The sequence below is a fragment of the Chlorocebus sabaeus genome, chromosome 14 (genome assembly GCF_047675955.1).
Source record: "Chlorocebus sabaeus isolate Y175 chromosome 14, mChlSab1.0.hap1, whole genome shotgun sequence".
Lineage (NCBI taxonomy): Eukaryota > Metazoa > Chordata > Mammalia > Primates > Cercopithecidae > Chlorocebus > Chlorocebus sabaeus.
The window spans coordinates 91,805,555-91,877,643 of NC_132917.1; positions in this window are offsets into that span (position 1 = coordinate 91,805,555).

Sequence of the window (72,089 nt, forward strand, 5' to 3'; positions counted from 1 at the left end):
CCCAGGCTGGAGTGCAATCATGCTATCTCAGCTCACTACAATCTATGCCTCCTGAACTCAAGCCATCCTCCCATCTTAGCCTCCTGAGTAGCTGGGACCACAGGTGCACACCACCATGCCCAGTTAATTTTTGTTTTTGTAGAAACAGGGTTTTGACATGTGACCCAGACTGGTTTCAAACTCCTGGGCTCAAGCCATCTTCCTGCCTTGGCCTCCCAAAGTACTGAGATTACAGGTATAAGCCACCACACCCAGCCAAGTTTCTTATATTGAATCCATCACTGACTAAGAAAGGCCTTACATCATAAAAGTAGGATATAGCTCACATCATATGGATTCACTTAGGAGTTTGAGGTCTCAAGGGTTTATGTCCCCTTCAACAATATGAGTCCACTTTCCCTACACTTGGATGTCATGATAATGTCAAGTTACTATGAAGATATCTACAGGCTTACTCTCAATTTCTGTCCTTGTCTCACTGGGGACTGATAACAAACCATGGAGGCCTGACAAGGTATATAAGGTATATAAACCCTGTTTGATAGGGCTATCCCAGAGAAGCAGACTTGATTGAGCTATGAATCCCCCAGGTCTTGACCATTTGCAAATTCTCACCCAGCAGGCCTGAGACAGGGCTTGGTTCCACATCCAAGAGCACCTGGGGATGTTGCTAAGGTTGCCCCACGGCCCACTCTGTGAATTACTTAGAAGGCTCTAGCAGAGAGTGAGCTGCAGAGGACGAGAACCATGTATGCTCTGTCTCACTTGTGTATTGCAGGCACTCATGGCTCAGCTTGGAGCACCACCAGTAAGAGAATGTGGAATAATTAGTGTGATTCACTCTTCAGGGGAATAAGGAAATTAAAACGAACAGAAAACATCAGAAAAAATCACGCTGTATTTCTTTTCCCAAATAATAATCACTTTTCACAAACAAAAGGAACACTGTCACAGGACATCTATATACTTTTTCTAAGATGTACTGCAAGTTCTAAATCCAAGGTGGAAAAAAAGAAAAGAAAAAATATAAACTTGCAACATTTATAATAAACTGTTTAAATATTATTCAGAATTGAGTAAACCTTGCTGGTAACAGTTCTCACACACTGCCACTGTCAAGGCATATTTTTAGTCAAAGGTAGAAGTATACCAGGCCGGGCGCGGTGGCTCAAGCCTGTAATCCCAGCACTTTGGGAGGCCGAGACGGGCGGATCACGAGGTCAGGAGATCGACACCATCCTGGCTAACACGGTGAAACCCCGTCTCTACTAAAAAATACAAAAAACTAGCCGGGCGTGGTGGCGGCGCCTGTAGTCCCAGCTACTCGGGAGGCTGAGGCAGGAGAATGGCGTAAACCTGGGAGGCGGAGCTTGCAGTGAGCTGAGATCCGGCCACTGCACTCCACCCTGGGCGACAGAGCCAGACTCCGTCTCAAAAAAAAAAAAAAAAAAAAAGAAGTATACCATAAACATGGAAAGTCATGGTCAAAACAGTTGAATTCTGTTTGCATCAACTCCTCAGTCTGTTAAGGGATACACTGTGGACATGGGACTGGCCAGCCTAACCCAAGCTGGCCCAAGACCTCACCCCTGTTCACACAGCTCTTTCATTAATACAACCTTTGCCTACAGCTGACTGTCTCACATTATGCCACAGGCAGAAAAATGTGAAAATCTATATTGGACAATAAGTAAAACTAAGTATAACAATGTTGTTGAAAGTTGGCTGGGCGCAGTGGCTCACGCCTGTAATCCCAGGACTTTGGGAAGCTGAAGCAGGAAGATCACTTGAGGCCAGGAATTCCAGACCAGCCTGGCCAACATAGTGAAATCCCATCTCTATTAAAAATACAAAAAAAAAAAATTAGCCAGATGTGGTGCCAGCTACTTGGGAGGCTGAGGCACAAGAGATTACATCTGTAATCTCTACACAGGAGGCAGAGGTTATAGCAAGCCAAGATCAAGCCATTGCACTCCAGCCTGGGCAAAAGAGCGAGACTGCTGTGTTTTGTTTTTTTGTTTTTTTTTTTTTAGTACTGGGCAGGTGATTGGCTTGGTAATTGGCAGCTGGTTTGTAGTATTCCTTCTCATTTTAGAAAACCTATAAGGAAAAGTAAAAGGGAAGGAAACCTTCCCAAACAAGATAGGGAACAAAGAGGTTATTAAAGGGAAGATAGGCATGTTTGACTAATGGGAAAATGTCAACATTGGGGAAATGTGCTGATGTTGAAAGCTGGCATAGTTTACCAATAGAAAAATTATGAATCTGAGGCCGGGCGCCGTGGCTTACACCTGTAATCCCAGCACTTTGGGAGACTGAGGTGGGCGGATCACGAGGTCAGGAGTTTGAGACCATCCTGGCTAACATGGTGAAACCCCGTCTCTACTAAAAATACAAAAAAAAAAAAAATTTAGCTGGGCGTGGTGGTGAGCGCCTGTAGTCCCAGCTACTCTTGGAGGCTGAGGCAGGAGAATGGCGTGAACTCAGGAGGCAGAGCTTTCAGTGAGCCGCGATCACACCACTGCACTCCAGCCTGGGTGACAGAGCAAGACTTTGTCTCAAAAAAAGAAAAAAAAATTATGAATCTGAAGAAAGAATTATGATGTCATATCAAGGTCTTCAAATTCTGACAAAAGGAGAGATGTAAAACAGAATAAACACAAATTATCTTCAACAATAAATAAGGATTTCACCCAGTTAAGATAAAATAGACAATAAATAAGACAAGATCTCCAATAGAGTACTGGGGGGATGCACGTTGGCCCCATGCAAATTTCCCCTCCACACCACCCCAGTGGACCTGATGGGAAATGAAACAAATGAATAATGAAAGGAAAATTGGTGAAACATGTCAAGTCAACTGTTCAGGGTGTCTCTACGGTGAAAGTGAGGGTTCCCAGGTCCACATTGATCTTGAGGTAGTAACCTGAACTCCAGGACAGCCTTCCCTTGCAGCAGTTCCATACCCCCATAAGCAGAAAAGGGAAAGCAATGCTGGGGTGCCCCAACACAGGCTGCAGACCACCCCATGCAAATTCTCCCTGCTCCCATGCAGTCAAGCAACAGAAACCTGTGCAGAAACCAGTAGACAGACCTCAAACCTTAACTCAGAAAGGAAGGCAAGCACATCCTGGATACAACAGAAAGAGATTCAAGAATATTTGCTACATCAGAGCCAAAAGAGTCATTAGAAAGAGCTACACTAGTTTTTCAAGTGCAAAATGGCAACTATGAAAACATGCTATAGGAAGGGAAGAATACTTACAAAATATACCTGGAACATGTCTGGAAGAAAATATCACCTAAAAAATAGAATGAAATCCCTCTTCAAGGTCAAGCACATTGACCTAGGAAAATACTTAATAAAATGAATCCCATACAGTGAGACTCCCCAAATTAAGATGAAGTCATCAATAGAATTGGATGAAAAGGGAGAGTTCAGAGTTGAAACAAATTGAAAACTAAACCAGCAAAATTCTATAACAATTTCTTTAGGCGTTTTTACAGTTTCTCTCCAGAGCTCATCCCTGCTGGCCGAGGTTGGGCAGGACAGGTCTCAGGCAGGTGACAGTGCAGATACGAAGGCTCAGGTGAGCTTCCCTTCATCCTGCTGCCCTGGGGCCTACATGGTGAAAGAGAGGTGAGAGATTCCAAGAAATGAGGATGTGTCTCCAACTTTCCTCCTGCCTAGAGAACTCTGTCCCTCCACTGTGGCTTCTCCAGACGTGCCCTACCCAACACCCCCAACTTTCTACAGCTCCTTCAGCCACCCCTCCTTGATGTCTCTTCTCTAATATCAGCAGCATCTTTCCTTTGGCATCTGATGCCCTGCCCTTGGGCTGCCATACTTTTCTCTTTCTCTCCCTGAAGATTTTGCTTTGAGCCAAATGTCCTGCAATTGCAGTCTTTCCTTTCTTACCACCCTCTCACTTCTCAACCCATTGCAACCTGACTTCAACCTTCACCACTTCACTGAACTGCAAAATTGTCATGGCCACATGTTCTACCACCATGCAGTCATCAACTGTAATGTTTTAACCCTTCTTTTACTCGCTCTTCCTGCAGGGTTGGATGCTGTTGCTCACCCCCATCTTACAATGCTCCCCACTTTGCTTTTTGAGTTTATTCTTTCTTAATCCTCCTCCTGCCTGTCTAATGGCTTTTTCTGTCTTTTACTGAATACATTTTGTGTGGTCATCCTTTTGGATATTGATGTGCCTAAAATCTTTCTTGCGTCCCTTCTCATTCATTCTCTTTGTCCCATTTTGCTGACATTCAGGAAAGCTTCATTGGATGCAGTGTGGTGACGTGCTGCCCAAGGACCGACTCAGAACTCGGTGTAGGAACTTGGGTCTGTGAGCCTCCAAAATGAATCTCAGACTGGCTATTCCCAGAGCACATTGCAACCTGGGAAATATGCCATTAGGATTTGTTAGTACCCAAAGGAAATATTCTTTGTTAAGAATGAGATCACTGAGGCAGATGACTGTTTCAGTGTGATGCCATCTGGTAAGAAGTTACACGATGAGATTTTCAGTATCTAGAGGTATGAGAAATAAATGCATACCTCATTTTGAGAGATCCTGACTCTGAGAAACCCTTCTGCAGTCCCAGTGAAAACAAAGTAGCAGCAGCCCTGCTGAGGTGATGCTGGACTCATTCTCCATGGGAAAGACTGTACAATCGTGCAGCAACAGGTTATGAGTGTGGCAGTTCCAGAACAATATCAGAAGTAGAAATTGGGCCAAGGGCATGTTGGAGGCAGGGTGTAACTAAGGAAATTGTGTGGTGCATATTTGAGAGTAGCAAATTATTTCTGTGAGGCTCATATTGTTAGCAAGGAAGGCCTTTTTTTTTTTTTTTTTTTTTTTTTTTTTTTTTGAGATGGACTTTTTTACTCTGTCGCCCAAGCTGGAGTACAGTGGCGGTGATCTCAGCTCACTGCAACCTCCGCCTCTCAGGTTCTAACGATTCTCCTGCCTCAGCCTCCCGAGTAGCTGGGACTACAGGCACATGCCACCACAACCAGCTAATTTTTGTATTTTTAATGAAGACGTGGTTTCACCATGTTGGCCAGGAAGATCTCAATCTCTTGATCTCGTTATCCGCCCACCTCAGCCTCCCAAAGTGCTGGGATTACAGACGTGAGCCACTGCGTCGGGCTGCAAGGAAGGACTTTTAATGCCCACCCTCCTAGTTCCAGACACACACACACATGCACACTCGCTATTTCCAAAGAGTGCGATGAGGGAAAACAGAGACACAGTTGCAGCATCTGGGTTAGGGCTGAGCCAGCAGGAAACATTAATAAGGGCATCAGGAAACCAGAGTTCTATTCTAAGCTCAGTTTGTAACGTCTTTGTGGACTTGAGCAAGGCACTTCCCCATTCTAAACCTCGTTTTATTTCCTTTGCAAATGAGGAAGTTGAAATACGTGATCTCTAAGACTTCTCCCAGTTCTTCATCTCATGAGACAAATATAAATCAAGCAACATTCGCTACTGTGATTAGAAAAACTGTATTTACACACGTTAGCCACTAGAGGGGACGTGCGATTGTTCATGGCTGAAGGTTTCCTGTATTTCTTTATTTTTTATTTGGCCGCTAGAGGGCACGCCTGCTCTACACTTAAAGCTGACTACTTTCAAGGAAAGACAAAGGAATTCTTGGATTTCTCCATTTTCCTCATCACCTGGGCTTATCAGAGAATTCCAGGGGCAAGCTACCCCTTCCAATTAATCACTGATTTATAAACAAAATTCTAAGGAGTAAGGAATGCATCTTACTTACTTCCTATAACATATTTAAGAATGAATGCTCAAAATAAAAGTAATTTATTTAAAACTTGTGTTGAGTAATTATGACTGCAAAATTTTTGCTCATGTTTTTCATATGATGTTCATTTGCAAATTATCAGAAATCTACATATTCTGTTCATCTCAGCATCATTTATAACAGGAAAAAATTAGACATTAGCCAAAAATCTAAAAACAGGGAACAGTAAGGAAAAAGCAAATGGTTCTTTTAATCATCATCACTAAAAGTGGTTGTGACTTAAAATAATGATGTAAAAGATGCCTCTATGTTGTTGAGTAAAACATCAAGATAAATTTAAAGTTATATTTCAAGCTTAACTATATTCATTTAAACAGAGAAAAGAAATTTTAGAGTTTATTTTGTTGATGAATTATCAGATGTTATTTTTCTCTTTTTAATGCCATATGCTTTTCAAATTTTCAGTGGACTGGTATACTTTAATATTTGAAAAAGAAAAATGTAAGGAAAAAGAAACCTGTCACACACTTTCTAGTGGATTTTACTGATCAGTCATCTCTGTATTTCTGGCATCAACAAACTGAGCCAGAAACTCAGTGCCTCCCATTTCTTTTTTTTTTTTTTTTTTTTTTAGACGGAGTCTTGCTCTGTTGCCCAGGCTGGAGTGCAGTGGCTTGAACTTGGCTCACTGCAACCTCTACCTCCTGGGTTCGAGTGATTCTCCTACTTCAGCCTCCCAAGTAGCTGGGATTACAGGCGCCTGCCACCACACCTGGCTAATTTTTGTATTTTTAGTAGAGATGGGGTTTCACCATCTTGACCAAGCTGGTCTCGAACTCCTGACCTTGTGATCCACCAACCTCAGTCTCCCAAAGTGCTGGGATTAACAGGCATGAGCCACCACGCCGGGTCAAATGCCTCCCATTTCTTGTATTCACCTTTAAAACTCCTGTAATGAAGGACTCCCTCCTCCCTCATCTAACCTATTATGTGAGTGGTGAGTTCTATGATATCATTCCTGATGTGAAACCGAAGTCTTTCTGTTCTAAGTCCATCCATTGGTTCAGTTCTGCCTTCTGACAGAGTCCACGCCAGACTTCACATTTCTCTCAATCTTCTTTGTCCTACAAGGACTTTCTGTTCTTCAAGCTAAAGAGACACCAGTGATTCCATTCGTTCATTCAGTTAACATTTAGGGGTCACATCTTGTGCTACGTCCTGAGATTTGCCAGTGAGCAGAGCTCAGAGTATTGAAAAGACAAACACACATGCCAGGCATTTTACTATGCTGTGTTGTGTGCATGACAGGAGTACACAGGGCACCCGGGCACCAGTGAGAAGGGCCTTTCACTGGACTTGAGAGGTCAGCAAGGGTCTGAGAGCTGGAAAGAGTGAGACAGGAAAGCAGTAAGAGGTAGTGTTCTGAGGAGGAAATCTCCAAGGAGGTGGGACAGGGATGCATGTGGAGAGAATGCCCTTACCATCCCCACTCTTCATGGAGTCTCTACTCTGACAGGGTCTCTCTGCCCTGTGAGCTGCTTGAGGACAAAGACCATTTCATAAACATTTTTATTTCCTCTCTCTGTCTTCCTTTAACACCTAGCCCAGTGCCTGGAACACAAGAAGTCATAATGAATTTTTGTTAGATGAGTGAAGAGTGCTGAGTAGAGCAGAAATGTCACATACCTCAGTTTAAACAGGGGTCATCAGTTTTCTTTCTTTTTTAACGTAGAAGTCAAGACTTGATGATCTCTTCCAGCTTCAAGACACCATTAAAGATAAAATCATCCTCATGACTTGAGCTTTTTTTTCACCCATTATGTTATGACTGCTGTCCATTGTCCTATAACATAATTCTCCACCTTTATTTTCTTCCATTTCAATTAACTCATTTATTTACATGTGGGAAACGAATATATAACATAAAATCCACAAGTAAGACTTCAGCTTCTTTCTCTGGCATTAGCCACTGTTTCTAGTTTCATGAACATCTGCTATGGTTTGAATGTATCCCCTCCAGAAATCAAATATTACAAATGTGGTAGTATTAAGAGGTGGGGCCTTTTGGAGGTGATTAGGCTTTGAGGGCTCTGCCTTCATGAATAGGATTAGATATGCTTAGAAAAATGCATGATGGAGGAAGTTAGACTCCTTTTGCCCTTCAGTCTCCTGCCTTGTGAGGACACAGCACTCCTCCCCTCTGGAAGATGCAGCCTTCAAGGCACCAGGAAACAGAAACCAGACACTCACCAGAAAATGAACCTAATGGCCCCTGGATTTGGACTTCCCAGCCTCCAGAACTATGAAAAAATAAATTTCTGTTCTTTATAAATCACTCAGTCTGTGTTATTCTCTTATAGCAACCCAAAACAGACTAAGACTCTAGGAAATCAATTTGTATTCAGCACATCAACAAAATTATTTACAAATGGGATTCCCACCAATAGGTGGGTGTCACTAAAAAGAGGTGCCCATAAGCATGAGACAATGACCACATGGCATGAGCAACAAAGAATGAGCACATGTTGCTACCACTAAAGACAAAACTTACATGACTAGATGACAACAAAATAATTTCTTATTATGAATTTCTCATAGTATTTTTTCTTAACCTTTCCTCCATTTAGCCAGGAATCTGGCTCTGGCTCACACCTGAAGGGCAGACAAGGACTTTTGTTTCCAAAAGCAGAAACTGAAAGGAGAACTTGCAGAGTCTGCAGAAAAGAGAAAAGACATTTGTCAACAGAGAGTGTTTGTTTATGTTTTTTGACTGGAGGAGCAGGGCAGGGAGGAGGAGAGGAGACGCCTTCGGTATTGGAAAGAAACAACATTGTAGAGTTTTCCATCCCAGTACTAACAAAATTATAAAGGCCAATAAGAAGTAACTGACAGTAATAAAACGAGGAAAGAGGCATAGCCTAATACAGTAAAGAAACTGGTGACTCAAAGAGAGAAAGGAAAAGAACATTCTGGAGCAAAAGAGAGAGGGACAGCAATTAGCTCCTAAGTTCCAGTTCCATCCTCCAGCCCCACCCTCCACATCCATCTCCAAATCCAGAGAATTTTTACTAACACACCCAAAAGCATAGTGAAGTACACTGACACTGAAGGGTGTCCTCATACGTTCCTCCGCTTGCTGGTGACTGGTGGAAACAGATGCTGGGGAGAAACAGGAGAAATAAGGTGGAGTGACATCACGGTGCACTTCCTGTAAGAGAAGTCAAGGTTACACATGGAATGAGGAAAGCAAACCAATGCCCAGGGGAGTCCTCATGGTACTGAAACCAGAAGAGCGATCTGTTGCCCAAGCATTCTAACCAATGCTCAGAGCCCTCAGGTGCCCTTTCCCACTACTGCTTCCCCATTCCCTTGGGCTACCAGCAAAAGTGGAGATGTTAATGGGCTCCAATCAAAGGCCACCAGGAACACACCTGTAGTTGAAGAAGTGAGTTATTACTGGTTAAGTGAGGGAGAATACACACTACAGGTAATGGTGGAGTGTCTCACTAAGAGGATGTCAGAAAGAACTTAGAGAATTTGGGGAGTTGTGTTAGGCAATAATCTGGGAGAAGGGTTTAAGGAAATGGGGCTCTGTTCTGATTTGGGTATTGTTAGGAAGTGGGGGTAATTCTAGTGTTGTAAGGTATCTTAATAAATCTTACGTAGAAAGATGTAAACCTGTATTAAAGCCTTAATGGGTTAAAGCTGTAATTGGTAAAGAACGTTAAAGCTGTAGTTAGTGAAGAAACGGTAGTTATTCATCTTAGCTAGGATAGAGAGACATCGGTCATTTGTGTGATATCAACAATGTTCATGCTTTGCTCATGCTCAGACATGATTATGAAGAGGTCTTGTTTTTGTCTTAAGTATTGGTACAAAATGATATGGTCTGAAGCAGATGTTCTATGAAATTGTTTATGCTCACAAGAGAACATCAACATCTAGCTGTGGGTGCCAGGCAGCTCACAGCATCGCCAATGCCCAGCAGATAGGACCAGGTCGACTCCTGGCTGCCAGACCTCTTCTCTTTCTCAGAGGAACACAAAATACCCAATGCTCGTTCCGTAGCTCAACAGGAAAACACATTCTCAGATGAGCTGGAAAGAAAGTCGCTCATCTAATAATGACACAATTTTAAAAGACTGGTCAATGCAACTGCATCAAAGACAAAGAAAAACAAATTTTTTTGCATGGCAAGAAAAGACTACCACCACAGTCAAAAAACAGTCAAAAAACAAATGAAAGAGTGGGAAAATAGGTTTGCAACTTATATCACAGACAAAGGGGTACTATCTCTAATATGCAAATAGTTCTTAAAAATTTAGGGGGAATAGACCAACAATCTATGGAAAACATTAAAAAGATATGCATAGAGATTTCATAGGAAAATAATTGGAAGTTGATCTTAAACATGTGAAAAGTTATACAACATGGCTCATAAGAAGATAACTGCAAATTAAAACTATACCAAGATGTCACTTCTCAGCTATGAAAATTCAATAATTTATTCAGATGGTCAACCTGTTTGATAACAGGAATTCTTATACATTCATGGAAGGAATACAAAATGGTGCAACTCTTATGGAAGGGAAATTTGGTATCTTCTAAAAACATGCATAATTGCATATGCTTGTGTATTTTATTCTCTCTCTCTCTCTTTGCGTGTCTCTTTTTCTCTCTCTATTTGTGTATGTCTCTAACTCTCGCTGTCTTTCTTCCTCCCTCCTCCCCTCTCTACAGTGAGCAGTGAGCTCAGAGATCCCAGAGTTAATTTTTTTTTGTTTTTTTTGTTTCTTTTTGTTTGTTTCTTTGTATTTTTGGTTGTGGGTTTGTATGTTGTTGTTGTTGTTTGTTTGTGTGTGTGTGTTTTTTTTTTTTTTTGGAGACAGAGTCTCGCTCTGTCACCCAGGCTAGAGTACAATGGCATGATCTTAACTCACTACAACCTCCGTCTCCCGGGTTTTAGTGATTCTCCTGCCTCAGCCTCCCAAGTAGCTGGGATTACAGGCTCCTGCCACCACGCCCAGCTAATTTTTGTATTTTTAATGGAGACAGGGTTTCCCCATATTGGCCAGGCTGGTCTCGAACTCCTGACTTCAGGTGATTTGCCTGCCCAAAGTGCTGGGATTACAGGCATGAGCCACCAAGCCTGGCCTGAGTTAATTTATTTTAATCGTTTTTATTTTGTATGTTCCTGTTGATCTATTTTTGGCTAGTAGGAGCCTCTATGTCCTTTTGACTCAAGCCATTATTTTTTGATAACTTCCTAGCTTTATGGCATGGAAAATATTCCAGGATCATCTTGTATGTTTCCTGCCCCAGACCCAGAATCAGCCATTCTTTCAAGGAACCTTGATTCCTTATCCTTTAAGGAACCACACGCCAGTAATGGGCAACTCATTGCCATCAGATTGTGGTCACTTCTGAGCTTTACAGCAGGAAAACAAAATAACCCATTGAATAGCAATAAAAGCAACAAGTATACCAACTACTTAATATAAAAATTGGCATTTTAAGGGAAAAAATAAGCATCTCTCCAAACTTTTATGTATGAACTGTAAAGAACAAAATAGTTCTAGATGACGAGGAGAACTGCGTGACAAGAATGAAGTTAAAAAGTCACCAATTTCAGAGCCTAAAGAAAAATGTTCAGGCGACAATATTCATGTATTAAATAATCTATGACTACCTGAATCCAATAAACCTTAGCATCAATAAAATTGGAGTTAACAGACCTTGGAAGCCTCCGTTGTGAACAGGCATGAAGCACACCTCATTTTCTGTAAAATGTCCTTGCCACAGAAGTTACACATGGATTCATTAAGCCTGTAGAACTAGCTTCCATTACAAGAAATATAGGAAATAAAGAAAGAGAGTAAATGACACCACAAAGAAACAAATACACAAATCTAAGTGGTAGGACAAACAATCTGGTTAGGAGAATTAGCCTAATAGCTGCAAGGGGTTAGTGGCGTCAGGCTGAGGGCAGAGGGACCAGTTTAGATGAGAGACTCAAGGGTCACGACAATCAGATTTCATGTGTTACCCTCTATTTGGATCCTGGGCTCACAAGCCAACTATAAAACAACAATGTTCATATAGTTGGGAAAATTCAATTATGAGAAAGGTAATAAATGCTACCAAGGAATTCATGCTAATTTTGTTAGGGATGATAATCAGGATCATGCTATGACTTTTGTAGCTTCTAAGAATTTTTGTCTATGTGAGCTTCTTCTTCCACAAAAACAATATTTTTATGACCTCATTTTCGTTATTTAATATAATCCAACATGAACTTAATATTATAGATTAATATTATTATCTTTATTTTTTGCCTTTAAAATAAATAAAAATTAAAACACTCTCCTGGGCCTCTGAAAGTACTGTGGGTCTTAGACACTGGGCCTACTGTGTTCAATGGACAAGTCAGTCTTTTTGATAATGCCACAAAGAATTGGAGGAAATTCTTCACAATTATTTTAGACTATAGAGTAAATTAATAAGAATTTAACTCACAAAACAAAAAGCTCAAAGAGGAGAACATAAAATGGAAAAAAACTGAAAAACAATTTGTAATTTTCCAGACAAAAATTGAGAAGCCACATAGTTAAATACATATCATTAAATAATACTTCAATTAGAAATAGCAAGGAAGAGAATAGTCATCCCTAAAAGCTTTTGCTGACAGAATAAAGTGTGGCAACAATCACAATGATTTGTAAAACAAAGGCTAAGATTCAAGAAATTAGTCTAAATATCCCCAGTTCTATTTACTGATCCACAACAAAATGGATTACCTGCAACATCCTAGCCATTCTCCTCTGGATGAGCTCTGGGTGGCCTATGTCTCACTAAAAGCGTGGTGCCCAGAGTGGAATAGTCTCCTAGTTATTGTCAGACTGGCAGACAGTAGGGCAGAACTCTCACATTACTTGTTCCAATTGGTGTAAACCAAGGGTGATAATTGGTTCATCTAAATTAATGCATAAAAACAGATCCCACTGGGAATCTCAAAGAAGGAGGCACTGTTATTCTTGGGAATTTGGCTAGCACCATGGTACCTGGCTATGCAGTACCAGCTTCACAAAAGAGTTTTAGAAGTGAGACACCTCTGGTTCCAGGCATGAGAGAGTAAAAGTACCCCCTTGCTGTGTAAGAGTAAGAGTAAGAGTATGAGTACCGTCTTACTGTGGTCAGCTATAAAAACTGAACAAAATATATAAAATAACTGCTTTTCAGATATTGGACAACAATGCAGTTTTGTGATCCCCTGGATATGGGTTACCTTAAATCTTTGGCCAAATACTAAAGCCTAGCAGAGAACAGCCATGGGGAGGGTGGGGTATGGAGCTGAACAGATTCCAGAGACCACATGTACTGATAGAATTTGGAGTTCTGACCATGCAGAGTGAAGAAATGTTGCTGAACACCCTGAGCATTCAATCTAGATTCCAATAAAGGCCATGACTTAAGAATAGGATTTCTCTAGCCATAGAATAAGGGAAACTTCAGACCTTAATAAAGTCTAAAACACTCAATAAAATCAAGCTTATTCACCAATAAATCAGTAAAATCCATGACTCCTTAAAAGAAAGCAATAAAGTCCAGACTCTCAGAAACATAGCCTCCACAATGGCCAGGACACAATATAAAATTATTAGATACTTGAAGAAGCAGGCAATTCTAGCCCATAACCAAGAGTAAATAGAGTCAGTAGAAACAGACCCAGACATGATATTGGAATTAGCAAACAAGGATTTTAAAATAGCATCATAAGTGTGCATGTTCAGAAATTTAAAGGAAAGAGTGACTATAAGTGAACAACACATGGGGAAATCTCAAGAAAAACAGTAATTATAAAAATTAAAACAAAAAATTAAATGAAATTAATGAAAATTCTACAGCTACAAAACACAACATCCAAAGAAAAATGTATTGCCTTAGAGTCAAAATAGACTAGAAAAATGCACCAACCAAAAGGTAACGATATCAAAGACTGAAATCAAAATAATGACGACAAAACACCCCTGCCTTCTCTCCTACTCCCTCATGGAGGTCTTTGCTCAAGATAAAATGGTTTACTCATTCACTGTCCCCTAGAAACACCCATTTTTTCTTCAGTTTCCATGTGTTTGCTCACACTTTTCCCTTACCTGGCTTTAAGATTTAATATGAGAAAAGTGACCTGGGACAGTCAATGTCAGGAGGTACAGTCTGCACCACTCACTGGTAATCGAATGAGAGTCTAGACATGTACTATCCTGGGACTGAATTATCTACAGGTCAGACAGTATTTGTTTTATACTATCTCTTCTAATGTCCTTCATTATAGAATGTAAAACTCTCATCTCAGCATATTATTTTTTTAATGTTGGAAAAATACCCCCTTTAGAGAGTATAATTACAGAGTTACTACACACCTTGCTATCTCAACTGTTTCCTGTCTATACATCCTTATTAGACTGTTCTTGTGTTGTTATAAAGAAATACCTGAGATTGGCCGAGCGCAGTGGCTCAAGCCTGTAATCCCAGCCCTTTGGGAGGCCGAGGCGGGTGGATCACGAGTTCAGGAGTTTGAGACCAGCCTGACCAACATGATGAAACCCCGTCTCTACTACAAATACAAAAATTAGCAGGGCATAATGGTGTGCGCCTGTAATCCCAGCTACTCAGAAGACTGAGGCAGGAGAATCACTTGAACCCGGGAGCGGAGGTTGCAGTGAGCGGAGATCACACTGCACTCCAGCCTAGGCGACAGAGCGAGACTCTGCCTCAAAAAAAGAGAAAAGAAAAGAAATACCTGAGATTGCATAATTTAAAAGAACAGAGGTTTAATTGGCTTACAGTTCTGTAGGGTGTACAGGAAGGACAGAGCCAGCATCAGCTTCTGGGGAGGCTTCAGGAAATTTCTACTCATGGCAGAAGGTGAAGAGGGAGCTTGCGTGTCACATGGTGCAGGCAGGTGCAACAGCGGGAGTGTCGGGGAGGAGCCACAAACCTAATCAACCTGATCTCACGAGAACTCACTCACTATCCCTAGGACAGGACCAAGCCATGAGGGATCCACCCCCATGACCCAAACACCTCCCACCAGGCCCCACCTCCAACACTGGGGATTACAATTCAACATAACAATTGGTGGGGACACATACTCAAACTATATCAACATCTGTCTGGGATCCCAACTAGTTATATTTTTCTTTCCTACACAGTTACTGGTTTTTATCTCTGGTATATTTAAATACTACAAAAATTTCTAAACAATCTAAAAATTATTTAGACCCAACTTAGTTGTTACCTTTTCTATGGGGTCTTCTTTCATTCCCCAACCACTATCTTCTTCTGAACTCTCAGAGAACTTGTGATCTTACCAACACATTTGAGTTGCATTTCTGTAGGAGTTGTTTTGTATACATGTGTTACATCTTTTTCAAGACACTGAACTTCCAGAAATCAGGGACAATATAATCACAGTTCCCATAATGCACAGGACAATGGACTTACATACTGTTTCTTTTTGGTCCTTATCTCTGATCAAACTAGAAAATATGGAGTCATCCTGTCTACTCTTGGAAGGAGTAATCAATCTTCACCGAAGGATCAGTAAACAGAAGGTCAGTACACAAGTCACCTGTGTCTTGAAGGTTTGTGGTAATAAATGTTGTATGAAAGGGTCAGAGGAACTAAATGGCAGGTGGGCGAAGACTAAGAAGCTACTCAGAGAAGGACTTTGAAGGAAGGCTGTGGTTGGGAGTGGTGTATGTGTGGAAAGGGACAGTGGCTTCTAGTCGTTGGGGTATTTCAGAGAGAGAACAGGGACAATGATTGGGGTTCCTAAGTGCTTAGACTAAGGGGTCAATATGGCCACAGCATTTGGGATATGGGAAGCAGTGGGGGTCTGTTTGGGAGAGGCTAAGTGCAGGACAGGGAGGACGGAATGTAATGAGCTCAGGCCTTAGAACCCAGGGAGAAGCATAGATAGAAAGGAGCACTGTGGGAATGGAGTCACCAATGACACACCCTCCCTCATAGAACCCCACTGGCCAGTGTGGGGACCTGGACCACCAAACACCAGACAGGAAAGGAGAATGATCAGCAGTGCCTTCTGTCAGGGAGGGAGGAGTTGGCAGCACCAGCAGTCCTGGCTCACCTAGGCGCCGGTCTCTCCTATTCCTAGAACCTCCACCATTTGAATGGTGTATGTCTTCCTTAATCAAAGACTGGACTTTCTGGCAGTTTGTGGTTTAATTTAATTTGCACAGTACTTCATAATAGTTACAGTTACATGAACTGGTATATAACATTGGGGATAATGCGGTTTTTCTCTGATGATAATTGCCTTTTTAAATAATGATAATTGCCCTTTAAAAACAAGTAATATTCTCACAAGACTCCTTCTCTTTCATGTTGGCTGGTCAAGGCAGACTATTTCAGGTCATACTTTAAAATAAAGGATCAAATCCTTGTTTCCATTCTTCAGTTAATACTACTTTGCTGAAATATTTTTATGATTTGTTTCAGTTACAATTAGTTTTTTGCAAGGGCTGACTGATTTGTTGATTTTCTAACTATTTTAATTACTTGGTTAGGTGTTCCATGTAGAATTTTATTTTTCTTTTTAAAGTCTGAATTAATGCCACATATTTTATACTTGCCACCACTTTTCCCACATCCTACACGGTTATTGGTTTTTATCTCTGGTATATTTATCCTCTCTAGTTTAGTGCCTTGTTTTTAAAATTTGTGATGATGAAGTTATTGAATATGCATTTTCCTTGTTAATATGTTCATTTTTTGTTCTAGAAATTGATATTACACTATAATCCTATTTGAAACAAACCAACAAAAACAGGTGCCCCAGCTTCTGCCTACAGGAATTCTCAGTAGGATCTATTGGTAGGAGGTGGGAGAGACTGTGAGACTTCTTTTAGGGGAAACACAAGAAAATGCCTCTTCAGGCATTTTCTAAGGAAGCCCTCAGAATGCTCCACCAATGTCCCTGAACTTTGGCAACCGTGAATTTAAAGACTAGGCCTCCACTGGGGGCTGGAAAAGTTCTCCATGTACTTAAGAATCACCTCATAGGCTTTTTGAAAGATCAGAACAAGAATGCCACCACAAGAATCAAATCTCTGGGAGGTGCAGTCAGCTTTCCAGGTAATTCTACCCAGCAGCAAAACTTAGAAGCCAACAAGCCAGGTGACAAAAAACTCAACTTCAGAGCTGTAAATGTGGGGAAAATCCTTTCCAGCACTTGGGACCATGGGCCAGGGGCAGAATAAACAACTGGAAAAGATGGCCGAGCGCGGTGGCTCATGCCTGTAATCCTGGCACTTTGGGAGGCCAAGGTGGGTGGAAACCTGAGGTCAGGAGTTCTAGACCAGTCTGACCAACATGACAAAACCCCATCTCTACTAAAAATACAAAAATGATCCAGGCGCAGTGGCTGGCGCCTATAATCCCAGCTACTCGGAGGCTGAGGCAGGAGAATCACTTGAACCCGGGAGGTAAAGTTTGCAGTAAGCTGAGATCACGCTACTGTACTCCAGCGTGGGCAACAGAGCGAGACCCTTTCTCAAAAAAAGAAAAAGGAAAAAAGAATAAAGAAAAGACACCGCAGAGTACCAGCAGGGAGAATAGGAAGCCAGGTGCTAAGGACCATCAGTCCAGCTGCTGTACCTATGCTTTATTGGACTTCTCTTCCTGCAAGTGACATAGTGGTGAGGACAACAATTTTATGAATCTGATTATTTTGAAAAAGGTATTGTTTACTTCCAAAAAGAAAATTAGTTTGTTGTACTTTCCATTTCTCTTTGCTCTATGAGTTCTTACGACTTGGGAGTTATTTCTCCTTGACATACTTTCAAGGTTGTCAGTCTGGTTGCTAAATTGCACAACTGTCTAAATTATGGAAATTAAGTTATCTGCTTTCTGCTTGGTCTCTTTCCTCAATTCTGTAAATCTGTTCCCTGTTACCCTTACTCAACTGTTAATGACTTCCAGTGTGTGTCTGAGGTTCTAATTGTCTTACATCCAAGAAATTAATTCTTTAGAGCTTTTAAGTAGAAGGGGCACAAGTGCCCTGAGCTAGCTATGGGGTCTTGGACAAAGTCCCCTCTCCTCCAGCCTTTTTTCCTTTCCCAGGCAACAGAGTGGGTGCTGAGCTGACGCTAAGCCAAGGGAGTAGGGGAAAGGGGAGGTGTGGGGACAAGGGTCTGCTGTGCTCACCTTCTTTGATTTTATTTTATTTTTTTATTTATTTTATCTTTTTTATTATACTTTAAGTTCTAGGGTACATGTGCACAACATGCAGGTTTGTTACATATGTATACATGTGCCATGTTGGTGTGCTGCACCCATTAACTCGTCATTTACATTAGGTGTATCTCCTAATGCTATCCCTCCCCCAGCCCCTCACCCTACAACAGGCCCTGGTGTGTGATGTTCCCCTTCCTGTGTCCAAGTGTTCTCATTGTTCAATTCCCACCTATGAGTGAGAACATGCAGTGTTTGGTTTTCTGTTCTTGCGATAGTTTGCTGAGAATGATGGTTTCCAGCTGCATCCATGTCCCTACAAAGGACACAAATTCATCCTTTTTTATGGCTGCATAGTATTCCATGGTGTATATGCGCCACATATTCTTAATCCAGTCTGTCATTGATGGACATTTGAGTTGGTTCCAAGTCTTTGCTATTGTGAATAGTGCCACAATAAACATACATGTGCATGTGTCTTTATAGCAGCATGATTTATAATCCTTTGGGTATATACCCAGTAATGGAATGGCTGGGTCAAGTGGTATTTCTAGTTCTAGATCCTTGAGGAATCGCCACACTGTCTTCCACAATGGTTGAACTAGTTTACAGTCCCACCAACAGTGTAAAAGTGTTCCTGTTTCTCCACATCCTCTCCAACATCTGTAGTTTCCTGACTTTTTAATGATTGCCATTCTAAATGATGTGAGATGGTATCTCATTGTGGTTTTGATTTGCATTTCTCTGATGGCGAGTGATGATGAGTATTTTTTCATGTGTCTGTTGGCTGCATGAATGTCTTATTTTGAGAAGTATCTGTTCATATCCTTTGCCCCAATGGGGTTGTTTGTTTTTTTCCTGTAAATTTGTTTGAGTTCTTTGTAGGTTCTGGATATTAGCCCTTTGTCAGATGAGTAGATTGCAAAAATTTTCTCCCATTCTGTAGGTTGCCTGTTCACTCTGATGGTAGTTTCTTTTGCTGTGCAGAAACTCTTTAGTTTAATTACATCCCATTTGTCAATTTTGGCTTTCGTTGCCATTGCTTTTCTTTAGACATGAAGTCCTTGCCCGTGCCTATGTCCTGAATGGTATTGCCTAGGTTTTCTTCTAAGGTTTTTATGGTTTTAGGTCTAACATTTAAGTGTCTAATCCATCTTGAATTAATTTTTGTATAAGGTGTAAGGAAGGGATCCAGTTTCAGCTTTCTACTTATGGTTAGCCGGTTTTCCCAGCACCATTTATACATAGGGAATCCTTTCCCCATTTCTTGTTTTTGTCAGGTTTGTCAAAGATCAGATGGTTGTAGATGTGTGGTATTATTTCCGAGGGCTCTGTTCTGTTCCATTGGTTTATATCTCTGTTTTGGTACCAGTACCATGCTGTTTTGGTTACTGTAGCCTTGTAGTATAGTTGGAAGTCAGGTAGCATGATGCCTCCAGCTTTGTTCTTTCAGCTTAGGATTGTCTTGGCAATATGAGCTCTTTTTTGGTTCCATATGAACTTTAAAGTAGTTTCTTCCAATTCTGTGAAAGAAAGCCATTGGCAGTTTAATAGGGATGGCATTGAATCTATAAATTACCTTGGACAGTATGGCCATTTTCACGATATTGATTCTTCCTATCCATGAGCATGGAATGTTCTTTCATTTGTTTGTGTCCTTTTCTATTTTATTGACCAGTGGTTTGTAGTTCTCCTTGAAGAAGTCCTTCACATCCCTTGTAAGTTGGATTCCTAGGTATTTTATTCTATTTGAAGCAATTGTGAATGGGAGTTCACTCATGATTTGGCTCTCTGTTTGTCTGTTATTGGTGTATAAGAATGCTTGTGATTTTTGCACATTGATTTTGTATCCTGAGATTTGCTGAAGCTGATTATCAGCTTAAGGAGATTATACGCTGAGACGATGTGGTTTTCTAAATATACAATCATGTCATCCGCAAACAGGGGCAATTTGACTTCCTCTTTTCCTAATTGAATACCCTTTATTTCTTTCTCCTGCCTGATTGCCCTGGCCAGAACTTCCAACACTATGTTGAATAGGAGTGGTAAGAGAGGGCATCCCTGTCTTGTGCCAGTTTTCAGAGGGAATGCTTCTAGTTTTTGCCCATTCAGTATGATTTTGGCTGTGGGTTTGTCATAAACAGCTATTATTTTGAGATACTTTCCATCAATACCTAGTTTATTGAGAGTTTTTAGCATGAAGGGCTGTTGAATTTTGTCAAAGCCTTTTCTGCATCTATTGAGATAATCGTGTGGTTTTTGTCTTTGGTTCTGTTTATATGCTGGATTATGTTTATTGATTTGTGTATGTTGAACCAGCCTTGCATCCCAGGAATGAAGCCCAGTTGATCGTGGTGAATAAGCTTTTTGATGTGCTGCTGGATTCAGTTTGCCAGTATTGTATTGAGAATTTTTGCATCTATGTTCATCAGGGATATTGGTCTCAAATTCTCTTTTTTTGTTGTTTCTCTGCCATGCTTTGGTATCAGGATGATATTGGCCTCATAAAATGAGTTAGGGAGGATTCCCCCTCTTTCTATTGATTGGAATAGTTTCAGAAGGAATGGTACCAGCTCCTCCTTGTACCTCCGGTAGAATTCGGCTGTGAATCGGTCTGGTCCTGGACTTTTTTTGGTTGGTAGGTTATTAATTTCAGAGCCTGTTATTGGTCTATTCAGGGATTCAACTTCTTCCTGGTTTAGTCTTGGGAGAGTGTTTGTGTCCAGGAATTTAACCATTTCTTCTAGGTTTTCTAGTTTATTTGTGTAGAGGTGTTTATAGTATTCTCTGATGGTAGTTTGTATTTCCGTGGGGTCAGTGGTGATATCCCCTTTATTATTTTTTATTGCGTCTATTTGATTATTCTCTATTAGTCTTGCTAGTGGTCTATCAATTTTGTTGATCTTTTCAAAAAACCAACTCCTACATTCATTGATTTTTTGAAGCGTTTTTTTGTTTCTGTATCTCCTTCAGTTCTGCTAGTATCTTAGTTATTTCTTGCCTTCTGCTAGGTTTTGAAGGTGTTTGCTCTTGCTTCTCTAGTTCTCTTAATTATGATGTTAAGGTGTCAATTTTAGATCTTTCCTGCTTTCTCTTGTGGGCATTTAGTGCTATAAATTTCCCTCTACACACTGCTTTAAATGTGACCCAGAGATTCTAGTATGTTGTATCTTTGTTCTCATTGGTTTCAAAGAACATCTTTATTTCTGCCTTCATTTTGTTATATACCCAGTAGTCATTCAGGAGCAGGTTGTTCAGTTTCCATGTAGTGAGCAGTTTTGAGTGAGTTTCTTAATCCCGAGTTCTAGTTTGATTGCACTGTGGTCTGAGAGACAGTTTGTTATAATTTCTGTTCTTGTACATTTGCTGAGGAGTGCTTTACTTCCAACTATGTGGTCAAATTTGGAATAAGTGTGATGTGGTGCTGAGAAGAATGTATATTCTGTTAATTTGGGGTGGAGAGTTCTGTAGATGTCTATTAGGTCCGCTTGGTGCAGAGCTGAGTTCAATTCCTGGATATCCTTGTAAACTTTCTGTCTCGTTGATCTGTCTAATGTTGACAGTGGGGGGTTAAAAGTCTCCCATTATTATTGTGTGGGAGTCTAAGTCTCTTTGTAAGTCTCTAAGGATGTGCTTTATGAATCTGGGTGCTCCTGTATTGGGTGCATATATATTTAGGATAGTTAGCTCTTCTTATTGAATTGATCCCTTTACCATTATATAATGGCCTTCTTTGTCTCTTTTGATCTTTGTTGGTTTAAAGTCTGTTTTATCAGAGACCAGGATTGCAACCCCTGCCTTTTTTTGTTTTCCATTTGCTTGGTAGATCTTCCTCCATCCCTTTATTTTAAGCCTATATGTGTCTCTGCCTGTGAGATGGGTCTCCTGAATACAGCAAACTGATCGGTCTTGACTCTATCCAATTTGCCAGTCTATGTCTTTTAATTGCACCATTTAGTCCATTTACATTTAAGGTTAATATTGTTATGTGTGAACTTGATACTGTCATTATGATGTTAGCTGGTTATTTTGCTCGTTAGTTGATGCAGTTTCTTCCTAGCATCGATGGTCTTTACATTTTGGCATGTTTTTGCAATGGTTGGTCCTGGTTGTTCCTTTCCATGTTTAGTGCTTCCTTCAGGATCTCTTGTAGGGCAGGCCTGGTGGTGACAAAATATCTCAGCATTGGCTTGTCTGTAAAGGATTTTATTTCTCCTTCACTGATGAAACTTAGTTTGGCTGGATATGTGATTCTGGGTTGAAAATTCTTTTCTTTAAGAATGTTGAATATTGGCCCCCACTCTCTTCTTGCTTATAGAGTTTCTGCTAAGAGATCCACTGTTAGTCTGATGGGCTTCCCTTTGTGGGTAACCCAACCTTTCTCTCTGGCTGCCCTTAACATTTTTTCCTTCATTTCAACTTTGGTGAATCTGACAATTATGTGTCTTGGAGTTGCTCTTCTTGAGGAGTATCTTTGTGGCATTCTCCATATTTCCTGATTTTGAAAGTTGGCCTGCCTTGCTAGGTCAGGGAAGTTCTCCTGGAATAATATCCTGCAGAGTGTTTTCCAACTTGGTTCCATTCTCCCCATCACTTTCAGGTACACCAATCAGATGTATATTTGGTCCTTTCACATAGTGCCATATTTCTTGGAGGCTTTGTTCATTTCTTTTTACCCTTTTTTCTCTAAACTTCTCTTCTCACTTCATTTCATTCATTTGATCTTCAATCACTGATACCCTTTCTTCCAGTTGATCGAATCAGTTACTGAAACTTGTGCATTTGTCAGGTAGTTCTTGTGCCATGGTTTTCAGCTCTATCAAGTCATTTAAGGACTTCTCTACATTGGTTATTCTTGTTAGCCATTTGTCAAATCTTTTTTCAAGGTTTTTAGCTTCTTTGCGATGGGTTTGAACTTCCTCCTTTAGCTCAGAGAAGTTTGATCGTCTGAAACCTTCTTCTCTCAACTCATCAAAGTCATTCTCTGTCCAGCTTTGTTCCATTGCTGGCAAGGAGCTGCATTCCTTTGGAGGGGGAGAGGTACTCTGATTTTTAGAATTTTCAGTTTTTCTGCTCTGTTTTTGCCCCATCTTTGTGGTTTTATCTATCTTTGGTCTTTGATGATGGTGACGTACAGATGGGGTTTTGGTATGGATGTCCTTTCTGTTTGTTAGTTTTCCTTCTAACAGTCAGGCTTCTCAACGGCAGGTCTGTTGGAGGTTGCTGGAGGTCCACTCCAGACCTTGTTTGCCTGGGTATCACCAGCGGAGGCTGCAGAAGAGTGAATATTGCTGAACAGCAACTATTGCTGCCTAATCGTTCCTCTGGAAGCTTCGTCTCAGGGGAGTACCCAGCGACGTGAGGTGTGAGGTGTCAATCTGCCTCTAGTGAGGGATGTCTCCCAGTTAGGCTACTCGAGGGTCAGGGATTCACTTGAGCAGGCAGTCTGTCCATCCTCAGATCTCAAACTCCATGCTGGGAGAACCACTACTCTCTTCAAAGCTGTCAGACAGGGACATTTAAATCTGCAGAGGTTTCTGCTGCCCTTTGTTTGACTATGCCCTGTCCCCAGAGGTGGAGTCTACAGAGGCAGGCAGGCCTCCTTGAGTTGCCATGGACTCCACCCAGTTCAAGCTTTCCGGTCACTTTGTTTACCTACTCAAGCCTCAGCAATGGTGGGTGCCCCTCCCCCAGCCTCACTGCTGCCTTGCAGTTAGATCTCAGACTGCTGTACTAGCAATGAGGGAGGCCCCATGGGCATGGGACCCTCTGAGCCAGGTGCGGGATATAATCTCCTGGTGTGCCATTTGCTAAGACCCTTGGTAAAGCACAGTATTAGGGTGAGACAGACCTGATTTTCCAGGTGTTGTGTGTCACAGTTTCCCTTGGCTAGGAAAGGGAATTCCCTTCCCCCTTGTGCTACCTGGGTGAAGTGATGCCTCGCCCTGCTTCAGTTCTCGCTCGGTGAGTTGCACCCTCTCTCCTGTACTCACTGTCTGACACACCCCAGTGAGATGAACCCGGTACCTCAGTTGAAAATACAGAAATCACCCGTCTTCTGTGTTGCTCACGCTGGGAGATACAGCTGTTCCTATTCAGAACATGTAGCCTACAGCTGTTCCTATTCGGCCATCTTGGAATTGCCCTCCCTTCTTTGATTTTAAACCATACACTTCTACATCTGAAAAACCTGCTATAAAACCTTTCATTTCTTGCTTCCCTGCTTGCTTGCTTTTCTCCTCTCATTTCTTTCTTTTCTTTTCTTTATTTCTCATTTCTCCCTTCCTTCCTTTCTTCCTCTCCTCTTTCTTTCCTTCTTTCACTCTTTTGAAAACTGTTCATTTGTTTTCTGGACTTCTGACCACAGTTCTGGATTCACAGATATTAGCAGGAAAAATCTAGATATTTAATTTCTAATTAGGCCAAGCCCAAAAGATTTCTTAGGGATTCCAACAAAAAGGAACTCATCAATAATGACAGTTTGAGCCCATACTGTGTAATAACCCCATATGACCCTGCTTTCATTTAGACTCTACTCAGCCCACAGCCACCATGCAGCTACCTCCAACAGCTATTGCTGCTCACCACCTTCCAATCCGATGATTCTAGTTGCTGGTACTTGTTAAACAAAATTATGGGAGGTATTGTCCTGGACTGAGCTACTGCACTAGGCCCCAACAGACCAGACTGAACCAAAATAGAGTCATGCATACTAAGTACCATGTAATCAAACTGAAACTTTAAGAAAGCAGATAGATCTCCAAACAGACCAGTTTCTCTTCTCTTAAAAATAGGAAATTCCAGCATAATAAGGAACTCCCCTTGGCCCTAACTGTTGACGTCAATGCCTAAAGTCTTGGTCAACTTCCTAAAGGGGGAAATTGTTAAATTAAGTTAAAGCTGCTTCCTTACATAATTTAAGTTCAGCCTAAAGGTTTCTTCAAGTGTAGTGAACTATAACCTAACTGGATGTGTGGGCAAATTATAACCTATTCTTGTATTGATCACACAGTTTCAGCCAATCACAGGTGGCCGACTGTTCAAATCATGTTCAAATGAGGCAAATGCTGAGCTGAAACCAATCCAGCTGTTTCTGTATCTTACTTCCATTTTCTATCCATCACTTTCCTTGTTCTGTCCACAAACATTAGCCGGCCATGTGGCAGCCCTGGAGTCACTCTTAACCCATTCTTTTTTAGGAGCTTCTGATTATCTCATTCTTTGCTCAATGAAATGGTGTTAAATTTAATTCATTTGAAGTTTTTCTTTTAAAGTACTGAACTGAGACTTGCTTCCTGTTCTCTTAAGTTCTGCATAGCACCTTACTGTCACCCAATCCAGTGTGTGTGCATTATATCCCCATTACTCTGGCCCGAGCAACAGACATATACTGTTTATGACTGAGATAAAGGGACTAGCTCCACTTACATAAAAAGTGTCTACATCAGGATAATGAGAAGAAAAACCACAGACCAGGACAAAATATTTGCAAAAGACATTTCTGATAAAGAACTGTTGTCCAAAATATACTCAATATTAAGAAAATAAACAATCCTTTTTAAAAATGGGCTAAAGATCTTAACCTCTCCAAAGATATACAGATGGCAAATAAGCATATGAAAAGATGCTTCACCTCATATGTCATCAGGGAATTTCAAATTAAAACAACAATTGAGATACCACTATACATTTATTAAAATGGCCAAAATCCAGAACACAAACAATATTGCTGGTTGGTGGGAATACAAAATTATACAGCCACTTTGGAAGCCAGTTTGACATTTTCATATAAAACTAAACATGCTCTTATCATATGATCCTGCAATTGTACTACCTGGCACAATTTCTAAAGGGATTGAAATTTATGACCACACCAAAACCTGCACGTGAATGTTTATAGCAGTTGTATTCATAATTGCCAAAACTTGGAAGCAACCAAGAGGTCCTCCAATGAGTGAATAGATAAATAAACCAGTCTATCCAGGAAACAGAATATTTTTCAGCATTAAAAAGAAATGAGCTATCAAACCATGAAAATATGTGAAGGAAAATTAAGTACCTATAATTAAATGAAATAAACCAGCCTTAAAAGAGTACATAGTATATGATTTCAACTATACCATATTCTGGGGAAGGCAAAACTATGGAGACAGTAAGGTAAATACACGTACATCCAAACTCATAGGATGTACATTAAGAGTGAACGCTAATGGAAACTGTGGAGTTTGGGTGATAATGATGTGTCAGTGTAGGTGCATGGATTGTTACAAATGTACCACTTTGGTGTGCAATGTTGATAATGGGGAAACTATGGGATGGAAAGAGGGAAATCTCTGCCTCTTTTGCTCAAGTGTGCTGAGACTTTAAAACTGCTCTAAAAAAGAGTCTATTTTAAAAGAAAAATGTCTCTACATACCACTCCAAACATGGAATGGAGGTGGGGGTGGGGGGGTAATCTTTCCTCTTTCCACTCTTTGTCACTGTGGACAGATATCTCTTTCCCCAGGGAATTACTCTATTTGGGGGTGGAGGTGGTGTGGGAAAGCAAGCAAGATAGCCTGTCATTGTCCAGTATGCTACTTACGACAAGTAACTCTTCCCATCTGATATGGTTTGGCTGTGTCCCCACTCAAATCTCAACTTGAATCCTATCTCCTAGAATTCCCACGTGTCGTGGGAGGGACCCAGTGGGAAGTAAGTGAATCATGGGACCGGTCTTTCCTGTGTTATTCTCACGATAGTGAGTAAGTCACATGAGATCTGATGGGTTTATCAGGGGTTTCCACTTTTGCTTCTTCCTCATTCTCTCTTTCCACCACCATGTAAGAAGTGCCTTTTGCCCTCTCCCATGATTCTAAGACCTTCCCCAGCCACGTGGAACTGTAAGTCCAGTTAAACCTCTTTCTTTTGTAAATTGCCCAGTCTCAGGTATGTCTTCATCAGCAGCATGAAAACTGACTAATACAGTAAATTGGTACCAGTAGAGTGCGGCATTGCTGAAAACATACTTGAAAATGTGGAAGAAACTTTGGAACTGTGTAACAGGCAGAGGTTGGAATTGTTTGGAGAGCTCAGAAGACAGGAACATATGGGAAAGTTTGGAACTCCCTAGAGACTTGTTGAATGGCTTTGCCCAAAATGCTGATAGCGACATGGACAATAAAATCCAGGCTGAGGTGGTCTCAGATGGAGATGAGGAACTTGTTGGGAACTGGAGTAAAGCTGACTCTTGCTATGCTTTAGCAGAGAGACTGGTAGCATTTTGCCCCTGCCCTAGAGATCTGTGGAACTTTGAACTTGAAAGAGATGATTTAGGATATTTGGCAGAAGAAATTTCTAAGCAGCAAAGCATTCAAAAGGTGATTTGGGTGCCATTAAAGGCATTCAGTTTTATAAGGGAAGTAGAGCATAAAAGTTTGGAAAATTTGCAGCCTGACGGTGCGATAAAAAAGAAAAACCTGCCTTCTGGGGAGAAATTCAAGCCGGCTGCAGAAACTTGCATAAGTAGCAAGGAACTTAATGTTAATCCCCAAAACCATGGGGAAAATGTCTCCAGGCCATGTCAGAGACCTTCACAACAGCCCCTCCTATCACAGGCCCGAAGGCCCAGAAGAAAAAGTGGTTTCCTGGGGCCAGGCCCAGAGTGCCCATGCTGTGTGCATCTTAGGGACTTGGTGTCCTGTGTCCCAGTCACTCCAGCCATGGCTGAAATGGGCCAACATAGCACTCAGGGTCGTGGCTTTAGAGGGTGCAAGCCTCAAGCCTTGGCAGCTTCCACATGGTGTTTAGCCTGTGAATGCACAGAAATCAAGAACTGAGGTTTGGGAACCTCCTCCTAGATTTCAGAAGATATATGGAAATGCCTGGATGCCCAGGCAAAAGCTTGCTGCAGGAGTGGGGACCTCATGGAGAACCTCTGCTAGGGCAGTGCCGAAGGGGAATGTGGGGTTGAAGCCCCCACACAGAGTTCCTACTGGGGCACTCCCTAGTGGAGCTGTGAGAAGAGGGCCACCATCCTCCAGACCCCAGTATGGTAGATCCAGGGACAGCTTGCACCGTGTGCCTGGAAAAGCTTCAGACACTTCATGCCAGCCCATGAAAGTAACCAGGAGGGAGTCTGTACCCTGCAAAACCACAGAGGGGGAGGTGCCGAAGACCATGGGAACTCACCTCTTGCATCAGTATGGCCCAGATGTGAGACATGGAGTCAAAGGAGATCATTTTGGAACTTTAAGATTTGACTGCCCTGCTGGATTTCAGATTTTCATGGGTCCTGTAGCCCCATTGTTTTGGCCAATTTCTCCCATTTGGAATGGCTGTATTTACCCGATGCCTGTACTCCCCTTATATCTAAGAAGTAACTAACTTGCTTTTGACTTTACAGGCTCGGAAGGGACTTGCCTTGTCTCAGATGAGACTTTGGACTGTAGACTTTTGGGTTAATGCTGAAATGAGTTGAGACTTTAGGGTACTGTTGGGAAGGCATGATTGGTTTTGAAATGTGAGGACATGAAATTTGGGAGGGGCCTGGGGCAGAGTGATAGGGTTTGGCTGTGTCCCCACTCAAATCTCAACTTCAACTGTATCTCCCAAAATTCTTACGTGTTGTGGGAGAGACCCAGTGGGAGGTAATTGAATCATGGGGCCGGTCTTTTTCATGATATTCTTGTGATAGTGAATAAGTCTCACGAGATATGATGGGTTTATCAGAGGTTTCCACTTTTGCTTATTCCTCGTTCTCTCTTGCCCACTGCCCTATAAGAAGTGCCTTTCACCCTCTACCATGATTGTGAGACCTTCTCCAGCCACATGGAAATGTAAGTCCAATTAAACCTCTTTCTTTTGTAAATTGCCCAGTCTTGGGTATGTCTTTATCAGCAGCAAACGGATTAATACACCGTCCCTCAGCCAACGTGCACCGCAAAATCACCAAGCCCAGCCTTCAGTTACCAAAACTGATTAATCAGACAAGGAAGATCATAAGCTCCACACTCTTCCTCCATATTATGGGACTACCACAGGAAACATTGCCTGGTTCGGGTCATACGAGCATGCGTTGGCCCCAATTTTGACGTAAGAGCACCGATGATTTTCTTCTGCTGTCCTGACTCTCACACCTTTTCTTTGGACGGTGGTGCTGACTCTATTTCCTGCTCCCTTTGGTCGAATATGACTCAGGCTGAACCAATCAGAGGCTTGCATTCCCCCGGCCATAGTGATTGGTTCCAGGTCAAGCCACACCTGAAACCACGCCCTAAACTCTTCTGTCATTGAGTTTGTACATTTCCTCTTTGCTTAAGCATTTTTGGGTTGGGTTTGCTGTCGCGTGCAACCATAACAGCGCTAAAGATTTATCCACATAGAGCCTGGTGCCTGTGAGGGTGTGCCCGTGTAAGACCAGCTGCCACAAAGACGGGAGCCTAGCATCCAGCCTTGAGTTTGTATGTAACTGCGTTGACCGGAGCCTCTAGGAGACAGGCTAGGGTGGGAAGCGTTAAGACAGGGTAGGTCTGTGAGGAGCCATCAGAAGCCTCCAAACCTGCCCCAGAACCACCAGTCTGCCTCTGCGGGCCTCTCTCTGACTCCCTTCCAATCTGTGCCCTTTCTGCAGCTGTCTTCCCTCCATTGACGTAAATACTATCATGCAGCCAAGTGAGTCCAGACTCAGCCAGCTCTTTCTTATCCATACCCAGGGCTCTGCAGTCTGCTTTCCTCTTCTTCTCCCTTTGCAGCCCATAATTGTGATGGTCTGCCCCACACACCAAAGTCCACTGTCTCAGAACCTCACCCCAGACCCTCTGGAGCCCTCGCCTTAACCGTCAGCCCCTCACTGACCACCCTCAGCTGAGGCTACGGTTCCCTGACACATAGCGGTTGTCCACTCTAGTGGTGCCCTAGAATCACTTGAAAAGATTGGACAAAACACTGAGGCCTGGCCGGGCGCGGTGGCTCACACCTATAATCCCAGCACCTTGGGAGGCCGAGGTGGTCAGATCATGAGGTCAGGAGATCGAGACCATCCTGGCTAACACGGTGAAACCCCATCTCTACTAAAATCACAAAAAATTAGCCGGGCGTGGTGGCGGGCGCCTGTAGTCCCAGCTACTCGGGAGGCTGAGGCAGAAGAATGGCGTGAACCCAGGAGGCGGAGCTTGCAGTGAGCCGAGATAGTGCCACTGCACTGGCCCTGCAGTGTCTGCCTGGGCGACAGAGCGAGACTCCATCTCAAAAACAAAACAAAACTAAACTAAACAAAAAGAAAAACAACAAACAAAAAAATATGCTGAGGCCTGGACTCCATTTGCAGCTCTTCTGATTTAACTGCTTATGAGTAGGGCCCAGGCAACAGGATTTTGTAAAATTTCCCAGATGATTCTAAGGTGCAGTGATACAGTGTGAGTCCCTGCTCACAATTTCTAGGGAAGCTCCAAGCATGGCCCTTTGCACATGCTTGTTGCATTTAAGTAAAAGTCCAAACACAAAGAGCCTCATGAGGCACTTCAAACCAGTATCCCTTTTCTTCAATCCTCCCAGTGGTTTCCACTGCACATGGAGTGGCCTAGAAGGCTGTGTGTGTGACTTGGCCCCTGTCTGCCTTTCCTCCCTCATCTGGAAGCACTCTCCTATTGCAAAGCATGAGGCATCACCCCGGCCTTCATTCTGCGCCCTCATCCTGGGGACTTCCATCACAAGCCTGACTTCTGTGCATCAGTCAGCCTGGGCTTAAACATCCCAGGCTACCCCAGCAGAAGCAGGTCTCCTCCCCAGTCACTTCACTGCATCATCTTGCTTCCTTGTCATAGCATTTAGCACTATCTGAAATTACTTTGTTTTTTATCTGTATAAATTTACTTATTGCCCATCTTACACCCCCTCCACCACTACCCCTCCACCCCCACACACACACACGTCCAGTAAAGTAAGCCTCAAGAGGACTATTCTGTTCTTTCATATCTGTATTCCAGCACCTACTGCCTAGGAGTACACCTGGAGCTCAGCAAACACAGACTAAATGGTTGCATTTCCCCCAGTAGGATGTACAGACGAAAAAAGGCCAGAGTATATCAAATCTCACCACAAGGTGGGAGCATGCGTCCAGTCAATGGAGAGTTCCTCTGTGCTGCGCACTAAAAGCACTTGGAGAGAAATGGTCAACATAAGGCACCTCTGGCTTTCCATCTTTCCATATCTGTCTAAAGAACCCACATGCTAGGAAGACCAGCCATCAAGCCAGACAAGGAAGCTGGGACTTCAAATTGTCCCCCTCTAGCCTCTACTGTTCTGTCTTTATGATGGGCACATTAATATTCTTCCAAACTATCAGCATCATTTTGAAACTGGCTACAAAATACTTTAAAAGGAAAGATTCCACATGTTCCAGAAATAAAGTGCTTGAAATACTTTTGATGAAGAGGATAAAACCCAGTGTTTTAAGAGGAAATCAGCTAAAACTGGAGAGTTGGAACCCTCTGGCTTACTGATACTTATTGATCAATTACTGTATGCCCAAACGTGTTGTGTAATAGTTGATCAGTTACTACTAAGTATAAACAAACTTTCACACTGCTTACCACAAATGGGCTTTAATAATAATAAACTAGTGAAGTCGGTTGGGCACGGTGGCTCACGTCTGTAATCCCAGCACTTTGGGAGGCCGAGGAGGGTGGATCACAAGGTGAGGAGTTCAAGACCAGCCTGGCCAGGTCTTTTGTATTTTTTCTAAAATACAAAAAATTAGCCAGGTATGGTGGTGGGTGCCTGTAATCCCAGATACTCAGGAGGCTGAGGCAGAAAATTGCATGAACCCAGGAGGCAGAGGTTGTAGTGAGCCGAGATCATGCCACTGCACTCCAGCCTGAGCGACAGAGCGAGACTCTATCTCAAAATAAAAATAAAAGTAAATTGGTAAAGTCCTTTTTGTATACGGATTTTTTCCATGTGTTTGGGAAGACAAAATGAACATTTGAAACATGAAGCAGGAAAGTGCTCAAATTTGGTAGTTTGAACAATTAAAAGTTAAGGTAGTGGTAGTATGCTATTGAAGTATGCTAAGTGAAGTATGCTGTTGAAGTATGCTGAATGAAGAAGAGAGCAAGCAGCTTGGAGAAAGAAAATCAGTCTTCTGCTTGAGGTCTTAGTCACTTTACCTCTGAGTACCTGATCTGGGGGCCAAGCCCCCAGAACCACACATGTTTCATTTTTCTAGTATTTAACACTATCTGCTCTATGCAAGTTCATTGAACAAATAAATCCATTTGTAGAGAGGGAATGATAATAATATTAGCCTCCGTAGCTAGGAGGTTTAAATGACATAATGAAGCCAAACAGGTTTTGTAACTCATAAAATGTTACAGCATGTTGTATATTATGATTAAATGCTAATCATACAGCCCACAATAGGAGAGGCTGAGGCAGGCATGGAGGGGTCATTGTCCACCAGAGACCTATGGGAAGGCTTCTTAGAGATGGGAGAGGGGCAAAGCTCTAGAGTGTCCTTCTCCACCTTTCTCTATCACTAGCAGTCAATCTGCATTTAGCAGACCCCACCAGGCAGCGGGAACCCCCTTGCCAATCTTCATGGGGAACATGGATTCTCATCTGGGAAGAAGTCCATGCTCCAAAGGCCGGAAATGCTTCCCTCTCGGCCAGATTCTCTCCAAATGGCAGAGAGTGACTTTTCAGCAAATTAGATCTAACAATATTTCTGCCAGGACCCCTCCTACCCCCACCTCACATATTAACATCCTTGGAAGAAAGGCTCTGGAGCCATTCAAAATCTTATTATTGCCACTATAATTATTATAGTTATGACTATACAATCATTATAAGGAAAATCATCCAAATGTTGTAAGGCAAAAAAAAAAAAAAAAAAGGAGGGGATTTCATGGCTCTGAACAAAATTAAAAGGCCAGCAGATAAAGAGAAACGTCAATATCTCTTCTGCCAGGCCACCTCCAAGTGTGTGGAGAAGCTGGGTGTGTACTGCAGGGGTGCAGGGGAACTGCCCCATGGGAGGAAGAAGTCCTTCCCTTCTCCTTCCTGTCCAATACTTGTCTGTTCTCCTTCCCAAATGTCTCTAGCAGCCCTCATTTCCTCTCCATCCCTTCTTTGACTGCCTGATCTCAGGCTCTTGATACCTCTTGCCTGTATTATTACAAGACCCCCCTCACCCACCTCCCAGCCTCTGGGCTCACCCAGTCTCTCTAGTGTTGCCCCAAAGGGATCTTTTTCAAATAGATGACATCATGATACTCCTCTGTCAAAACCAGGTGAAGCTTCCCATGGAAAATATGAGAATATATGTGAAAGTCTTCTGCATGGCTTGAAAGGCTTCAGACTGGTGCTATTATATGCATGTTTGTGTCCCTCTGAAATTCACAAGGTGAAAGTGTTAGGATGTGGGACCTTTGGGAGATGATTAGACCATGAGGGTGGAGCCTATGGGAATGAAATTAGTGCCCTCATAAAAGAGGTCGCAGAGCGGCCTCTCACCCCTTCTGCCATGTGAGGACCCTGCAATAAGGTGCTGTCTCTAAGTCAGAACACCAGCCCTCACCAGATATCCAATCTGCCTTGATCTTGGACTTCCCAGCCTCCAGAACTGTGAGAAATACATTTCCCTTATTTATAAGCCACCCAATCTATGGTGTTTTGTTATAGCAGCACTAGATAGCAGCCTAGACATGCTAAGACAACTGGCCACTGCCTTGTCCTATGGAGCCCACAGGCAGAAAGACGGATTCTTGGCTCCTGCACACACATCACACATTCACATGCTTTATGTCCTCATTTCTCATATTCAGTCAAGTTGTTCTCACAGCCTGGAAGTACCTGCTCATCCTACCATCTACTTTTTGAAGTCTTTCAAACCTTGGCTCTGACCACCTGTTCCAAATATTTCTCAATGTTGAAATTATCTTCTCAGACTCTCCTAAGTATGTTATTTGCATTTAAGATATCCACCCTCAGATTTGGGCTAAGTTCACATCGCCAGTTCCCTGAGCCTGCAAGCCCTGGGGGTCACCGTCTCCCCCAATATTTAGCAGTAGCAAATAGTTGGAGCTGAATAAATGCCTGGTGAGTTGAAAGTATGTTTTATTGCTTTACCTTGACACGCTCTTGCAATGGTTCTGTGAACACATCACTGTAATGACCACGGTGCTGCACACGAACAAACAGAAGCCAAGCAACTTGGTCTGGGCCAGACACCAAGGTGCTGGATCCATGCATAGAGCCTAGCTCACTACAAAGGAAGCAAGGGTGGACCCGCTTAGAGTGGGACACTGCACTGGGGAAGTGCCTGGGGTGACTCCATGACTCACAGTATATAACATAGTGATTAAGAATCCAGGCTCTGTATCTGAATCCCAGTTTCATCATTTCTATCTGTGCAATCCTGGGGAAGTTTCCTCATCTCTGAATTTCAGTTTCAGGATTGCCAGGAGTAAATTAGATAGCATCAAATACTAGCATTGAAGCAGGCATATCCCGATACGTAGAGTTTTGTTGTGATTAAATTAGCACTAACAGTATTGAAAAACAACAGAGTCATATTTCTCTTTTGTGCCTGGGAATAGTGAAGAGGAGTCCAAAGTACCATCCCAGGAATGAGGAGGAGAAGGAGAGGTTGGAACAACATCCCCTGGTTGCCTGAGCACATTCCCAAGATACCAGGCCACCCATCAGCATTTCCCAAGCAACAAGTCACTGTCATTTCCTCCCCCATGCCCTGGGAAAGTGCACAAATTGAGTTCATTCGACAAGTCACTGTCTGCTCTTCTCAGGCCCAGTTATGACCCTCACAAGCTATTTGATACACAAAGGCCCAGGTATCAGCCATGTTGGACGTGGTTCTGCAGGCATCTTTAGGTACACAAGAGATGAAAGCAGCATGCTTGCAACGAAGTCAGTGCATGGAAGAGATGCCTTCTTGCTTCTTTGAATCCAGATTAATGAAAGTTGAATCCAGTTATCCAAGTGGGAGGAAGACAGTGAGAAAAAAGAAAGAGATGTTTCAACAGTGTTGAGGAACCAGGCAAGACCTGCTTCCCAAGTTGCAGCAGAGGTTGAAGAGTTCAGACCCTGGAGTCAGTCCGCCTGTGTTCAAATTTCGGTCCCATCACTTCCTGACTGCATGACTTTGGGAAAACTATATTGGCATTTTCTATTTCCTTACCTGCAAACTCGGAGTGCTGCTAACATCTATATCATAGAATCGTTGCAAGGATTAAATGGGATAATTCATGTAAGGTTCATAGCATAACATTGGACACAATAAATGCTCACTCGGTTAAGAGGGTTAGTAGTAGTGGTAGTGGTGGTGGTGGTGGTGGTGGTGGTGATGGTAGTTTGATCCTGACCTAAACTGGGTGAATAATTTTATACCCATTTCACAGTTGAATAAACTCAGGTTCAAGCAGTCAAGGGTCTTGCTCAAGTACATGGCAGGTCCAACTCAAGTTCCACTCTGTTTCTGCCTGGGAGCTCAGTGAGTGATCCAAATGCCCCAAGGAGGAGGAGCTGAGACCAGAATGGACATTCTCTGGAAATCAGAGGACAAGAAATAGCCGAACCAAAGACCAAAGTGAGCTAGGTAAAACATTAAAACATTCCAAATCATTACTTAGAACTAGTTAAGAGCATGCCTACTGAGAAATTCACTGTCTTCTACTTCCCTGAAATTGCCAACTTGTGCAAGATTTCACCATTCTCCTCCCCAGTATTCATCTACCTCAGATGTAGTACTTCTGTACTCAGAGATAGTGCTTCATGGGAAGTCTTACAACCAGGGACAGAGGAGAAGTTTCCTCTAGAAGGAGCCCTAAGTCTATGTGTGTGAGCAGCAAATGTAAGGAGGCTCCAATATTGACCCCAAGCTATTTCAAGAGGGTCTGGACTGCAGAAAAAGCCCACCTGTCTAGGACATCTCCTGCAGGCTACTATTCTACCCCCAGGTGAAATCTACTCAATAAAAGCATTAAGATAGCATCTATTGACGAACTTACTCAAGGGTCAAAGGTCAGGAAATGCAGCTTGTGTTAGAACTAAAAGAAGAGAGTGACCTCAAAAGTTACAAATGACCTGGGGGAGTTATGAGATGTGGGGCACTCACCACTCTTTGGTTATGACTGTAATGTTGCGGGGAGCAAGACACTTGTCATGGCTGAGGCCCCAAGTATCTGTATGATGACATGACAGGTGCTCATAAGCACCTGTCAAATGAACAAATAGAAGTCCCATCGCTCCAAGTGAGCATTGTGACACACTCTTGCAGCCACTGTCTCCTCTGGTTTTCCTGGCAACTCTGAGAGTTAACCTCAGCATGCATTCTTCTCCACCAGTAAACACAAGGCTCTTCTGGTGGCATCTCAGTAATAAGAGCAGCACAGAGTTTCTGAGCACAAATCTTATGAGCTTTCCATGATGCCACATGTTGAGGTGCCAGAGTGCTACTTGGTACATTCTGAGACGAGTCACAGCTCCCTGCTTCTTTCTTCCCTTTCTCCAGCACAGGCTTCAGGGGGCACCAAACATTTGAGCCCCTGGTGGCATCTTACCTTAGGTTGTTCTGGATGTCACTGTCACTAGCTTCTCTGAGTAGAAAGAACCAATAGAGACATTTGCAAAAGAGTTGTGAGTTTCAAGTGGGAAGACCTAGGATCCAGGACCAGCTCGGCTCCCTGCTAGCTGAGGATCCCTGGCAAGTCATGAAGCATTTCTATTCCTCAGATTCCTGATCTGAGGTGTGGAGAGGACAACTGAGGGAAATAGGAATGTGACATGACCTCGATGGTACCTGACACATTACAGGTCCTGGAAAAACTGTTGTGGGGGATAAGTATGAAAATGCATGCTAAACAGTTATCCTGGGGCCTGAGCTCAATACACATTGCTACTACACTTACTATTTCTGACCAACTTTGATCCCTGGGATGATGTCTGTCTAGCATCCTTACACCAGGAGCATCCTCACACTGTCTAGCATCCTCACTCCCACCACTGTGGTTTTCACCTCCCCAGATCCCTGAAAAACACCCCTGCCTCTCTAGTCTCCCCAGGGTCTCCAATCTCTCTGGGCTTCCCCTCGCCCAGTGCACTGGGCATGAGTCTTATCCAGCCTGGATGCAGAAGTCGGGCCTCACCACCATCCTCACTAACCTACTGAAGCCCCTGCCTCTCAAAGTTCCACCAAGTCTGTGGCAAAACCCCAGGTCAGGCTGAAGGTCCCCATCAAGTCTTTGCTGTCTCTCTCTCCAGCTGAGCAGAGTCTTAACCATCTCATATTCATTTTAAGCACATTCCCTGTCCTGGAGCCCAGAACATTCTCCAGGCCTCTGGAGCACCTGGTTGCACCCTCGCCTCCCTTTTCAGCGAGTGACTTTGCCTCCTTTTTCTGGGGAGTCAGACTCCCTGGGGTGATTGCTTCTCTGCATCCCATCAGGACCACAAGGCACATGGGGCCATCGAGAGAAGGGAAAATAAATTGGAGGGGTGACATGGGATGAAGGCATGGCATCCTGGCAGCAGAAATGGGCTGGAGTGTGGCCCTGGGGACTCACTGACCACTAAGCCTTGAGGGAGGAAGCGAGGCCTGATATCGCGTCTGGCATGTGGTAGTCACTCAGCAAATATCCACTTACACATGCCCAGTGTTGACGTTTAATAAGCATGTTTTATTGTATTCAACACCCATCCAAGAATGCTGGTGTCCAGGATCAAGTTGCCCACGTCCCTGCCTTTTACGGACTCCAAGTGTGGGGAGGAACTGAAGAAGGAGAGACCTACCCAATTTCCATAACCCAAGATGACATGCTAGAGAGGGCACACAGCCTGTGGGGAGACTCATTCAGCTGCTTGGTGCAGGGGAGACGTTGAACATGTTCAGTCGCAGATTTGTCTGAAGAAAAAAGACAGAGGAAGTGCAGGGGGCAGGTGGGAGGGTGAATTCTGCTTTTCAGAAATCATGTGTCCTCAGAGAATGTACCTTCCAAAGTTTGTACCATTTGGGCGGCCAGCAGCACTGGCACCTGCCATCGTGGGGACACAAGCTGCCTGTCCAGTTTGCCCTCTGCGCCTCAGCATGGAGCGAGATGCAGGCCAGTGAAACTGCTCTGTGGACAGGTCAGTAGAGAGAGTGGATCACGACAGGAGCCGAGAAACTGGCTTCTCATGTGGGCCCTGCAGCTGACCGTGTTACACTGTGTGTGACAAAGAACATCATCTTTCTGCCCAAGGGCCTCCATTTGAAATTAGGATCTTGGCCCAGATCAGTGGTTCTCAAACTTGGATGTGCATCAGGGCCATCTGGAGGGCTTGGTAAAACACAGCTGCCCCCACTCCGCCACCACCAGAATTTCACACTCAGCAGGTCGGAGGTGGGGCCTAAGACCAATTCTAACAAATTCCCAGATGGAGCTCATGCTGCTGACCCAGGGACCACGTTTTGAGAACCACTGGCCTAAATAATGACTACAGCTACTTCCAGCTGTGAGATTTTAGAATTTTGTTTCTACAAAGTAGTGTAATATGGGAAGAAGAAATTAAGAAATAAAGGAGGATTTTAGAAGACACATGAGGCCTGGTGCAGTGGCTCACACCTGTAATTCCAGCACTTTGGGAGGCCAGGTGGGAGGATGGTTTGATGCCAGGAGTTTGACACCAGCCTGGGCAACATAGCAAGATTTCATCTCTACTATAAAATTTTTTAAGAAATTGCCAGGTGTGGTGGCATGCACGTGTAGTCTTAGCTACTCAAGTCTGAGGTGGGAGAATCTCTGGAGCCTAGGAGTTCTAGGTTACAGGGAGCTATGATCACAACACTGCACTCCAGCCTGGACAACACAGTGAGACCCTGTCCCTAAAAGAAGAAGGAGAAGGAGCAGGAGGAGCAGGAGAATGAGGAGGAGGAGAGGAGAAGTTTCTGAACAGTCCCCCCAAGCAACAAGCAGGTAGCTGGGCATTGCCCAGGTCTGGCAGAAATGGAGCTGTGGGCCTAGTGGGACTACTCTCTCCTCTTTTCCGCTCTTAGGATTTCTTTTCATTTGGTTTTCATTGGCTTCTGCATCTGAGACCATATTTCACAGCAGCTGCTGGAGTCTGTAATGAAATGCTTTATGGGAAAGCACTTTGAAAATATGAAGGCAAAGACGGGGGTTTATTTTGAATGTCTGTTTATATTTTCTGTTTTACCTCCATCAAAAAAGCAAATGATGATTGCAATAAAAGACAGAGTTGTAGTTGCTGGGAGACAGTTGAATGGGATGGAATTGAACTTATTTGAGTTAAATAAGAGTCTCATTATCCCTATGCATAGGAACCAAACACTGAATGGATGTGGAGGGAAGCCTGGGTGGCCCCAAAAACAAAGGAGACATGCTCTACCCTAGAACTGGGAAGGAGACAGGCCAAGGTGCCACAGGACACAGGCATGCGAGGGCCGTGGACAAGGTGTGTTCATTTTCAGAGGATCTGGGAGCCACTTGCAGGCGAGTTCTTCCGTATCTTGGGCCCTAAATTCTTGTGGGCCAAAATGCCTTGGGGTCTGTGGTCAGAATATTCAATCAATGCCCCGGGCACAGAATGAGAGTTCAAGCTCCCCGACCCCTGGTCAGTGTCATTTCCACTGTCTCAATATCTTTCATGGTCTTGAGGTTTCTCACCTACAAGTATAGCAGAGCCCCCTTAGACTTGAATCTGACCCCTTTTTATTTGGGGTTTTCTTTCTATGCAGGTTCAGCTGCTTCTCTAGACACCTATGCTTGCCTCTCATCCCAACACACAGAAGCATATAGATCTGCAGGGACTAAAAGGCAAACTAAGCAATTTGCTCATGAACAGTATCACCTGACATGAGACCTCTGGGATCCCTGCCCCAGGCCCCGTGCCTCCAAGGGCTCTGCTCTGGCCTCCTGAGCCATGACTCTTCCAATGAGGAGAAGCACTTGGGGGAATAAGGGGATAAGCCCACCCGGAGCCCCTCCTCACATAGCCCATGCTCCAGTACACACAGCTAACCTGGGGGTAGCCAGGAGGTGGTCAAAGGGTGGATATTTTGGGGGAAGCCTTTGAAGGGTCAAGATGTCCACCCATCTGTGCACAAGCCCCTCAGGGTTCAAACAAGAACTGGGAATGGGGTCAAGAGAGGGCTCAGGCATTCATTTGCACTCTTGCACAGGTCCTGCCAGCACTTAGACCTGCCTATAAAACTGAGTTAAGTGCCAGTTTCCCAGAGGAATTGCATTCTATTTGTATAGGGAAAGAGGCTAAGGAGACGCAGAGCAAGCCAGTGTCCTGGCAGTCTTCAGGCCTGTGCCAGGTCTGTCTGGAAAAGCCCAGGCAGATGGTTGCATGGCCTGCAGAGCCCAGAGGCCCCCACTGTGCTGGTAGAGTTGTCCAGCGTCACACAAGAGCCCTTCTCAGAGAGGTCAGCTCCGCTCTTCACCACAGTTGTTTCAGGCCAAGATCCCAGCTACTCTTGAGAACACCTGTAAGTGGACAGCCAGCCAGGGTGGCGCCAGGCAGCCCAGCCTCAACAACCCCATGACCTTCTCCTGACCTCTGCATAGGGCCAGGTTGGGCAAAAGCCCCAGGTTCAACCCACTGGGCAGTGTGGTGTGGAAACACATTTGAGGCACCAAAGACCTGTTTTCCATGGGCTTCACCAGAATTGAAACAGACTGGAACACTGAACTATTACCAAGAACACAAATAGAAGTACTGGATTTAACCCCCCAAAATCAGTTGAACAAATACCAAATAAAAGATACCTTAATTAACCAGAGCATTAAAACCTTAGTGTGTCAGCAAACCATGAGCTTATATGAGCCAATTCTCTGCTAAAACAAAAACAAAAAGCAAATGCAAACTTAGGTTGCGTTAATAGAAGTATTGGGTTCCAAATAAAGGAATTAGAAATGGCCCAGGCCACATGTAATACATTGTGCTCTGTTCTGGTAACCCGTTTTTTTAAATGACAATTACAAACCAAAGTATTCTCTAATCCACAAATTAATATGGCAAGGAGGTTGGAATGTAGCCTTTGGAGAATTTTGAAGAAATGGCTTTTTAGCCCAGAAAGAAGATAAATCTGGGAGATTTGAGAGCTACCTTCCAAAAATTGATGGATCATATGAGAGAGTGCTTGTTTCAACCTAAGTACTACAACAGGATTCTGAGAAGCGCACTCCACAGAAATTGACACATACCCCACAGATAGAAATTGACACAACTTTTCTAGAGAACCACATGGCCCTCAATGTTAAGGTCATTAAGAATTCCAACATCCTTTGGCCAGGACTTCCACTGCTAGGAATTTACCTCCAAGAAGTAATCAGAATGTGGCAAAGATTTTCCTACAGTGATATTTTTGCCAGTGTTGTTTATAATATTGAAAAATTAGAAACAGCCTAGGTATCCAAAACTAAGACTACCTTACACACATTACAATATATCCATGCCACAGAAAATTTGGTGACCATTAAAAATATTTAATATATTTTCAAATACTTTAATGATATGAGAAATGTCAGAATGTCAGTGAAAAGAACAAGCTGCAAGCAAAATCTACAGTCAATGTGATTCCAATTTTGTAAAACATATGCCTGCTCACACATGCACAAATAAGAAGAAATATACCAAAATGCTAACAGTGCTCATCACTGCAGGTTATATTTATTGGGGATGTTTTCCAAATTACTTTTTCTGTATTTTTCAAATTTTCTGCAATGCATATGTGTCATCTTTATAATCAGAGAAAAGTACTAAACATATTTGAAGAGCAGTTACATGCTGAATGAGTGATAGATTCAGGGATGACTTGAAGCTGGAACTGCTCAAGAACAGCTTCCCAATGAGGCGTGACCTTCTCTCTGTGAGTGTCCTGGTCTGCATTGGGTGCAGGGGTTGAACAAGAGAGTGGCCAAGTGTAAGCATGGATGGGATGAAAAGGAAAATGACCTTTACTGAGCGTCTGCTACAGATTGGTTTCTATGCTCCAAAGCTGATGTTAAAAATCAAAATAACTACTGTAATGAACTAAATCTGGTAAGAGTTGGAGCTGAGACCTGAATCCAGGACTTCCTGGCTCTGAAGCACAAATTTGAAGCAGCCTTCTTCACCTGCAAGAGCCAGGCCTGCATCAGTCACCTGTTTATAAGGCCAACAGCCGGATCACCTGTTGCAATCAACAAACAGGTAGGAAATCTTGCAATTTTTTACAAAGAATTGTCTACTGACAGGTTTGTGTGGCCTTCAGGTGGAGACATCTCTTGGATAGAAATCGCTTAGGGAGTCACTGGACCACAGCTGGATTCTCAGAGTCCAGTGTTTCCTCATCACCACACTTCCTAAAGGCCAAGTGGCCTTACTTGCTATGTGGACCAAAGCTCCAGCTAATAGACTCCTTTTAAAGCCTTTAGGATGCAGTCCCTTCTATTCCAGAAGCTCAAAGCTACCTCCAGAGGAAAATAAGCCATCACGGTTTAAGGTAGCCTATACTCTCCCCTCACCTTTACTGTCTTCCCCACCTTAGCCATTTTGCTAAGGTGCCAAAGAGCACATGGCTCACCTCTCTGTCCCAGACCACAATACTGAGTCAACAAGGAAGTGCAGAGGAACAGGGTGAACCAGGGATTTCATTGAGGGCTCCAGACACCAAACTTGCAACAGAGATACATCTGTCTCCCACTAAGATTTTAGACTTCTAGAGGGTTACTTGAGTAAATGAGTTTTTATTTTCACGAGGGATCTTCAATGGGTCCCAGAATAAAACAAGCCATCGACATAATCGTTCTTAGAACCTTCTGAGCACTGATGCATTCCTGAACTGTCAACTGCTGCTCCTCTCCCTCCCTCCCCACACCAGCTGCACACACACACAGACACATACACAATCACTCACCTTCCTGGTAAAGACTCTGAGCACCAAAAAAATTCGAACTATTCCTGGCTTTAGCCAACAGAGTATGGAAAGCAATTGTTTTCAGCAAAGCCTTGCCCAAATGTGGAAGATGAATGTTCTCAGTGGACAGGCCCAACACCAAGCTCCTGAGGAGCACCTTCTTACCTAAGGGAGGTAGATGTACAACCTGCATTGACAGACACAGGGCCATCAGTTCTGAGGGCAAATGCCCCTTGCACAGCCTGTCAAGAAATAAAATTGTCTCCTATCTCAGAACTAGGGGAGGGGTGAGGGACTTGAGGGAGAAGTATGTTTCTTGTTTTCTGATTTCCAGGGATTTTTAAACAGCCTTCAGTTTTTAAAAAAATAAGCTCTATTTCCAAATCCTTCCTAAACTGATATATTTTCTAAGAAAAGGCAGTCTTTGAGCATCAACATATATTTAAGAGAGTCAGAAAGTCCAGCATGGGACACTGGGCTCCCATCCTTCATGAAACTAACTTCAGAGCATCTAAATATTTTCCCCAGACAACCGTAACAGCCCACTATGGGTCTCCAGCTATATGACCTTGGGGAATTCATCTGACATCTCTGGATGTCACCCTCCTGCTCTATAAAATAAAGGCGTGATCATCAAGATGCCTCCTAGTTTTAAATTGTATGATTCAACTCAACTGTGAATTGGTGTAGACCAAGGGTTGGCAAACTACAGCTTGCTGGTCAAATCTGGGCCTTGCTAATTGTGTAAATAGCATGTTAATAGAGCCCAGCCATGCTCATTCATAGGTACTGTCTATGGCTACTTTTGCACTACAATGGCAGAATTGAGCAATTGGGGCAGCATTGATCCACAATCCCAGAAATATTTACTCTGATCTTTTACAGAAAATGTTTGCTCACTTCTGGTTTCAACCATTAGAAACTGAGAGCTTGAATTGGACAATGAGAAGCCAGGCATTCTGTAGGGAGCTCACAGCAATATGTTCATAGGATGGAATTCTATTTATATTTTCAGCCTGTGACACCTCTTGGGATCACACAGCAGGCAGCAAACTTATGGAACGTGGTAAGTAGAACTTTCTTGTCATTGTCCTAAAACTGCTGGTTGCAAGCTTCAGTGAGTGCCCCCTTGGCAGGCACGCTGTCTCCCTCTCAGTTCTCTCCACATCCTAGAGATTTCCATCATGTTCTGCTCACTCTGCCTTTTACCAGATTTTACTGATTTTTAAAAATCTGTCCTCAAACAGAAGCCTTTTCTTCCCCTTGAGTGTTTTAATTGCTCTTCTCTGTACCATGTCCAGGATCATTATGTCTTCACAAGAGCCTGTGACCAGACCTACACACTTTAAGGAGCAGACACTGTGGTTGCAAGCAAAGAGAAACATTTTGGCTATGGAGCTCTGGCGTCAATGGTTGGGCTTTGTGATCAGACCTGGGTTAGAATCCGGACTCTCACATCTTCTAGATATGTGACCTTTGTCAGTGACAGCATCTCTGCTACAGACTCTAAAGTGGTTGTGCGTAATGGGTCAGGGAGATGACAAGACACGATGTTCAGTGCAGAACCTGAATATTTATTCATTCAGGTATATAGTTTGCTGATGATGTTGTGTGTGTGGACTCCCATCTTCAGAGAAGCCAGCTGTGATTTCAACTATACATATTTGTGTGTGTGTATATATAAACGTATGTATATATGTACACACATGTGTATATGTATAGTATATATGTGTGTACATACACATATATGTAGTTGAAATCATAGCTGAAGTCTTGAAGACAGTTCACAAATGTACACACACACATACATGCATATATAATTGTATAAATATACATTTGTATACTATATATCTATATATTGACTGATACACATGTATACATATATATAAATATATTTATATACTGAAAACTACAAAATTTATCTTCCTAACTTAGCATGAGGCCCCTTGCAGGGACTCAGCCTTACCCATCTTTCTGTATACCTAAGGGCATGCGAAATATCAGACTACCTTGCTGAAGGGACCATACAGGCCACCTTGTAGCCCAGAAAAAAAAAAGTCCAGTAGAACTGAGCCATAAATGAGAAGCTGTAATTGCAGTAAGTACCTGTGAATTCATATTCTAAAGTGAATTGCTCTTGGAACTCTTGTTTTAAAAGCTATTTAGCAAACATTTATTGAACACTTAATATGAGCCAAACCCCTTCAAGTAGGGTGTGGCCTTTGCATTCCTAAGTATTGGTTTACAGCTCATTAGCCCTTTGACAGGGCAGCTGGAGTTGAAGAGAAATGTAACCTGGAGTGTCCCAAGCCATTGTCACCTGGAAGTAACGCATCTCTGCGGTGTTAGGGAAAGCCCGTGAGAACATAAGCTTCATTCACAAGCACCGAAGGTATGCTCTAACGTTTAAAAAGCACACAATGCCCCAACTGCTTCTGGAATCCCACCTGGGCACCCATCATCCTGTGAGTACAATCTGTCTGAGTTTTTTTCCTAAGCAGGTTGCCTGAGCTCATCTGCCCCTTAGCTGCTAGAGTGAGCTACTCTGCAGTTTCAGAGCCACAACAGATACTGACCATAAGAGGCTCTTGCCTCTAATCTCAGACACAGTTTAAGCACAGATGGCCCAAGGAACACCATCTGAGAGCTGAGGGGAGCCCAGAATGTCTCCCTGTCTCAGCCGCAGGTAACTCCGGGTGCTTTAGAAAGCAAAAAAGTTGCCAAAGGCCTCTGCTTGCGGCTCCCATTACCCCTGAGCAAACCCCTATCTCTAATAGGATCACGCATTAATGACAGAGACAGGTCCTGGGAAGATTAAAGGCTTCGTATAATTAAAAAGATAAGAGTGGGCCTGGGAGAAGGAAATTGGGATTCAATTAACACGAGGACTCTCCCCCCAGCGCTCCCCCGCTATCAAATGTTCCACTCAGAAAGGCCTTCCCGACTTGCCCGAGAGTGAAAGGCTGAAGGGCTCTTATTTATGGCCTGCTTGGAGTTGGGCCTGGGGCCTTCCTTGGCTGGGGAGTTTGTTTACTTAGAGTTCAAGAGGGGAGGGGAAGAGCAACACAAATCCTGCAGGAGGAGGCCACAAGGTGCTTTTGACTCCTTTTCTTTCCCTCTTAGTTCCTCTGATCTTCTTGACAGGGGAAGAAAAATACTCAATAGAAGGTCTATTTCCTTCCTCCCTCAGCCTGAGGCTGACACAACAGGCTAAGGGTCACTGCTGAGAAAGCTCTGTGAGGTTATTTGTGTTGGGAAACCACAGCCGCTTCCCCCTTTCCGTCTTTCTCAGGTTTCCGTGGAGGCAGAAGGAAGATAAGGTTGGAGAAGCAGCTGCCTAAAAGGCCTGTGGGCCTGAACATCAGGGGTGCCCGGCCCTCAGGGACCCCCACTTCTTGTGTTCTTTCAAAGAGTTTTCAAGGTGGAAGAAAGCAGAATTGACTGCGGTTGAGGACTAAGCTGGCATAGGTAGGTTGGGGACAGTGTGGCAGGCTCCAGCAAGCACCATATCAGTACCTTCAGCCCTAGTGCTTCTCAGCTAACTAGTGGTAAAGGTGGGCCTGGGCCCCGGGACCTAATGGAAATAGACATGAAGGCCTGTTTGGATGGATGGACTGTGTTTTGAAAGCCTCTGCTTTTGCTAATGGATGGTGAAGCCCGCATGCTGTTGCACCTTCTCCCAGCCTGTCTTCACAGGGACCCACAGACTCCTCCACCAGAACCCTCCCCAGCAGACAGCAACTCTCCTTCAGTTGGTCTGTGGGCACTCAAAGCTGTGTGCAACCAGGTCAATGAGGTCGGTGAGGCTAAGGAGGATGGCCTTGAGGAAACCAAGCCAAGACATCTGGGACCAAGAAGACAGAACACAGTGCAACAGCTGGAAGGAGTGGAGAAATGTACAGATAAAGCAAAATAATCAGGATATGAGATCTCGTTCCATGCCCAGTTAATCATCTGGAAGGTGTATTCGAGGCTGCACATTAACTTTACTGAATACGCCACAGACACCTCAAGTGCAAGAGCTTTAAAACCAAACTCCATATTTTAACCACCAATATGTTTCCTTCCTGTGTTTCCAATTCCAGAAAATGCCTCAGTTAGGACTTTCTGAGCCTTAGTTTTTCAGCCCACAAAATGGAGGGAGCAATGCCTGCTCTGTCTACCTGGGCTGCCAGAGTCAAGTGAAAGCCCAGACACAAACACACATTGGAAAACAACAAACATGAGGAAGATGGAGACCAGAGCATGCTCACTCACTGCCAACACTGGTCACCTTGTTATTGACTCTCAAAGGAAGGGCCCCATCTCACATGAGCATGTGATGACACCATGCAAATTGCAATGGGCTGCACCAGCAAGAGAATGACAAACCAACAAGGCCGGCACCATAAGACAAGAGCACCAGAGACTTCCTTCAGATGCTATGCATAGCCATTTCCACAGAGCCCCGTTAGAGACTAAAATTGAATTTTTAGTATGAAACAAGGGACAGACAATGACAGCAGGAATTTTCAGCAAGAAGGGAAAGGAGAGCAACACATAGCAGGCTTGAGGGAGGGCTAATTGGAGCAAGCAGGGATGTGGTTAAAAGGGGAGGACCTCAGAGGTAATCAACTATATCCCTTATTTCCCAGCAGAACCATTTAAACTGAGAGAGGATGTGGAGGTTAGCCTCCAGCATGGCTCCCAGTGATTCCCACCTCCTGGAAATCATATCCTTGTGTAGTCTCCTCCCAGACTGAATAGGGGTGACATGGGGAACCAATAGGGTATTGAGGCAATCACAGTGTTAGACTTCTGCACCTATGTCATAAAGCACATGATGACATCTGCTTTGGATCACTCACTCTGTGAGAAGCCAGCTTCCCTGTGGTGAGGACACTCAAACAGTCTTAGGAGGAAGCCTCCATGGAGAGTAACTGCAGCCTCCTCACAACAGTCAGCAAGGAACTAAGACTTCCTGCCAACAGCCACATGAGTGACCCATCTTGGGAGATGATTCTCCAGTCCCAGACAAGCCTTCGGATGATGCAGTTCCAGCCAACGTCTTGAGAGCCTGTGAGCAAAGACTCCCAGTTACACCACTCCCAGATTTCTGACCCATTATACTATGAGATAATTAATAAATGATTGTTGTTTTAATTCACCCAGGTTTGGGGTTGTTTGGTACATATCAACAGATAACTACTACAGAGGGTGTATTTCATTTCGAACTACTTTCTGTATTTTTACACTATATCCACAGTCATTACCTCACTTGATTCTTAAACTTACTTATTTTCTCTGGCTCAAAGATTGATAAGCTGTGTCTTGGAGAAGTTAAGTAGCATTTCCAAATTCACATAATGCATGGTGGCAGACCCAGGTGAAGGGTCAAGCATTCTGACTTCTCGTGTTTTCTCTCTGCATATAATCCAGCTGCTGAAATCACATTCTGTGGGCAGCTGCATCCTTGAACATTGTCTGGAGCCTGTTCTGTTTTGAAAGAACTCTTTGCTGCATGCTCTAGGGCACAGATGGAGGCAGCATCATAGGTGAGTTAAGCAGTTACCTCATCTTTGGCACAACCTGCTAAGCTAACCTGAGTACTCACAGCCATTATTCCACAAGCCTCTACCAAGTGCCTGCTGTATGACAAGTGTCATAGAACTCACATCAACAGGATCCATTTCCTGGAGGCACAGTTCAATAGAGAGCTGGGGGTGAAAAAAAAGAGAGAGAAAAGAAAAAATAAGAAAGCTATAACATTTGAGCTTGAAATGTCACAGGGAGCCAAGGAAGTTGTCTGATGGATTGCCCTGTCATCTCCAAGCCAAAAGAAAAAAAAGTTTCAGATCCATCAATTTGTTCCTGCCCTTTTAATCCAAACAATATTTTACAGCATCAGAACGCAAAGAAATTATTTTCTTAGACATTCAACTCCGCATATGGACTGCTGAGCACTTAACCAGAAAGCAGCAAGTGAGAACTCTAGGTTGTTCAAGTGTCTGCACATCTGATTGATCCAGATTGAATGTATAATATACTGGAACACATACGAGAGCCTACTGGTGACATATGTTCATTCATTCATTCATCCATGAGGAACTGACATCGCTTTGCCATAGACAATGAATTTGAAGAGACACCTGTGTACGTGTGCACCAGCTGCCCAGGTTGAGGACTGCTCCTGTCTGCTCTGGACTTGCTCCTCCCTTTGGCTGGCTTCCCAATTAGTGTAGACATGTTCTCCAGTAGCCTAACCTCTGTTCGGGCTACATTTGAGGATATTACCATCCACCCCTTGGATCAAATGCTTGGCTCTTGGGCTCAGACCCTGTTGGGATGTAGCTTTATTTGCAAAGTAGGCTGAAAGACTCCCTCTCCTGACAAGGAAAGCTGATTGGCAGTATGAAGAGTACACTGCAGAAGTTTTGAGGAGGACAAGCACTTACGATGGCTTTACAGGGATGGCTGCCCAAGTGAGATAGAATTTAACATGGGTATTTGTCAGCCCTCAAACAAGTCCTGCCTTCTTTCATCCAGGTCTTTATTCACACTGCTTCTGCCTCCTCTAAGCAATCCTTCCTGATTTCCCCCAGCCTCTCAGTCAGTGTGCTCTCTCCCTGTCCCCTCGTTGGTTCCTCTATCTCGGTGATCTGCTTTGCACGTGAATGACCCATGTGTGCATCTATTTCTCCCACTATATTGTAATTTCCATGAGGCTTAACTGTGTCTGTATTCCTATACAATGTCTAGCACAAGGAATAATAAATCTTTATTACAATGACTTGAATGGGAAGAAATGTAAAGTGGGCATGTCCTGTATTGCTTGTGGGATAAATGGAGTCATCATCTGTATGTTCATAGAAAGACTTGTACATGAATGTTCATTTGGGCCTTATTTATAATCACCAAAAACTGGAAACAATTCAAATGTCTACGTCAATACAATGGAATACTACTCAGCAATAGGAAGGAATGAACTACTGGCATATGCAACAACATGGATTAATCTCAAAGGCATCATGCTAAGTGAAAGAGTCAGGCATAAAAAACTGTATACTGTTAGATTTTATTTATATGAAATTCTAGAAAATGAAAAACTATAGTGACAGAAGGCAGACTAGTGGCTGTACTGGACAACAGATGGCAGGAAGTGGGTTGAAACAGTGGGAGCATCATTTGTTCCTAGTGACACAGTGAAGGAATAGAAATGAACTAATCCTGATTGTGGTGAAAGTTGCACAGCTGTATTCATATTCTCACACTCATGAAACAGTATATCTAAAATGGATGAATGTTATTGCATAAAATTATACTTCAAGAAAACTATAGAAGAAAATTGCCCAGAATGTGAAGGATTTTGGGTGCAACTTAAGGTGTTTGAACTCTCTATCATTGGCTATAGAAGCACTAAAATGTTTGAAGAAGGGAGAAATGGATGGTGTTGAGAGAAGAAGCTGGGTATAAGAGTTTTTTATGAGTTATGAAATAGAGCAGAGAAGATTATGACCTGGGTAAAGGTGGGAACAAAGGAAATAGAAATGATCAGATGGATGCAGGAGACTCAGCAATGAAAGAATCACAGACCCTGTGACTGAGGAATAAAAAGATGTGTGTTTTGGGTGACCCTTTAGTTTGATGATCTTGGTGAGAGATGCTTGTACAAAGCTGGAGCCAGCTTGGGGAGAAAGTGGGTGGATCCAAGGTCCTGAATTCTACCATGGAAACAGATTTAGAAACTTGGTTTAAGCTAGATACCAAATTGATTCCACAGGATGGCCAAATATTAGGAGGGCAGGGACAAAGATACTGGCATTAGTGATGTGAGGAGACATGAAACTCCATGTGGGAATGGAGGCTTATGGACGTGGATTCCTTTTGTAAGGGCCTGCCCTCAGGAAACCTCTCTGTCTGTCATGTGAAACGTGTAAGAGGGAGTCAAGGAACTAAAGGGATGATTTAGGCCTGAGTGCCAGACATCATTGTACCACCACTGATGGACCCAGAGAACCTAGAATGGGAGAGGCTCAGGGAAAGTTGTGGTGAGGAGCAAACATAGGAAGGGACCTTTGACAGCATCCAGTCCTACCAACCTCACCAAAACAGATACTTCTGCTATGTCCCCAGTACCATTTGGCTTGAGTATTCTTCTAGAAACATCAAGTCTACTGCTTTGTGAAGAGTTGGCTCCATTACTGGACAGCTCTAAATGTGGGTGGTGATGATGACGATGACGATAATGGTGATGATACAAAGAGGAGCAGAAGGGGACAGCTAATATGTATTGAGCAGTCTCCTTGTGTTGGGCATTCTTCTAGGCTCTATATTCACTGTCTTATTTAATCCTCAAAATAATACAATAAGGTAGGCACTGTCACTATCTACCCTCGTTTTGTAGATAACAAAATGAAGGCACAGAGAAATGATATAGCTTGCCCAAGGTCATGCAGAAGTAGTCGATCTGGGATTTGAACCCATGTCATCTGATGGCAGAGCCTTCACAAGACTGGCATGTATTGCTTGCTAGTGATTCCATATTTACCTGTCTGTAGTTTCTGTCTAATTCCATTTTCTGTAGGGATTCAAATCAGTAAACAGAAGCTTTTTTGCATCTTTTCAAATGTGTTAAGACAGCAAAGTGTACATTTCCTGTGAATTTCCTCTTCTGTAGGTTGTTGGAAACTATCAAGTGTTCCGTACAAGGAGATAATTCTAGTGCGCTTACCATCTTGGTCCTCCTTATTGAATATCCCTGAGTTAGTCATAATTCTCACTGAAGGTGAAACCTAGAAACACAGTACTCCCAGTGTGTCTCAATCTGAATGGAGTAAAATAAGAGGATGCAGTGCATGATGGTTCCCTGTGTGGGGGCAAAGCCGATGGCAGGAAGACCAGGCCTGGAGAAAAGCCCATTGTAAAAGGATGGGGTGATACTGAATGAGAAAAGAAGATGAAACAATGAGTTTAAGGAGGATAAGAACTGAGAAGTTAAACAGATCTGCTGGCTTAGGGAGAGTCATTGGGAAGAAATGCAGGAGCTATGGAAAGAGTAGGCAATGAGCCAGCAGGAGGGACTACTTGTTGTCCTCTCTGGTTATAAAAGGAAAGAGAAGAGGACAGTGGCTGGTGGGAGGTGAAACAGATAGAAGGATCAAGTAAGAGGCTGTTTATATGCTAGGAAAGTGGGGATGGTGGGTAAGGCAGGGAAAGGATTGTCAATAGAGAGGAAAGAATGCACGAAGAGGGAAAGACTTAAGTTGCTGCAGCCAGAGTCAGATGGAGGCAGCAGGTGAGATGAAAGGTAGAGGAAGTACTTTGGGGGTAGAGATAGCGATATCTGAAGATGCAGAGGAGGGCTGATAATACCTCTCACATAGTGCATCATGGTGTGCAAAGGTTTTCCATGTTGATTATCTCATTGGATAACACATCAATCCTGAGAGGGAAATATTACTCTTTGTAGTTTACCATGGAAGACAATGGAGAGTCAAAGAAGGTAAGTGACTTTCTCAGTGCTACAAAAGTAATACACTTTTCTGATTTCTTGTCCCTTTTCCTGTGTCTATGACTATAGCCTATTACACCGTGTCCCAGAGAGCTCAGTAAGATGTGAATCAAGACCGTGTCCCAAAAGAGAAGCAAGAGAAGTGAATTGTTGAGAGAAATTAGAAACTAAGGAGAGCTGGGAAAATTGAGCACATTGTTTAGAAAAGGGGTCAATGAGAAATAGAGAGTTGGTCTGGCAACAACAAGAGCATCAAGGAAGATATCCTAAGTCTGCACTAATTTAAAGGAGGCCAACCCCAACCTGAGAAACAATATTCCATCCATTAATTCCACTGAATTTAATGAATGGCACAGTGCATCAGAGAAACAAACAGTATGTGACTCAGAGCAGGAGCGGGAGTTTTGTGCGGCCAGACACAGGGTACAAGGTATATGTACATGAATCAGGATGATGGTCATGCCAGGCAGGATGTTACCAAAGAATGACGTGCCTGCACAGAGACCCATAGGAAAGAAAGGGGACTCAGTGGAAGGGGGTGATCTAAGAAGGTTTCTGGGGAGTGGTGAGCCCAGAATTTCATACATGTATAAGCATGGTGGTGAGAGTAGCTACAAAAATTAAGAAATCTTAATGTTAGTGAATGTGTTTGGGTGAGGACAAGTCCTTTTACTAAAAGGGTTGTAAAGCTCTCCCATAAGGGTTGGCAAAGGAAGCCTTTGTAAAATCTGGTGTAGAGAAGGGGCATGATGAGTCAACACGGCATTGAAACTGTCCATGAGAAATCAGGTTAGGAAGCTATTGAAACATGGTGTGAAGGCCTAAACCAGGGTTCTGGCAATAACGATGGGAAGGGATGTTATGAAGGGGAGAATAAATTGATTTGATTACTGAATAAGACATAAAGAATGAAAGAGAAGACAGATGTCAAGGATGAGTCTTGATCATCAATGAAATCCTAGCAACACTGATGGATAAATAAAAATTAGAAGAGTTGGCTCGGCGCAGTGGCTCTCACCTGTAATCCCAGCACTCTGGGAGGCTGAGGCGGGTGGATCACAAGGTCAGAAGATCAATAACATCCTGGCTAACACGGTGAAACCCTGTCTCTACTAAAAATATAAAAAATTAGCTGCGCGTGGTGGCGGGCACCTATAGTCCCAGCTACTCTGGAGGCTGAGGCAGGAGAATGGTGTGAACCCAGGAGGCGGAGGTTGCAATGAGCCAAGATCGTGCCACTGCACTCCAGCCTGGGCGACAGAGTGAGACTCTTTCTCAAAAAAAAAAAAAAAGTAGAAGAGTCATAGTTAATGAGGAGAGGAGAGCTTAAGAGAACACAGGGAGCTATGCATAGATACCTGGAGACACCAGTCTAAAGTTCTCATCAATGATTAGGTTTAAGTTATGAGACTGAGAGGTCGTCTACAAGGAGGAGAGATATATGACTCCTTGAGTGTGGGGAACAAGGGAGAGAAGCAGAAGGCCATTGTCTGAGTCTTGAGTGACATCAGAGAAATTTTCTATCTGCTAGGGAAGTGGGAAGAAGCATTTCAATTAAAAAACATTTCAATACAATAATGAGAGACGCTGGAAAAAGAAGCTGAAGGCATCAAAACTTAGAGACGGTAAGGAAGTCCTTGGGGCTCTTGGGCTGAGTACCTGAGATTGGAGAAGGGGAAGCTGTGTGTGTGTGTGTGTGTGTGTGTGTGTGAAGGATGGCCTGGGACAGGCAAGGAAACCCAGAAACTTGGAGTTCTTTCAGGCAACTGTCAAACTCCTTTAACTCCCAGGATGCTGCTCTCAAGGTGTTGCCAGGATAGGACCAAGTACCCAAAGACCCTGGCCACATCTTTGAGGATGGTAAAACCTGGCCTGGAACTCCTGGTGCCACGTTGGCATGTAAACAGGTATCTACCAGCCTCACCATTGGCTCAAGACCAATATATGCTGGACAATCTTGGCCCTAGATGGAACTCCATAACAAATACATGAGGGGAAGTGCATTGGAAAGCATTTCCATTTGTGTACAAACAATACTTTAAAAACTGCTTGCATTTTTGGGAGTTGAGTTTGGCGGCTGCCTGGAAGAATGCCCAACCCCAGGTCTACTAGAAATCTTGGCCCAGCTAGTGATAATTAATGTTTTATGAACAGTGTGAGCTGACCTACAAGAGTACATACAAGAATGGTGGAAAACATGTTTGAAATTATCTCAGTACATTAAGGTAGAGTCACCATTTGTGTGTAACTAGAGAATTTGAGTTGCCCAGCCTAAGTCTGAGAACTGCCAACCTCATCTCCTTGCTCTGTAAACTTGAGCATGTCTCAGACTCTCAGAGCCAACTTCAAATCTCAAACCATCTCATGGTGTAAAAAGAATAAAATGGACAAAATTACACAGCAGGACTTTATTAATTATAAAGTGCTTTCTAAATTATATTGCCAATAAATGGTAAAAAAGCCTTTCTTTAAGTTGGACTTCAGAACCTAGAGTTCAAGCATTTGACAATGACTTTCCCTGCATGACTTTTTCCCTCATCTGCTATTCCTAATTCAGTAATACTGAAGCTTCCTTTTCCCAGTTATCCTCAATCATTTTTAGCAGAGAAACTTCACAGCCCCATGCCCTCTAAAATGAGTTTGGAACTAAGTCAGGAGGTCTGGGAAAACAGTTCGGTGATCTGAAACAAATAATTCATTTGGGGGCTTATGTCTCGTTTTCTTGTGGGGTAATTCCAAGACCTGACTCACTTTGGGCTGAAGCTATTAGAAAATGTCCATGTAGCCTTAGTTTAGGAGAGCTGCAAACAGGTATCTACCAGCCTCACCATTGGCTCAAGACCAATATATGCTGGACAATCTTGGCCCCACCTCCCAGCCCCATTATAATGCCAGGCACTTTCACATCCTTTACAATACAAAATTCAATCTAATCCTCAAAGCAGCTTCTCGGGTTGAAACTTCTATTCCCAGTTAACAGATGAAGAGTCTGAGGCTCAGAAAAATTGAAAAATGTGCCAAAAGTCACACATATATGTGCCACAGCTAGGATTTTAATCCTTTTTTTCAAGTCCACCCCTGTATACCACCATTAAACCACCCCTATAAAGAAGGGTCTCTGTGAACCAAAGGAATTATTTTGAGCTCCTTCTCACACTATTTGGACTCAAGAGCTTCATTGAATATGCTACTCTGTCAGCAGGGCCAAGATAGAGAAATTATCCAGTGGAAAGGATCACAGAACCCAGAAATATATCCACATATGTATGGACACCACTTCATATAAACACAACTGACAGTGCAGGTCAACAAGGAAAGAACAGACTATTCAACAAATCTCACTGCAACAACTATTTAACCATACAAACCAAATAAATTGGAATTCTACTTCACAGTAAACATAAAATCAATTCTAGGTGACTTAATAACTTAAATATGTAGGGTAAAATTTAAAACTTTAGATGAAAATGTGAGGGAATATCTTTGACTTTAAGATAGAAAATACTTTTGTTTTAAAACACAATATAAAAAATAAAACTCATAAAGAAAAGATTATTAACTTTGACTACATTGAAATCAAGAATGTGGGTTCATCAAAATACACTATAAAAAATAGAAAAGGCTAGGAACAATCTGGGAGAAAATATTTGCAACACATATAATCAACCACAGGTTTTCAGGACAGAATTTCTGCAAATCAGTAAGAAAAAGGTAAACAACTTAACAACAACAACAACAACAAAAAGTCAAAAAAAAAATCATGAATAATCATTTTACAGAAGAGGAAATACAAATTTCCAATAAACCTCACCAGTAATCAGAAAAAACAGGTGAATGAATGGGGTGACCAACTCAAAGCCTATGTAACATAAACATAATTAATAGAAGCTCTTGGGGCAACTGAGGGAAGAAAGCAGAAGAGCAGAAGCTAAGACCTGAGGTCTACAACCAGGACTCTGTTTCTCTTATCTTCTGAATGCACTCAATCAAATAGAATTAGGGTCATCTAATCCAATATAAGCCTAATTAGGCCGGGCACAGTAGCTCATGCTTGTAATCCCAGCACTTTGGGAGGCCGAGGCAAGTGGATCGCCTGAGGTCGGGAGTTCAAGACCAGCCTGGCCAACATGGTGAAACCCTGTCTCTACTAAAAATACAAAAATTAGCAGGGCATGGTGGCAGGTGCCTGCAATCCCAGCTACTCAGGTGGCTGAGGCAGGAGAATCGGAAGTTGAAGTGAGCCGAGATCGCGTCATCGCACTGCAGCCTGGGAGACAAAAAAAAAAAAAAAAAAAAAAAGCCTAATTAAATCCTTCTTTATTAAATGAAAAGAGGAATGTGAGTACGTGAATTCTGCATTCTGCACAACCTCTCCGCTGACCCCACCCTCACCAGTCTGCCTGGAGAATGCCCTCTTCTTTCTTGACTCCCTCTTGTCTTTTCCCTGACTCCTGCTCCCCAATCTATGCCAATTCAGTCCTTTGAATGCTCTTTGATTGTAGGCACTGTTTACTGGTTTGCAAGCTTGATGCCCCTCTAGGTCCTTCTAGGCCGTAAGCTTGATGAAGGGAAATGTGTCTTAGTCATCAGTTAATCCTGCACCTCTTACAGTGCTTGGCAAATCACATGTGCTGGACACTTCTTTTGAATCTAACAGACACTAAGTTGCAGACCATGAAAAGCAGTGAATCTAAAGTCAATGACTCAAAACGCAAGTATTAATAGATTAGCAGAGTAGGGATCTCAAAATGAAAAGAAAGGGCAAAAATACAAAGTAGACTCCAGGCTGATTACGACTAAGATATAAAAAAGCAATTTAAACCAAGCCCTGAAGTATTGTTGAGTCCCCTGCTAAACCAAGCAAGTCTGATGCACATAACACTCTTGCAGGCCACACACAGCCCAAGGGAGAAAGTGGTTTCATGAAGTTTGGGCTGGGATATCTTTGGAAGACAGAATAAAAGTCAACTTTGTGGAAATGGGGCAATCCAGATTCTTTAAAATGGGGGTATTTGTCCCTAGAAAACACTCACATCATTGCATACGGAAAGGAGCAGACCAGTGGCAAGGTGGCAAGGCTAGGGGTAGGTGCAGAAACACGAGGAGGTAAAGGCAGCGGGTGGGTATCTGGTATATATCACACCTGTTATAACTCAGGCCACTATCTGCACTGAACCTGTACTAATTCTGCTAAAGTGGCCAAAAGCCAGTGGAAATTCTTCTAACAGATACTTCTGGAAACTCTCTTCCAAAAATCTCTCAAAGTTGCTTTATTTTGTCATACATCAAATGCTTCCTTGCATCGAATGTAAAAACAGAACTTGAGGAAGAGATCAGGTTAGAACTCAAAATAGGTTCTGATGATTACTTTTCTTCTTCTTTTTGGGAATATTCTCAAATGTTGACCAGTGTAGCCTGGTTAGTGAAAACCATTATTGTTCAGCTACTGGATTAAATGCCTAACTAACATTACAACACAAAGCAGGTACAACTTGTTGACCACTCACGGTGTGGTCACCCTCTTAATCAGTGAATGTGTGTGTTATCCTCATAATAGTCACGGTAGTGTCCTCAGGTCAGGATTGTTATCAACCCTGGTTTCCATATCAGAAAACTGAGTCCTGAGTGATCAAGGAGCCCATACTAAATAAGAGCACTGAGATTATTCTCCAAGGCCATCTGATTCCATCTCCTTGTAGTTGATATTCATGAAGAAGGATGTGCTCTCGGGAACACTGGGTTCTCTATACACATTGTCAGTTATTTCTGCAAACAACAATAACGACAACCATTAAATTCCGGGAAACTGATGGGCAGGATTCAGCACAGAGCTGGGCATCATGCTACTTTGTACATCTGCTGATTAGTTTTTGTTTGGAGGCCACATAGAGCACCAGGAATTTGAGAATGTTAGCTAACCAATGAAGACTTCCAACTGCAGGGGTCTGTCTTCTTTTCCTCTTCTTTCCCTTTCCTTTTTCCTTCCTTCCTTCCTTCCTTCCTTCCTTCCTTCCTTCCTTCCTTTGTTCCTTCCTTCCTGCCTTCCTGCCTTAAACATTTATAGGCACCTACTATGTACCAAGTGTTGTGCTGTGAGCTGGGACACGGAGATTAAAAAGACATGGACCACTCAAGGCCCTTGGCATCTAGGTATGGGAACATACCACTGCTCAGTGCAAGAAAGGCTACTCAAATTCCAGGGAGACAAGTGAATAGACAGAATCAAATGCACCTCCTTTTCTCTGGGTTCCTCATTAGACTACAGGACCATATTTCTAAAGGCAAGGGGAACTCCCAGGCTGGTCTGCCTGGTAAGTGAGGACAAGTCTGCAGAGGAGCCCGACCACATTACACAGAGGAAGGACGGTGCCTGTGACAAGAAGGAAGAGCCATGGAGCCAGGGTGGAGTCACAGTGCAAGACCTGGGACAGGCAGACAGATTCTCCCATGCCAAACCCTGAAGAAGCGGGAAAGGGGCTGCAGGTCTGGAAAATAAGTTAGCAAGCAGCAGAATTCCATCTGACCAATTACACCCTGACTCCCACACTCAGCCCACTATCTCCCAAGGAGGACTTTGACTTCTCTTTGTCCTTAATCTTGTAAGTAAGAATGGAAAATGTAAATCGCCTCAGTGCTAGAGAGTAGGACAGGGCTGGAGCCTGCCTTCCAGTGGGAGGGGGAAGATCCATTCCGGTATTTATTTATTATTATTATTTAGAGGAGAGAGAGGGGAAAAAAGCCAGAAATATTTCCAAAATGTCAACACTATTAAGGAAATCTGAACACCTTAATCCATTTAAATGTCAGCTAGAACCAGGCGAAGGGGTTTTGGGAGGGGAGAATGAGGAAGAAAGGAGGGGCAGAGAGAATTAACGCCAGATTCCACATAATCTATCAAAGTTTCTTTCTTTTCTTAATATATTAAATATTAAATGCTTCTTTGCATCTGAGCGAGAGAGGAGAGAGAGAGGGACCAGGGTGGAACTCATAAATGCCTAGATAATTGGTTTTGAGGGTTTTTTTCTTCTTTCTTTCTTTCTTCTTGGCGGATTCTCAATTTCCCTATAAAAGAGAAAATTCATTTCCAGCCGCTAATGTAATGTCAGCGTGCTGTTTACTAAGCATGGATGATGTATAGGGGGACACTACTTTCAGAGGACTACTTAATGATGCATAGAATTAAATCCTGAGCTCCTCAGCTGAGCCTCCTCCCTCCCTCCTGGTTCCCAGGCTCCCAGTGCATCCTGGGAGAAGCAGGCCTGGCATAACCTGTCTCCCTCATTACTAGAATTCTGGGGTCTCTGCCGAGGAAGCTTGGAAATCGCCCTTAACTTTAGCAGACACATTTGCCCTTGGCGTAGACCGGAGTGAGCTCCTGGGCAGTAAGAAGCTGATGGCCAGGGGAGAGCAGACTGCTCAGTGCTGAGGGAGATAGAAACAGAGAGTTCATAAGATGCACCATGGTATTGGGTTTTCCCTGTAGGGAAAGGGCTGGCCAGGGAGAGAGAGAGGTGGAACTTCTCCCAGCTTGCCCTCTGCCCCCTGGGAACCATAGCATTCAGATGTCAAGTGAAATATATTTCCCTAGTTCAGCTGCAACCCCAGGGGCCTGTGAGGCTGTCATTGCCAGAGCAGCACCTTGATTCTCCTGCACCTGCCAGGCTGAGGCATTGTCAGTACTCTCACAGTGGGCTGGCCAGCCTGGGTGGGCCTGGCCTCCGCTGAGGAGCCGCACCCTGATGAGAGACTACCCCAGCTTCCCTCCTGGGGAAAAATGACCCAGCCGTGCCACCAAGGAGACCACCAACTGGTGGCTCAGCACTGAGGAACTGGGAGTGAAGGCAGGAAGGTAGACAATGGGAGGGACCAGTGGGCTGAGGGGAGAGGGGGAAATGTAGCTCTTCTGTGGTGGGGGTGTTGGGAGGGGGGAATCCAGACACACAGTCCCTTCTGAATCTCCACCAGGGTTGCTTTGGCCCCCTTGAGTCTACTGAAACTGACTTCCCCCTAGGTAAACCCAGTGGCCTCTTTTTCTTTATCCTCCTGAGCGTTTGCTTTTCACTAACGACTCTCTCGTTTTGGAAACCTTCTACTTAGGCGTCGTTGATGCTGCTCTCTGGAAAACTCAGTGAGTCCCTATTTTCTTTGTGGGGGTCTTGAGCTCCTCCAGTCTGTACGCTGAGGATTTCCTAAAGGAGTCTTTCTTGGTGGCTCTTTCCTCTGTATATTTTCAGTGCCTATACAGGCTCCCTGTTTTTCATGAATCCAAATCCCATGTCTCCAATCTAACCATGAATGTCCACAGCCTCCTCTAGCAGCAAATTCAGAACCGTTCCCGAGTCAGCTCCCCACTTCTGCCCATGCTATTGCCATGGCTTTCAGATTAGAAAACTTAAAGTCATCATTGTCTCTTTTTCTTTTATTAAAAGTTTGAAATGACCTTTGGCTTTCATCTTTCCTACTTATCCCCTGACCGCCATCACCCCGATCCAAGTCTTAAGCCTAAACTTCTGCCAAGGTTCCCCAAATTTGACATTCCTGCAGTTGAGTCATCCCAGCCTATCCTGAACTCTCAGCCCCACCTCATTTTCACAAAATACCATTTAAAATGCGTCATTTTACAGAGACTAGTCACCACCCACTGAACTGTGTCCAGACTACACAGCCCTGAGCAGATCCTACTTCACAGGAGAATCAGAGGGAGCACCTTCACCAGCTGAACCTGTGGAACAACAGTTGGAGAAACTGAGTTTCCAACCTGGAAAAGGGGAAGTTAAAGGGTTGCCGAGCTTGTTTAGAAAATCAGAAGAGCTGCTCTGCAGCAAACAGGGAGAGATGCTGATGACACAGAGAGAGATATCTGAAATCAGTGAACACCAGAAACCATGAGCTAGGCGCCACAGGACTTTCCAACAGAGACATCTAAAGGTGAAATTATCTTTCCCATCTTGAACTATTTCCCAACAAAGATTGATGATCACGTGTAGGGATATTACAGAAGAAACCCACATGTAGGACTAGTGAGGCATGTACAGTTTATTTAGAAGGGTTTTAAAGTTCCTCCCCACCCAGAGGTCCTGTGATGCTGCACCTCACTTCAAGACCTTCCTTCATCTAACCATCCCTCTGATTTCCTCTTTTTTCCCAGCATCCCAGTGTATGTCCAGGCAGGCCGGATTCCTCACTGTCCACACACACTCCGTGCAAGTCTTTGCCCATGTGGCTTCCCTATGAAGAATGGCCTCTTGCTAATCCTTCAGACCCCCTCCTCCAGGAGACCTACTCAGACTCCTCTGCTCTCTCCTGTCTTTGCTCAGCCCTTGAACCACACAATCTTGTACTGTACTCCCCCTTCCTACCCTTAACTTTTTCTAAGTGAGGATGACTCTGATCTCCTATAGTACATGAATCATAATGCATCTTTTGCAGTCTCACTGTAGCTAACACAGAACCTTGCAAACACTGGCCAACTCGATCTGTTGATTGATTAAACACAATTACACACAAATTTCACTGCCCACCTTGAGTATTGCTGTGTGAGCCTTGCCAGTCAAGAAGTGTTGCCCAAAGAAAAATTATGTGTGTGGCTCTCCATCATATACTGAACAAAATGCCAGTTCCTAAGCATGACACTCAGATCCCATCCCATACTGATCCTGAGTTACCTGTTCAAATGTTCCTGCATTCCTTACTCTATCCGGCCAAATCAGACTATATGCCATTGCGCTGTTTTCACAGTTTCCCTCCCCGGAAAGCCCTTCCCATTTTTACGCACCTGGACATTCTTATTTGGTCTTCAAAAGGCAGCTCAGAAATCACCTTCTCAGTGGAGCTTTTCCTGATGACCTCTAAGGCAGCTTCTTTGCTCCCTCCTCCATGTTCCCAGGGCACTTTGGGCAGATCTCCATTATATTGCTCAACATATTTTATTATAGTTAATTGTGTACACATCTGCCTTCCCCATCGTATGATGTGCTTGCCCTTCAAGGGCAAAGACAATGTCTTACCCATCCCTCATCCCTCTAGTATCCAGCAGCATGTGAGGTGTATAGGAAGAAGGAAGGAGAGAGAGAGGGAAGGTACAGAAGGAAAGAGAGGAAGGGAGGAAGGGATAGAGAAAAGAAAGGAAGGAAAGAAAAGGGAGAAGATATTATGGGCAGTGGAGTTATTATGACAAGGATCCAATAAGGCACATTCACCTGGCCCATAGATAATAAGTGACCAAGAAAAGACACTGAGTGAAGCTTCAGGAGTTTGAAAAAGGAGACCTTTGCCTTCTCTCAGACACATCCACTCTGGTCTGGATACACTTGATTCTACAGGTTCCCTGCATTATAGTCCATGCAAATTAAAGCAAATGTTCTCTCCCTTCTGGGTCCTTAGTGTGCCCTGTTGCATAAGACAGAGGACAGTATCGATTTCCCAAAATAGTGGAGGGCTTGCAAGATGAGATAATTCAGTGCAGGGATTTGGGAGCATGTCGTGCCCCATGAGTGTGGTTTCTTCAGCCACAGTGGGGTGGGAAGGTGGTCCTGGGCTTCGTGGTGGTAGTGGATGTGTTGGACTAACTCTTGGCAGATTTGGTCCTCAGGAAAGTTCTGCCTAGGTATTGCTGCTAATTGGAATAACTAGGTGTCCCAACTGGATCAGAAGGGAGCCTCTGGAACACTCTGCTAGATGGAGCTGGAAAATACCTTTGTCTCAAAAATCTATGTGATCCCTTGATTACAACAAAAATGAGATATTGCTAAAAAAAATCTTAAACTGATTCTGTAGGAGTTTGCACATAAACAGACATGTCTGGTGAGCTGTTTGGTGTTTCCTCATGGAAGTCCATTTGCAGAAAGGAGTGATATGAACCCTGTGAGATAAGTCACCAAAAGTAAGAAAGTCTGCCAAGGTGAACCAGACACAGCAGGAGGGCTGGGGCTTAGAGTGATGGCGGTTCTGTGTGCAGCATTTGAGTAACATTAGGGACTCGTCTCAACTCAGCTCTCCTAAAGACACACAGAGAAGAAACGTCTGTGTGTTTGTAAACTGACTAAATTTTGTCCCACTAAATTGTAACCCTTTGAGGTACAGACAACCCTATTTTGAGATCTTCCTCAATGAAGCACTGGGGACACAATGTTCTCACTTCCTACGAACATCAGTGGTTGACCCAGTTGGCAGCAATTTGGGATGACAGAGCGAGTCCCTTATTGTGGCAATCCTGACACAACCAAAGACTCTTGCTCAATAGTAGAGGTGACAGGTCAAAGTAACAGAAGCCAGCCTCAAATGGTAGCTCAGACTGCACAGCCTGCAGCAGCTACCCCAGGGGTAGTCTAAGAATGTTTGGGAGGAGGGAACTCAGTAAGACACTGTAAAGCAGGTGGGAGCTCAAAGGTAGCAAGGCTCAAAGCTATGATTCGGATGTCATTATCTGAACCTACAGACTGGTGAGCTGCAAGACTGAGAACACATTGTTTTATTTTTGTTTTACCCTTTTATGTTTGTTTTAATACAGAGAGGAATCATTCAGGCCAGGGGAGATAATAAAATAACCCTGGCAGATGCTCATACCTTAGATCCACCCACGACACCCTACAGCCATGTGCTCTAAGTTTAGGCTCTGTGTGTGGGGCAGGCATTCCCCAAAGATGACAGGCCCCACCTGGGAATCTTGGCTTTACCCCTGAGAGTCCAGGAAACATGGGGTGCTCCCAAGGATGAGATGGTGAAGGGGAGGTAGAGCTCAAAGCCCACTCTCAGGGTGTCAGAACAAGTACCTCTCTCCTTACAGCCTCTATGTGGCATCAAAAGAAAGAGATTTCAAGAGACCCTAAGAAGTCGGACACCTTGCCATTAGTCAGTCCACCAAGAGCTCTGGTTGGCAGCAGCTCTTTAGGTCTGAGCACCTGTTTCTGGGATTTAGACACAGCCAGAATTTCCTTGTCTTGTTTTCTTTTCTGCACCCTTTGATTTTCCCCCACTAAATATAAATTCTTTCAGACTGTGGCTTCTAGATTTCACCCTTTAACATAATTCCCTAAATAAAATATCCAGATCTCTCTCCCTTCTCATGTCTTCCACAAGCCAACCCACCTCCATTAGCAGGCCCACCATCCAAGGTAATCGGACTGGTCCCAGAAGACCCTACAAAATCTGCCTCTCCCCCAGGTCACTGGGTCACTGGTGCCTCCAAATCTGGTCCAGCAGGCTTGGTCTCCTCTTTTCCCTCAGCCCCATCCCTTCCTGGTCAGCCCGGTATCCACTTTCCTGGGCCTTATAAATCTAGAGCTAATCTGCTCAACTCCTCTGGGTCTGAACGTTAATGGCTGCTGTGAGTAAATGGGTTACTTTCCCTGGAGCTTTCTCAAGCCACTATGGCTGGAGATTCCCACTCAGCCCCTTCATATTAGAAGGTTCCTGAGACACCCACATTTCAGTTCTGTGGGAAGTACCAGGGTCAAACTACTGGAAGACCTAGGATCCCGGTCACACGCCCCACCTACCCCACACTTCCTGCACCGTCCTGGGCCGTCTCTCCCTCCTGAGGATCTCCACAGATGGCTGAAATCCATAGGGTCTTGTTGATCTTACATCAACCAGCATAGAAACTTCTCTCTCTCTCTCCCCATCCCTCCCTCTTTGTTTCACATTTCCTCATTCATACTCAACTTCCTTTAAAACAGTTCCATGGATCTTTTTACAAAGTTAAAGTTAAGGAGACTTTTAAGAATCTTAGTCTGAGTCTGCGACTAAATAGGGGAAATATAGTCCCTGAGGATGACTCTTGAGACAGTTATAAACGACTATAATAAAATTAGAAATTTAGAATAGGAAGGGATTCCCAACTGCTAGTCTCCTAGCCAGGAGTCAAAACAGGCATTTCACAAAGGGAGCGACAGGGAGGACGGCAGGGAGGGGCAGTGAGGAAAGTGGCGAGTTGAATAAGCCTTGCCAGATTGGGAAATGAGACCCACAGGGAAACACGACTCCAATCCCTCCTCAGGCCATAAAGCCTTGTTCACACACCCTCCCCAGCAGCTCTTCCCACACACATGTGTAAACAACAGAAAGGGCTCCAGGGAGCCGGGCTCTGAGCAGGGGTGGGAGAGAGAGATCAGTCTGAAGTCTCCTGGCTTGGGATTTAGAGAAAGTGTCCCTCAGTTTCCTCATCTGTAAACTGTAATAACTCAATCTAACAGCTACTAAGCCGTCGCCATGGCAGACACTCCCAGTTTCTTTATGTGCATTCACTTACTCCTCACGACAACCCGATGAGGCAGGTCCTATTATTGATCCCACTATACAGATAAAGAAACTAAGGCTTGGAGAGATAAAGTCACCAGCCAGAGCTTTTATCATGCACCCTCAGTTCACCCTCAAGACTGGCTATTTTTCTACCTGCTTCTCTGGAGGCTTTTGTGGCAGGACTTGTATCTTATTCCCTTGAAATACAGAATCTTCCTGGACCTTCTCCTTCCATGCTCCATTTTTGTCATCAGTAGGCTAGGGATAGAAAGACGAATTTTCTTTGGTACTAAATTGGCCTATGGGTCAAGTGGAAAGTCAGCCAGGGATATCGACCCATGCACTTGGACAACACCTCCCCTGTTTAAAATTTTTCTTCCACACATTATCTCTTGGCCTTCACAGCAGCCTTCAAATACAAATGAAGCAAGTTTTCCTCATTTATAAAATGAGGGCAAAATTGCCTGTCTTGCAGGGTTGGTATGAAGAGTAAACGATTGCAGGAGAGCCCATAGGACAATGTCAGGCACACAGTTTACTCTTACCAAATGTGAGGTCCCTTCCCAAGTCTAGGAGAGTGATGGCGCTGACATGGAGACCGGACTATGCATGGTCTCACAGCTGAAATTCCACCAGCCCAGGCTTCCTCCCTGGAAGCAAGCATGACTTAGCATCCTGTGCCTCTTCTCTAGACTACCTTTCTCCCTGCCTGTTTCTCCTCCTCTCTCCCCACCTCAAATGCCCCAGAGTTACAAGTTCTGAAATAAATTTACAACATGGTACTGTGCTTTAGGACAAGAATTGGAAAGAAGACCCCAGATTTGGAATGGATAAGGGATGTTTTGGGGGTAGGATGCAGAGACAGTTAGGGAGAGAAGGGCTCAGGTCACTGAGGGGAGGAAGGGTACGTGGCACTGAAAGATACACAGATGAGTGCATACGCAGCACATGCACACACATGCGCATGCATACACACACATATGTACACATTATCCAGTGCCTTCGTAGGCTACACCTGTGGCAGCAGTGGGCAGTCTTCACAAATGAGCCCCTGCTCACTCTAGAAAGCTATTCAGGCAACCTGTTCCTGTAGGAAACATTCATTTTAGGGACTCTTCTGAGAAAGAGCAATTGGGGTTAATATATGCATATAATCATATGTAATATAACTATGATAAAGGCTCTGTTTAAACTCTGACCAACTGTGCCTGAGGACCAGCCTCCTTGGCTGGCCTTTTAGTCCACATGGCTACCCCTGAGATATCGCCACAGTTCCTTAGGGCACCACAGAGTACAGTTGGAAAACCGCAGCCTCAAACCAGAGAAGGAAGAAATGCAAGGTTCTGAAGTTGAGGGCAGGGGGACCATGGTTGACTCTCCGGTCACACGATGCAGGCAGTTGCCTATGCAGCTCTGGAGAGCAGATTGCCTGGTCCTCTACTTGATTGCATTCTTGAACCAGAGCTGGATGGTCACCTCCATATATCTTGCTTTGTGAAATCCTTAAAGACCCCTGCTTTGTTTAGGCTGCCACTGTTTGGATTTTCTGTTATATGTAGGTCTGCTCAGGCCCCAGCTGATCCATCATGCTATTATTCCTCTCCTGGCCTCCTGCATCCCAGGCTGACCTTCCACACTGATGCTCTCTCCTTCCCCCAGCCCCATTCATGACTTGACAGCACTTATTCTCTTCCTCCGTTCAAATCATTTGAGATACCTTCCCTATCTGATTCACTGCAGTATCCCCAGGGCTCAGATCCATGCTTGGCACACAGTAGGCACTCAATGAATATTTCTTAAGTAGACAAACGAATTATCTCACCAATCCGGCATTGCTCTCATTATCTGACTGCTGCTCGGCCTACTCTCAAACCCTGACCCCTTGTCCTTCTCCTATCTCATATTTCTTATTGTCTCTGAAAGATCTCTATTTGGTTGACCTTCCAACCCCTGCAACAAAACTTGTCCAAAGCAGAGCTTGTTATCTTTCCTTCCAAGCCGGAGCCCATTCCTAACTTCCCAGTTATTGCTAGCAGCACAATTAGCCTTAGGACCGGGCAGTCATTTCTCTTCATTTTTCTCTTTGCTTGGTGTTCACTCCCTCTTTTGACTCCTGTCTGTTCTTTCTCAGCAAGGTCTCCCAGTCCCTGTACTCTCTTTTCTCACAGCAGTTCCTGATCCAGGCTTGGACTCTGCACCGGAAGCACCAGTGGGCAGTCTTCCTTCCTACTTTGCACCAACACAAGTCAAGTGCAGGTCCTGCCAGTCCCCTGACAGAGAAGGGCTTGAAAGTGAATGTCACAGAGAGCACTCAGTGAGTGTGGGATGAAGGATGAGTAAAGGATCCCACATCTCCTTTTCCTTGAGGAGAAGGATCCTCTGTGTCTATCGTACCTTTGCAATTACTGCAGTAATTCTGAGGACAGACTGGAGGCCCTTCTCAATTCATCAAGTTTACTGCATCCCCAAAACCAATCTAGAAACTTTACCCCTCTCCACTACCTTTACACCCTCACTCCTTTTCCCTTTCTCCTGATTCTGGGCCTTAGCTGTTCTCTGAGTGGCTTCCACACAACAGCTGGGGAAGCGCCCATGACAGGAGCTCACTGCTGAGCTCCACAGCCTGCTTGCAGGAGGCGGAGGGTCTTGGCCTCATCCACCTACTGCCTTCTCCTGATTCTGTGCTCCCTGGTTTCTCCTTCATCACTCTCCTGAAAATACTTCAAAGCTTCCTGCTCTCTTCAGTGCTGACCCTATGGTGCTATTTCCCAAATAAATAAATGACAAAGAAAGAAACGATAACTCTTCACATAGGCAGGGCAGGCCATTTTCTTCACCATCCACCTTCAGTGAAAACTCTAATTACCTAATCCTACCTATAGGTGCTTCTCACATGAAGAATGGCAGAGAGGATTTTGCCCACCTTAGCATGCTTTCTGGGTATAACTCTATGTCCCAGATAAGCTTTTGGGCTTCCTGCACCCCACACTCCTCAGTCTATTTGTGCCAACTGATTTATGCAGGGCTGGGAAGCTTCCAAAAAACAAACAAACAAACAAACAAACAATTTGGGATTTAGACATATACAGACATGTCTGATGACATTGGCAATGCCTTCAAGAAAGCCAAATTGCAGTGAGGAACTTCAGGAGACAGATCCTGAGGGAAAGAAGCCACCATTATGAACCAATCTGGAAACAGGACCTGAGCAGTAAACGGAAATGTTTCTGCATAGAATGAGGCCAACACTGCTTGAGCCTCCTTGCAGAGAAAAGGTCGTGTGTATGCAAAGTGAAAAGAGCTGGAACATCTTGGAGCTCAGGCATCTCTGTAAAGAAGTCACAAAGGAAGAGAGAAGCCTTTCCCTTCCCATTCTGTAGATGTTCAGCTAATAATTGTCCAGAGAAAGTGGTGGTGGCCACTCTTCAAGGGGCAGCCTGAGCAGAGTGATGATGGGGACACAGACAAGAAGCAAGAGGCACAGAAAAGAAATTCATGAAAGCAACATGGCAACCCTGGAGTACCACCTGAGATGGCTAGGAGGAGCCACAGGAGGATGGCAGAGGGGGGTAGCCTCCAGTTCCTAGCCACACCTCTCCAGTCCCAGGAGCCAAGCACACAGTTCCCTGTGACCTCATTGTATCCAAGGTAGTGAGGTGAAGAAGCATTTAGATTATATAAAGAATTCTCCACTCAAGGTATATAAGCAAGTCCAAACAATTATGTAGGAAGAAAGAAAAAGACAACAGGCTTGCAAAGCATTAAGCATATTTGCAAAAGCTGAGTATAGACAGTGCAGGTTCTGCTCGGTCAGGATTGAATGGGAAGGGGAGGAGAGGCCAGACTTTGGTGTCCACTCAGCCTGTCCTGAGCCAGCACTGTCCTTGGAGTGATGGAGGGTTTGAGTAAGTATAAAAATACTGGAAGCCTCAGAAACTGGCAAGTCCAATCCCTCTTTTACACGAATAAGCACCTGGGCTTTCCACAAAAGAAAATGGTTAGAAGTAGCATTTGGGTGGCACATCACAGAAAGCCCCCACACACATTAGCCTGGATGATTCTCACAATGTCCCCATGAGATTGTGCTGTCCTCACTGCAAAAGCAAAGAAATAGAGGTTTGATAGTATTAAAGAAAGTGCCCAAGGTCTCTTGGCTCCACTGCACACCATGCTCTGTGAAAGACGGAAGGGGTGGGAGGCAGGGCCTAGTGGGTTATGCAGAGGACAGCTTGGTGAGATATTGCAACCAGTAGTTCAATACAAAGAATCCATGTGAGTCAATGAATGAAAGAATGAATGAAAACCTGTGAGACATTAATAAACATCATCAAACACAAGCTGTGTAGGTTTTTAAGAATTGAATAATCTCATTAAACAGTGGGAAAATTTAAGATTCCAGAAAATTCAGAAAATATATGGGCCAGTGTTTGGTGTACATCAGTTCATTAAAATTATAAATGTGAAGACTCTACTCATAAACTACTGAATCAGAAATTCTGGGACCTCCTTATATTCAACAAGCTGCCCAAGTGATTCTGCTGTGTGTGAAAGTTGGAGAACTAGTGATTTAGGTTATAGTTTAATTTGTAATAATCAAGACAAATAATGAACTGCCTTGTAATAAACACTCACATTCACTGATTGCCATCATGTCTCTTTCTGATAATAATAGTGAATCTACATGAGCACTTACTCTCTGCCATATGTGTAAATTCTGATTGAATTTTCATAAGAACTTTGCAGGGCAAGTATTATTATCTTGACTCAATAAAATCAGGGCCTAATGCTCAGAGAGATGGAGTGACTTGGTTAAACAAACATTGTTAGACTGGGCCAAAGCTGGCTCTGCACCAGGTCTGCCTGTCTCCAAGCCCGTGCTCCCTCCATCATAGCCAGGACACCCCTCCTCCTTTGCATGAAGTTGGACCTGAGACTGGGCTGGGAGGTTCAGAAGAGTCTCTCATAACTTCAAAAGTGATGAGCATGGTTCACAAACATGAACACTTATCTATCATTGCAGCAGCAAATAAGAACTTTTGAGAACCCGGTGACCAAAGTTGAGAAGCATAGATAGCCTCCAAAAACTCTAGAAGAAACAGAGACCATGCCTGTGAAAGAATGTTGTATTAGAGAGGGAGTTTGAGGGATAACAGAAGATGGAGAAATGGAGGCTGGCTTGAGAAATGTAAGTAGCCTAGATCTGGAATCTGGGAAGGAAGGGAGTGAGGGTGTGCAGTGGAAGGTGCTGCAGAAACGAAGTTGGGTGAAAGGGGAAGGAAGGAAACTTCCAGATGAAAGGATTCATGGATATGCCTGCTGTGATGGAGGTGGGTAGAATGAGAGCAGGAGCCAGGAGAGAGAGACAGAGAGAGAGAGAGAGAGAGAGAGAGAGAGAGAGAGAAGCCTTGAGCAGATGATTCACCAATGCATGATTTGTAACATCATGCACTGTTCACTGGTCACTTGGAAAATGTTGGTTCACTGAGTCACAAAGATCCTCCAAATGCACAGTGAAAAGCCCCACTGTACACCCGGAGGTAAATAAGAAAGGAAAGGCAAACGATCTTGAAACAGCATCGACCTCCCAGACACCCTGAAAGGATCTCAAGGAGTCCAGGAGTCTCAGGCTTACACCTTGAGAAGTACTGCTGTGGTGTAACGAAGAGCATTCTGAACTGGGAATCAGACAAACCGCGTGCTATATCGGACTCACCTTTTCATTAGCTTGGGCATGTCCCTGAACTTCTCTGAGCCCTGTCAGACAAGCTGGATGACTCACTATTTCTTAACAATTCCCCATGAATTTCCCCATCAGAGCATTTCTCTGCTCTGCCTAAGATAGACTCTTCTCTGCCCAGTTCTCCAACTGCCACCTGCCAACTGTACCCCTTCTTGAAGGCATAGCCAGTAACCACCGTGATAAGTTCTCTATTTCCCCTCTTCAGACACATCTCTCCTTCTTAGGCCCTTTACTGCCTGTGTTTGGACCTCTCCTGGGGATCTTATCTCACTCTGCCCTCAGAGTAAAAATGACCAGAATCCTTGTCTGGCAACCCCACCACTTCTGGCACCCCCACTCCCCCTCCCAACTGGACTGTGAGTCCCTGAAGAGCAGAGACCACCAGGTCTTATTCATGTTTATGTCTCCTTCAGCCATTAGCCCAATGCCTGACACAGAGTAGGCACCCTGTGGAAGCGAAATTAATTGGTTAGCATGTTTCAGAAAGATCTATCTGTAAGGTTAAATGGATATTTATGGGAGAAGAGGCTGGGAAGAGGTGACTGGGAGGTGAAGGGAGAGGAATGGCGGTAAAGGGAAATAATGAGAAAACTGACGGAAGGGGCCTGAGGGGGGAGGTCACAGTGTACACCTATGGGCTAAAGAGACAGGGTGTGATGGGGGCACAGTAAGAAGATAAGAAGGGCATTTTA